This window comes from Ammospiza caudacuta, chromosome 1 (genome assembly GCF_027887145.1).
Source record: "Ammospiza caudacuta isolate bAmmCau1 chromosome 1, bAmmCau1.pri, whole genome shotgun sequence".
NCBI classification, from domain to species: domain Eukaryota; kingdom Metazoa; phylum Chordata; class Aves; order Passeriformes; family Passerellidae; genus Ammospiza; species Ammospiza caudacuta.
In genome coordinates, this window is record NC_080593.1 from 107,632,173 (window position 1) to 107,704,261 (window position 72,089).

Sequence of the window (72,089 nt, forward strand, 5' to 3'; positions counted from 1 at the left end):
TGGAGCCATTCACTGGATTCTGCTTCTTGTTTTGCTTCTTCATCTTAAAAGAGAGAACTTCCTCTCAGAGGAATTACTTGTGTCGTAGCACGGTCCCAGTGATGTCAGTGGAGTTACATCAAGGCTGATGTTGATCCTCATGTCTCATTGCCAGAAGGTTTTCTGGAGTTAGACCCTGGGTAGCACAACTCTGAGAAGCATTTGCATTGCTTTGGTCTCAGCCTGTTTCCTCTGAGAGCACAGAAAAAGGACTGAAAAATAAGGAGAAGAACCCATGAAAATGTTGCAGTTGTTTCTGCACAGAAGACTTTAAAATGGAAACACATTTTATGGAATTTTTCACACACATCCTCCCTCTCCCTCAAATTTCAATGTTCCCTTTTCTTCTCTTCTCCCTGATTTTGACATATTTCCACTGAGTGAAATGAAATGAGAAATAGCCAGGGGCTTGCTCTGACATTTTCTTCCCCACCCCATCCTTCTGTCCACCCAGGCTCTTCTCAGTTTTATTTTGTAATTTTTTAATAGTATGGAATGGGAACTGTAGGCTGTGTGCACTCCTTTGCTGTAACCCACCCATCCTGCTGTTCTGCTGTTCCTTGCCACCTTTCTTATCTTTCCTTCAGCATATTTTTGACCATCTGAAGCTGAAAAAAAAAGAAATCCCTTGCCTGCAGATTGACAGGGAGGGGAAAATCTGGCCCCAACATCTGACATCAAGAGCTTTATGGCCTAGTCCTGCCTAATTTTAAGGGATTTTATATAGCAGAATTGGAAAGAACCAAGAGACACTTAGAGCAAATGTTCTGAAATACCAAGAATAACAAAGCACAGGCTTAATGAGTTCCAAAGTGTATGTCTGCTGTGAGTAATGATGCTTAATCCTGCTGCAAAATAATTCCTTTATATGTTCTTCTGTTTTTTAAAAAATGCATCACTGCTGCACTGGGGTCATAAAAATTACGAATATGTTTTCCCATGGCATGGAGCCATAGCATACTGTAAGGCATTGTGCTGGGCCATTATACACAGCCTGTAATCAGAAACAAATGTATTAAGTGAGATGATGTGATGTTACATGAGAAAAGTGAAAATAGAGCAGGGAAGTGTGATAGACAGTGACTTGGACCACAGCATCAGCTCTGAACAGCCCTTTTCTCTTCAGAAATCAGAGCCTGTGCCAAAAGAAGCTGTTTCTAGATACTGGTCTAGAAAACAGAGACATCTTTCAAGAGGGGGGAAATAAAACTTGTCTCAGAGCTGGGGTAGGCAAAAAAATATACTGAATTTCCTGTTCAGAAAGAAAAATTGAAAAAAAGACCTGCCACGCTGCAGAGGATGGTTGTCTGTGCATTAGCACAGGCTTGGTAGTGGTCTCAGAAAAGCAAAGAAGCCCCCCTGTCCAATCCTCCACATTGCAAGTTTCTTGCAGGGCTCCAAGTGTTGTCTGTGACATGGAGAGATCTACTGCTGAAGAAAGTGCTCTCATTCCTTTGGAGTTTATGTTTCTGACACTTTGCAGCAGTATTACTATTATCAGCTTAAAAATTAAACTTGACTCACATTAGGAGAAATAGAGCAACTCATTTGTCTCTTTGCCAATGTTTATTTCCTAAAAAAAAATTAAAAAATGAAATCTGTTTGTGACAGCTGCTTTCCTTTTCAGGAGTATACCACAACTCTTTGACATCAAAGCTGGATTTTAATTTATTGACTTAACTTTGCAGAGCACGGAGCAAAAGGTCAAGTCAAATGAGACTCCTTTAGAAAAATGATAATTGTTATTAAGAAGTGTATGGTCATTTGAAGGGTCTGACAGTCCATTTCCAAGCCCCTTAGAATGGGCCCTCCAAAACTCCTGAGGTTCAGCCAATGCTACCCCTTGGGGGCTGTGAAGACTGGGCCATAACTGCAATGTACCTGTGGGAACAGTCTTCATCCCAGCAGCAAAGCAGGTTATGCTGTTTCCCAGGTGTGGGAAAAACAGTGGTCCCTAAAATGAGAGATGTACCCAGAATTACCTCTCTTCTATCCACTGACATTTTCCTCTTCCAGCTCTCCATGAGCTGGGATCCCCAACACACAACGCACAACACACAACACACAATAGACAACACATATGGGTTTTCATCTGATTCAGGCAAATGATTTATCAGCCACAGATCCCCTGTAAGCCAACCTAAATGAGAGTGAGACCATCAAAATGTAGCATTGGAGCAGGCTGCCCAGGGAGCTGGTGGAGTCACCATCCCTAGAACCACTTATAGGTCACACAGAAGTGGTGCTTGGGGGCATGGTTTAATGGTGGGCTTGGGACTGCTGGGTTAACAGCTGGACTTGATCATTTCAGAGGTGTTCTCCAACCTAAACAATTCTATGATTCTATTGTACTGTGAGGACAGTAATTCATAAATTATCTAGAAAGCAGACTGCTTGATAGTACTGCTTTCTGCATTTGCTTTTTCCTTGAAACTGTCTGGTTTTATCAACAGAGAAGAGCACAATAAAAAGTACCAAAGAACCTGGATAAATAAATCCTGTCTAATTATTTACAACCATCTCAGGAATTGTCTCAGCAGTAATCGTAGAAAAGATCTGGATTCACTGAAATCTACAAGACAAGTGCTTGCTGCTTCTATGCCTTCTACAGGAAACAACTGCTCAGCAACAGAGGATTTGCTCTGGAATGTACAGATAATTGATAAAATCAAGAGAATTACACTCTGGGCATTGTAAAGCAGGGGTTTTCCTTCCTAATTTCTGGATCTTGGATGAGAAATTAATATCTTTGCAATGAAAGAGGAATTTCTCAATATTTGTTTCTACAGACTACGCAATTCAAATGTGTATTTATGAACCACATCAGTGAGCCAGGTGACTGCGTTGCAAATCCTTATGTGACAGCATTTGCTTCTTTTCTATCCCTGCTTCTCTTTTATGAAACAGTAGGGTTTCTTTAGTCCATAAATAGACACTGTTAGGGATTTACCATAAAAGAAATCTGAAGGACACTCTTTGCTATTTCCAGTTAACTTCCCCTTTATATGCACAAATCCCCTTAGTGGATGACCCCTATGTGCATATAAAGCTCCTGAGACTCCAGACACAGGAGACAAACCATATACATCGTGTTTGTTTGCTTTAATGAAATGATTGATTTATTGGTCCCAAATTCCTCAAAAACATTTGGTTTTACCCTCTGGATTCCTATCAGAGAGCTCCCAACATCAGTCAAAATCACAGCTGTCATTCGCTACAGTGAAATGCAACTCAAAGGCCCTCCCAGTACTCCCAGTTAGTGAGGAACCTTCCTCTGCCCTCCAAGCATGTCCCCTGCCCTCCAAGCATGTCCCCTGCCAGGGCACTGATATCACCTTCGTCCTACAGTTGTTTGCTTCCCAGAATAGCTAGATTTGAGGAGGAGAGCCTTCCTAATGGAGCTCGAGTGCATTTGTGGCACAATAGGTCATTTCTGGCTCACTTGCTTTCTTTTCAGCTCATGGGACAAAAAGGGACATGCTTACACCATTTGCTTACATTGGTAGGTAAAGAAAACCTTAAATGTCGCATGAGTCACTTGCACTCAATTAATTTCTGCTTGTGTTATTTATTCACGTTTAAGATATGACTTTTATTCTATATGTGACCTTCAGCAATGGAACTGATAACAAGAACATTACTTTGGAAAAGTGAAAGGTTAAACATTAACCAGAAAAATAGTTCTAAGACAAACATTTTGAATGTTTTTTCCTTCATATTTGGAAGTAACTTGTCACTTCCTCTCTTAGCACCCTCCCTCCCCCTCATATTACTGTTGTGCTGCTGTTCCTGATACTTGGTAGATGCAGTAAGCACTGTACCACCAGGTGATAGCCTCCTCTTTGCTTAAAAAAATCACATGGGTCTTTGAGCTGGCTGCAAGCTCTGCCTGACCAGCTTTTCATTAGCAATTTCTAGGCCTGTTCATCTCAGAAGAAGTGCACTACAGAGAAGCCCATCAGCTCTGTGCTCCCTCTTCTACTCCTTGTTGCACATGGGATGTGGAGAAAAAGAAAAAAAATAACAGATGAAGAGGGGAACAGGCTGAGTGGTTGCCCAAGTTTCAAAAATAACCAAAGGAGTTTGAAGTGCTGATTTTAGCAGATGTCTTTTTCCTCCATGACCCACAAACTTAACTCAGGAACAATTAACAAGTTGAAATTCATGCTACAGCGTGAAAGGGGAGGGTGTTGTGAAGCTTTGGTAGTTCAAAAGTCTTTATATCAGTTAAGAAATGAGTAAAAATTGAAAAACAGTGTCTTTCAAAGCTGAGTGCCTATTTTACCTGTGTATCAATTTATCTTTCTTATGTGGAGACACACTTGTGAGCTGCAACTCTGCTCTGAAATTACTTCAGCTTTTCTGCTTTAAGGTTGTTGCCAGCCTCAGTCAACTGTTAGAAAAAAATCTGTAAATCAATAATATTACTTTTGTTTCCACCCATTTTTGCAAGCCCAGGACAAGGGACATGCATATATTTTACTCAGTAAAAATAGCCTAATTGCCTGTTGTTTGCTTAATTTGGGTAGCACAAATAAACCATCAAAACTAAAGATGAATGAAACAGCTAAGATAAAACCAAGGCCAAACAAACATTAACAACAACAAACTAGGTGTCTGGAAAAGGGTAACTCCTGCTCTGGGAGACATTCTGGGTGGTCGAGGCTCTGTCCCAACCCACAGCAAGACATGGGTCCCAGGGCATGGGGCTGCTGGACTGCAGGACAGCAGAGGCACCACCAGCCCCTTTCCTGCTGCCTCCCCTCTGCCCTTCTTGCTCAACTTATGCCCCCCACCATGTCTTGGGTTTGTCCAATCTGTCTTTCTTGGTTCAAACATTGGTCTACTGACAATATTTTGATCCACCCAGAACAAACAAACAAACAAACAAAAGCAAAAACTTAACAAACTGTCAGGCAATCCCACCCCCTTTATTGATCTTTATACAATGGATTGGTAAAACCCTGCTACTTGTCCATATATCTCACTGTCTGTTCAGTCCCTCAAGACCTGGTGTCTTGTTCCAAAGAATGACAGCAGGTTAGACTATGCTGTAAGGATTTCCTTTCATCAGTTCTTATTTTGCCATATATCAGTACTTCATTAAATGTCCTCTTATCCCTTGCCATGGAACAAGGTGAACAGAAACCTTCTGGTCTTCTTCTTTGGGACCATTTATTATTTCATAAGATTTTGCCCTGTCTCCCCTTATTTATGTCTCCCACAAGGTAATCTGTCCTGGGATAACAGGCTGCTCCACCAGTGTTGCTGATGCAGCCACTGCCAGAGAGCCCCAGAAGCCTCCCATCATAATTCCTTTGTGCAAGATTTGCAGCCAGGGTCACACACCCATGAGGCAGGCTTGGCTTAAGGCAACTGGGGCCTGAGCCTACCACAGTGAGCCTTCTCCCAGCCCTCCCAGTCTGGCTCACACCCTTCCCCCTCTCTCATTCCCCTCACTCAGCTCCCCATGGAACCCTTCTTCCCCAGACAGATGATCCCTTCCTGTCGCCTCCCTGGGATGCACTTCTTCATCTTTCCTTAGCCAGCTCCCCTGGACAGGCTCTTGGTTTCTCACTGACTTGTGCTGTTGAGGTTTCTTGGCCCGGGTCCCAGGGTTCCTGCCTTAATCCATCGCTTCAAAGAGATTTGGATAAGTCTGGATAAGCTTGCAAGCCTCTGGATGCTTATTCAAAGTGCAAGGCTGGGGGAAAGGGGGAGCATCCCTGAAGGAAGCCAGAGACCATCTATGTACAGTCAAACAACTTTTTTTTTTTCTGAATCAGAGATACCCCCCCAAATCCCTCAGCACCTGTGTGTCAAAATCTGCATTTACACTAGTGGAAAACTATACCCTGGCCTCTGCATCCTGAAGGAAAATGTCTGGACATTTAGACACACACATGGGCCAGCATCTCATCAGGGTGTCTCTTGCAGTATTAAAAGCTGGGATTCCTTCTTTCAGGAGAGCTTGGGCATGTTTACATACCACTGGGTATTTTAGGGGTGACTCACTACAGAAGTCCCATTTGAAAACAAGAAAGAACAGGGTTTTGAAATAAAATGCACTGAAAGGGTATGAACACAGCAACAGATCACCAAAAAATGTGAGGCTGGATTCTCCAGCCTGCAGGAGTCCTGCTGGGCTGCAGTATGGGGGGTATGGTCCTGACTGAGCACAGGAGAAAGGACGAAGCAGTTGTAGGACCTGGGCCCAAAAGGAAACCTCTTCTGTACTATCTGTCCTCTTCCTCACTTCTGATGCTGTGGATGGACTGAGAAAGTGCCATTTGGAGCTATTTCTGCATGTGTTTTGCATGGCTATGACCCTGCTTTGAAGTCACTGGCACCTGCCATGAAGCTAGGCATGTTCCCCCAAACTAGAATCAGATTTTAGCCCCTGTGGAATCAAAACCAGCATTTGCTCCAACCACAATTACACCAGTCCTTCCCATTAGCCCCTCAGCATTCAAGACACATCCATTCATAGCTTAGTTTCCTGCTCCAAACATGATTGCTTTGGGAAAACTGATCTTTATTTTCCATCTAAATGAAGCCCAGTTGTGTCATGTCCACCAAAAGAACAATCTGGCTTAAAGCAGCTTTAAGAAAACCACTATCTGATGTCAGTAAATCTCTGTCTATGCCATAACTGCTTTAAGTCAGGAAGCAGTGGGTGTGCTCAAAACAACAGATAAAGATAAAAGATTTCCAGTGCCAAGAACGTGGATGTATTTTGGAAGAAAACACAGGGGGCATTCTGTGCAGGAAGAGATGAAAACATGTGTCAGGCTGTGGAGCCTGCCAGTGCCACAGCTCACACACTCCAGCTCTCCAGGGAAGCCAATCTTCAGATGGAGGCACTGGAGGCTCCTGTCCTTGGCACACACACAGAGGCAATGGCTGCTGCCTCATTCACTTCTTTGTCTTGCAGCAGAGCAGCCTGTATTCCTCTAAGAGCTGAATGAACACATCAGAGAACAGTTCCAGCCCCTTCTCTTTTCCATGTTGAACAGTTCCTGAAGGTGGGAGAGGATTTGGCCATCTGGACATGCTGCACTCCCATGAGGATCTACCCTCACTCTCTCCTGATCAGAAAGGGTGTTGCCACAACCAAACCCTTACATGCTGGTCACACTTTGACCCTGTAACAACCCTAGAAAAGCCATTGCAACAGGTGATGCTGGAATAATTCCATCAAGGTCAAGGATATTTCTATCCCTTGCCCAGAATGTGTAAGTTGGAAGGAAAGAGAGGTCGTTGCTCTCTGTTAAATGTATACCTGGTTATCAACCTACTTCTACATCTTACTGCTAGTTTTTCTTTTATTTGCAGTGCAGAAAAAAATTAAAACACACAGAAGAAAAAAAGAAAAATACTACACAAGACCATAATAATAATAATAATAATAATAATAATAATAATCCCAACCAAACACAAACAAAAAAAGAGAAGTATGCATTCTCCACTGCAGCGGTCTTATTTTCCAGGAGATATCATGAGGCACTGCACTTACAGGAAAGAGAATCAATCTTCTGACTGGTTCCTTGATTAAAAGTCATTCCTTTTTTCAAGCCACAATGATAGGCAGGGCAGTAAGTAACCAGTTTAGAGGACATTTTCACTCAGAATGGTAGGCACATCACCTCTATCTTTTACCATCAATGCTACTTACACAGCTTCTTTCATCTGGGAGTATCCCAAAACTAGTCATATTGTAAAGTGCTTGCAACCTGAGTTCTACAGTCCATGTTTTGTCTGCCATTAGCCTTCCTCAGACAACTTTTGTTGTTCTTCATAGTTCTTTTGGGAGGGAAGCAGAAGGCACATGGAGGGCTGCAGCTCTCCTGTCACCCCTTGCCAGAAGAGAAAAGGAATAGCAGAGGACCCCAACAAGGGGCATTGGTTTACCTTGGAGAGTCTGTGTCCCACACTGTGTCACTGAGAGGTTGTGTGGTGTTAGCAGGCTGTGGTGGCAGAGTGGGAGACACTGCTTTGGGGAAATGGATGTTCCAGCAATGCTCCCAGGTCACCCCTTAGGACACAGCCATGACTATGCACAGACTCTGCCTTTCAAAATGTGGATGGGAATGGTGGTGCTTATGAGAAACCACTGGAGATCCTGTCCTCAGTAAATATATTTTTTTAAAAATTAGTTATCAGAAGAGCAGTGTTTTTGTGTGATCTTTGTACATACTTGTTGTGTCTAACACAGGTTATAAAGGCTTTGGGAAAGAGCCTCTTGTGCTTGCTGTCTCCAACTCCACATCTATACATGCCTGTGAAACCAACTGCATAAAACCATAATGGATTCACACAGTCTGGTCCAAGAGCATCACACTGTACCCAGCAACTCTGGGGCAAAACTGAAAAGCAAAAAGGTCTTTCTGGGCACAGCACCTGCTCTCTGGCCTCCCTAAGGTTACCCATTCCTTGCTGCTACGCAATTGCCTTTGCAAAGCCAGAGAAAATAAGTTATGCATTTAGGGACACTTATGCAACCTAAACAATCCAGCACAATTCCAGTGAGCGCAGCCTTGGTAGTGACTGCTGCCAGGTGTCCAGACAGAGTAATTAACAAACACAAGAGAGCAGAGCTCATGGAAGCAAGGGCAGGCAGAATGTTAGACACAGAAATCAGCCCCGCTAAGCCTGGCTCTTCCCTAAGAGAGAGAGCAAAGCGCTGTCCCCTGGAGCCTTCTAAAACTGAAGCTTACAATAATAATGAAGTCTCCATGGGCCCAAATGAGCCTCCCACACACATCTCGGGTAGGAGCTTACCACACAAGCAGTCCTGCTGAAATTAATGGGCTGTGTGTGGATTACAAGACGCTATTTGGAAAAACTGAGGGTGACCCCACAGACATTTTCCCATTGTTGTTCCCATCGTCCATTCAGGATACCTGGCTTTCAGTTTGACTGTGTCCCTTCATGAAGGAAATGAAACACAGGGAAGGAGAGAGAGGGAAACATATTTTTTTGGAGAAGCATGGTGTAATGGCTGAAGCAGAAGACTTGGTGTCCAGCCTTGGCCCTCCCATTGACTCCTTCTGTTATCTGGATGCAGTTATCCCATCTCAGCTCTGCCATCCCTCTGCCAAGCAGAGCCTGTCAGTCGGGCATCTTGTGTGATTTACTGTCACAGCGGTGGCATGGGGCCGGACAGGATCTCCCAGGACCCCGGGCACCGCTCCGTACGTGCGGCTGCAGTCCCTGAAAGGGCTGATGTGGCTGTAGCTGCGAAGGAGGCAACAGCAGTGGCCTTTTCCTGTTTGCTTTATTCCCAGGGGTTATTTCTGGGCTGGAGGGAGGCTGCACTGTGATGTCAGTGTGTAAACAGGGAGGTGAGTGCCGTCAGGGCTCGGGGGGTTGAGATGAAGGCACGTCTGGCTCCCCGGAGAGGGGGGGACCGGGGCGGCAGGAAAAAAAATCAGCTCAGATAAAGAAACATAAGGGAAATGGCAGTGGAGCCACGGAGGAGGCGGCGGAGGGGGGAAAAGGCTGCCGTCCCCATGTAAATCGTTTGGGAAAACAGTGCACCGCCCTCCGTTAATTCCCCTGATTAAAACCGCGTTAGTTTGTAGGTGTCAGGGACAGGCAGCTGTTTTCAAGGAAGCCCTGGCTCCACCAGGTCCTTCCTCGCCGGGCAGCGGCGGCTCTATCTGGAGGTGAATGTCAGCGAGGCGCGGAGCTGGCCGGCGCTTGTCCTCCTCCCGACAGGCCTGGCCAATGTCCTGCTGCTGAGGGTCGCGGTAATTTACGTCCCTTCTGTGTACATTAACTTATCTGCGGCAGAGCTGGCGGGGCTCTTTCAGCCAGGCTGTCTCCTGCGCAGGCTGGGAGACTTTTCCTGCCTGTGGGACCCGAAGCGGGGACCGGCTGCGCGCCCCTGCCAAGTTCCTGCCCCGCACCAACAACAGCGGCAGCGCCGCGGGGCCGGCGGCAGGCCCGAGCCCCGGGCCGCGGGGGACACCCGTGTCCCGAGCCCCGGAGCCCGGCCACAGGGCAGCCCGGCGGCCGCCGACATCCAGGCACTCGCTTGTAAGCCCCCTCCTCCGCGCCGACTGTCCTCGCCGGGTCTATTCTGCTGTGGCTGCAGCAGCTGAAATGGTTATTTATTATTTGCGGCTCCCCCGGGGCTCCTTTCCCACCCCTCCTCCGCTGCCCCCGTGGAAGTAAGCAAGCAAGCAGCCTTCTCAGGCAGGAGGCAGATGCTTCCCACTGGGCTGCAGATTTTGGTGGCCTGGCTGGGGTGACTGTATCCTTGTGCTTTATCCAGGAGGGATGTTAACACGCAGGTACGCTGCTATCAGCTGCAAGATCATTCTCTGATCTTGCAGATCTCTAATCTCTGAACCTCGCCTGAGGAGACGAGTGCACTATCTCAGTTTTCCTCCTGGCATTGCTTTTTCCCATACAGCGGGCATTCCCTCACATCCACAGTTTGTTTCTCTGTCATCCCAATGTGCACAATTGAGTGCATTTAATAATCCAGCTGCTCCAAGGAGGGCTTCCTGATTTGGAAATTTTGGGGCCCTTGCATTGTGGGCTCCACTCACTTATTGTGTGATTATTCCCTTGTGGATCACTGAGGTTTTATTGGAAACCATAAAGGATGAAGCTAACTCTGCCTGCCTTTGACTAGGTTAGGCAAGGCTGTCCACTATCATTATGGAACTCACAAAAATATTGAGATCAGAAAACAGCAGTGGCAAAGACCACGTTGTCCAGCAGCCTGAACCCACAGCAGTTCACCCAAAACCAGTTGATCTGCCAACCTTAATTGCTAGTAGGAAAAAGGAGGGGGGGAAAAGGAGTTGATATTTTGAACATATCAGAAAATGTGTCCCTTGCACAGTCTTTCAGGATCCCCTGAATGACCCCCATCAGGTGGCTTGCTTTACTAGATGCAAAGGGCCACTGTTGTATCAGGCTGTATCAGAAAGCCACCTATACTCTTTCGAAGTGCCGCAGTAATGTGAACAACCACAAATCACCTTTCTTCTTCACAAGGAGTGAAAATTGTGTTGAATTAGGTGCTATTGGCTTGGTCCTCCCACCATGTGCTTTACATGTACATCTCAGCCTAGTGATACCTGGGTGTAGCTGGTAGGTACAATAATGAGTGAGAGGAAGATGATGGGTAACAGGGATACATTCTCAAAGCTCTTGGTGAGGATTAAGCTACTCAGAATAATAGAATAATAAAAAAACTTATCAGGATTTTGACTACAGCTATATATCCCTTTTCTAGTTCTCCTCAGAAGCTGCAGGTCATCCTTTACCAAGGGTGAAGCTGTGAGGAGATGACCAATCTCAAATCAAAGGACAGGCCCCACAACAGTAACTGTGAAATACAAGACCTGTATTTACTGCTAAATGGTCAAATGCTATCATTCTAAGACCATTGTTGGAGACATTGAAAAGGTGGCTGGTGACTAAAAATCCACTGAGTTTTTAGGTATATCTATAGCCCAAATTTAGGCACCTACAGCATCTATAGGAGGCATGTAGACTGTTAAGCATCTCAGTTCTGGCCACCTCCCCCAGTCAGGAAAAATACCCAGGAGAGGACTTTGATTTAAGCTTTTCAGATTTAGAGCTTAAGCCATGGTTTAAAAGGGAATACCCTGAACTCATCTAAAAGAAGAGGGCCATTTTCTAAAGACAGTCCTTTTTTAGATAGCTTTAGGGCAGTGACAGCAGCAGTAGAACCATGTTTAAAGTTATCACTCTGGATATTTAGGCATTTTTGTGTTGAGGATTTATTGTAGCAAGCTGTAGACCCTGGTTCTGCTCCCTTAGGCCAGCTCCATAACCACTGGGCAGGTACCCCTTTTTTCTCCTCACCTCTATACTGTGAAAGTACCTAATTTTTCCTTCTAATTTAGTTCCTTCACTGATTATATAAATATCAAATATTCCTAAGACTTGATGTGATATTTGTGGAGTTTACTGTGATAAAGACTGTGCTGTTTGCCCCATTTGACTGAAAGCTCACTAATATTTTAAAAAATTACATTTTGCATACAGAAATTTTAAAAACATGGCTCAGTCAAAACACAGAGGTGAAGCCTCCATAGGATTTTCTACATTTTGTTCTAGAGGTCATAGCACAAGAGAATAAGGTTTTCTGTGGAAAAGCTGACAGATTTTTTCCATGTGTACTCTCTTGGTCAGAGTTTTCTGCCGAAATGACACAAACACTTGAATCATGAAGCACATCCCTTCCTTCAAGCACTTCCAAGTCATCCTTTGCCTGTGTACACTACTGTGTTAAACCTGGCCTTATGAGTTTTACAGATGGACAGGAACAAGGAGTGGAGGATGGTGGAGATCCAGGGCCAGAACAGAAATAGAAGGAAATGACCAGCTTGGAGCCTAAGCAGACATGGATACGTGTTTTTCTCTGGAAACCACTAGAACACGTCAAAGAACAGATTTAATCACGTAGAACAGGTTTAATCACGTACAACTGAGTGTGAGCAAGTGTCTCTTGAGTGCTCCTTTCTTGAAACTCCAGAAAAAATTTCAAAACAGCCTTTTTTTTCCTAATAGCATCACACAGTCCTTCTGCCAGTCTCTCTTCAGACAAAAGTCACTGCCAAGCCATAGGTACAATGTTATGCATAGGACATAACTTTACAGCCACTTGATACAAATAATTTATGTTAAGGAAGAGGAACAGAAAAGAGCTAACAACTTTGCCTCCTTGACATAAATGTTTCCATGTATTTAATTTTACAATGAACTTAGAAGAAGAATGACTAGGGTAAGTTAGAAACATATAGAAATGTATAGATCTAGAAACCTCTCTGTCCAAGATGGAGTAAGTACAAACATTACTGCAAGTATGCAGTGCCAGCACTGTCTATTCTTCCAGTTAAATCAAAACTCCTGTTAGATTATGGTTTTCATTCTTACAGCTGTGCCTCCCAGAATAATGTGATTTTATGATAATCTCCGCTTTTCCATCTTCAGGTTTGCAGTGGAAATCCTGAATCTATGTTCCTCTGGGCTGCTGCATCAGGATGCAGGGGAACAGGTCCATTCTAACAATGCTTGAAAATATCCTGATGTTTAAGAGAATGTCACAAATTGAGGTTAGAAAAATGATGCTTAGCACCATTTTCTGTTAAATCATGAGTGTCCATTAAAGTTCCTCTCCTGCCTACAGGCAGCAGCAAGGGAATAAACTGAGCATCCCACACTTTCCCTTCTCATCCTCTCTGTGATGCTAGGAGTCATGAATATCCCTTGATCAAGTGACACACAGGATGAGATACTAGAGGACTGATTCTTACCCTTTGATTCCTTGTTTTTGTTTTACCATAAGACCCTTATCTTTGTGAAGCAAGAGGGGGAGTTCTTCCATTGGCACACACAGAGCAGAGATCTCTGTGGCTCTGACAGGGCCTTGCAAGCTTTTCCCACCTGTCAATCTTGACCCAGATGTATTTGCACAGACCTGTTGATTTTGCACACAGTACCAGTTGAAGTTTGAAACTTTCCAAAAATCATACAAAGAAAAGAACATTTCTGTCTGTAGTACTTTTATGGCAAGTTTCACAAACCCTTCCAACAGTGTTTGTAGTTGAAACACTGGCAGCTGTTTTTTTGTCCTTTTCTCTCTCTCTTTCTCCTAGTGACATTGCCAAGCTGTGTTCTAATCTGGTGGGCACTGGGAAAATGAAACAAAAAATAGTTGAAGGGCTTCTGGTAAGCTTGATCTTTCTGAGTCAAGGATGTGTGCTGTGAAGCAGTCAGAAATCCAAGAGCTCTCTCCCAGTGCATGCTCTTTGCCATTGAGGGGGCTATGTCATTTCTTTGAAGCAGGATCTATTTTGATGGGCAAGACACCAGAGGATGATGTAAAGCTCTAAGGATGATTACTTGGATCCTATGTCCATCTTAGTCTGAAAAAAATTGCCTTGAGAAATCTTTGGAGTTGCTGCTCTTTTGTCAGTCAGCAATGAAAACGAGGGAGATGTTAATGGTCACAGAGCAACTCAGTCAAATGACAGGCATTGTGCTAGGAAAAAGTTCCCTATGATGTTTGCTTGTCCTCAGTACAGTTAGTCTTCCATTTTTGCTATGGAGGTCTCCATATAGAAGTGCCAGCTTGGGGGATGCTCTGCCAGATCTCAACCACATCATATGCAGTTTGTCTTGATCTGGCGCTGTGAGTTCAGGGCTCTCCCCAGGGTGCTGGTGGTCCTCAGGCCTGTCACCCACATGGGTCTGGCTGGCCAGGCCTCTGGCTGGGCTTTGTAGCTTCTAGGGCACATTTGGGAATGACAGTGATGCTTTCCCTCAGCATCTCGGGCAGCACACGGGCACAGAAGCCAGTGAGGGTCTACAGTAACCCCCAGCACAAGCCCATTGCAATGGGCTGAAGATTTGGACAGTCACTTAGTGAGCCTCTTGGTGCTCTTGTTCTTTTGGTAATGACAAAAAGAAAGATAGAGAAATCAAAACGTTTCTGAGATTCGTCATGTGTCATAAACCTCTAATCTTAATCTCTGTCTTTTCAACCAATAAGCCTTCCTTCCTCATATTATCCTCCTACGCCTGCCCACCATTCCCGTTCCCAGAACAAAGCCCCCAAATTCCCATCAGTCTTGTGGCAGAGTACCAAGATCAAACTAATAATCTGAGAATTTTTCCACTTTCCCAAAATTGTCCACAATGTGACAATAGCCATACATAACAAAACAAAGTCATACTCATGCTAAAATACTGGTGTTAAGGTTTATTTATCCTATTTGATTCTGTACACACTCTGATATCACATTTGTCATGGGAGGATCTGAGCCTCTTGCAGTGATTCATTCAGGAATGTCTCCCTCTTCCTACAGCAGAAAATGTGCAGGGAAAGGTAATATAGAAATAGCCACAAACCCAGATGAAGTACAGAAAGTGTCACTGGTGCCAACAGTGGAGAGCTGTAAGATGAGCTTTTGAAGAGGCCATTTAATTCCTTGCCACTGGTCAAGACCTGAAAAGTCCCTGCTTTCTGTACAGTTTTCCTGTCTTATCAAGGGTCCTGTTAAAGGATCTTTGACCACAACTTTTGTCGCAGAGCTTAACTGCATGACTTTTTAGGCTCCCCACTCAGGGCAAGAGGGCATAGAGATAGTTCATAAAACCATAAACTGGATTCAAATTCTGTTTGGACACAATTCAAAGGAGTAGAGGACAAATAAGGCAAATCTGGAATAGCCTCAGCTGTTGAGAAAATGCAGGACCAGTTTCTGCACACGTTGATTCACTGAAGGCTTTCTGCCTTGCTGTAGCCTGGCCAGGAAGGGGCACAGGCATGAATAATTGGAGCTAGACCAATGACTGTCAGAGTGGGAGAAAATATTTTGAACAGCTCCAGATAGAACTGATCATTACTCCTGCTAAACCTCTTCAATAACCCTCTCTATAAGGATAAAAAAGAAAGTAAAATACACATCACATTACTGAGGAGACCTGTAAGGAACACCAGTGGCCATAGAGAGAAAATCAGAAATGCTAAGGCAAAGCACAAGTCCCAAGGGATGCAAAGTAAAAATGAGGCATTATTTTGCAAGAGTATTGATCCAAGTTGGTTCTTTTTGTTTTGGTCTTCACTAAATAAAATGAACGGTGAACAAATGCTTTATGCCAGCTCCACTGGCATAAAACTAATTTGTTAGAAGTTTTTAGTGCACCATTAGTCAGGGGTAAAGTAGAAAATACCAGATTGTTACCTCTCATGGAGTTAGATGTTGTCAAAAATTGACTAAATATTGACTAAATTCACTACAACAAATTTGGACTCAGTATCAGTGATCCAAAAACTCCAGATAGATGGAAGAAGTCGTAGAGTGCCAGAAGAGAGCAAACATAGCACTTTTTTTTTTTTTTTAATAAGGAGAACTCCACAAACCATGGCCTGCCTTCTTTATTTTAAATTCCAGAAAAATAATAGAGCATAATGCTCTACATGTATAGTAAAGTACAGCCATATATATATAGCCAGAAGATCAGATGACAATCAAACTACTTAGGAGATAATAGCTGCACAGGAGCATGATTTTGTCAAACAAACACTAGCTTTCTTAAGCCTAACTCAGTTTTCCTGTCTAGCAGGATATGGGTCTTTGTGAGCTGATGTCACACATCTGGATGCTAGCAAGGCTTTTGATGCTGTCTCATGTGACAGCTTCCTAAGGAAATTATAAGAAAACATGAGCTCAAAACTGTTGTAAAGCAGGTGCTCAGCCACTTGGAAAACTTTACTTAGCAAGTAGCTGGGAACAAGTCATTGCCAGACTGCAAAATTTCTTTGTAGTTCCACAGAGGTTCCATCTTGGGTCAATATTTTTATTAAAAACTTGGAAAATATCAGAAAGGATTTCTCACTTCTTGAAAGACGGTGGAAACATTTGGGAGGTTAGATTAGAATTCAAAAGATCTTTACACGTTGAAGAAACAGTTTTTAAAATAGCATTATCAGGAAGGACTAGAGTAAAGTACTACAGCTAGAAAGACATTTTCAGCCAAAATGCAAGTGCAGGGAAGAACTGAATAGGCAACAGTTCTTCTAAAACTGAGCTAGAGGATGTGGGGACCACACATAAAGGGTGAGTCAATTTTATGACATTAATGTAAAAACTCATCTAAATTATGGGGATTTTTAGAAGGGAATATTTTATTTAAGACTAAAAGAAATCCCTCCACTCTGCTCAGCATCTAGAAGGCATCTGTGAAGAACTGTGCCCATATTGAAAAGACATTTCATAAAAGACTTGGACAAACTGGGAAAAGTCATGAATAATCAGAGGTTTAGACAACATGACTTATAGAGAAAGAATGACAAAAATATGGGCTTGTTTAGTCCAGAGGGAAGATGTGATAATACATTTGAAATACATAAAATGCAGCTGGAAAGAAAGAGTAAAAATGAAAGTTCTTTCTGTCCATTAGATAGATAAAATGAGAAAATGTTAGGTGAAATTGCAGTGTGGGATGTTTTTCAATGATAAAATAAAAATTTTAATTCACAAGGGCAGTTAAACACTGGCACGGACAGCTAAAACTACCATGGGCTAGTGATGATCAAGAATGTTGTGTGTTCCTCTCTTGCAGTCCAGTCACAAGGCTTCTTCCAGTCCAGTGGTGCCTGAGGTTCTGAGAACAATGAGGAACACAAGAGTGCCCTTGGTGCATGGGAGTGACTGACCAGCTCTGCTTCATGCCTCCCACCAAGAGAAGCACATCTCATACCAGCCTTTCCAAAAAAACTTTATTCTGTCAGTATTTTCTGGGTCACGACAGGCTTCAGCTTTCAGCCAATAGCTCTAATCTGTGTATTGCTCTCATCTAGATAAAGTCACCTTGGTCACATTAGCCAAACAGCAGGAATGTACCACAAGAAGGTGGATGAGAACTATCTGGGTGTTCCAAGAGTTGGGACATCATCCATCTGGCAAGAACATACTGAATAGCAGAAGAGAGAGAATTGATCCTTGAGGGACTTGACAACTGTTGCTGTCTTCCAAGAGCAGAAACAGCTTTCTGCATCTAGCAGACACTGCCATCCCTTCAAGAGGGACCTGGCCATTTGTTACATTGCCCTGTCCTGTGGTTAACACTCTGAAATGAAACAAGAGTATATTCAGGTCAAGAGTGTAAAATGTTGAAGAGAGATCCAGGAGGATGAAAATGGATTGATGTTTTTCTATCTATTGACAAGGAGAGATCATCTGTCAATGCCACTAAAGTGGCTTCACTTCAGTGTCTCAGCCTCAATTCAAATTGAGCCATCTCTCACACTTATTATCCCTACTAGATATAAATGTTCAGGCCATATTTCATTTTCTCATCAGATACTGGCCTGAACAAAAGGACATCTATTCTGATATACAGTATGCCTATAGTCAATATATGCTCTGTGCTTCTTTCCCCCCATTGGATGGTTAGTTTTTTGTAGAGAGTACATTGCTAACCAGCTTATTTCAGAAGCAACACGTCTCACAGCTCTACAGGGAAATCGAATTATCCTGTTGGAAATAAAGATGAACTAAATTATCCAATAAGTGAATGCCAACACTGGAATCTTTGTAAGCACTCCTAGGTAATTCCTTAAAAAAAGAGAGATCCATTATGCCCTACCCTGCACTTTGTCACCAGTGTTGTTCCACTGTCAAGGTAAAGAACTGAGGAATGTCCGCAGACTTGTTATGACATTAATCATATTAAGCAAGTTATGTGAACAACAACTGCAATTAAACTGCAGCAATCAAAGTCATAGGAAGCATTTACATTTTGGAAGACCATAAAGTGGTATGTTTTACTTAGAAATAGCAAAGGTTGTGTCAATCTGTAAGACAGGAGCTATATCATACCCTTCCTGAAAACTATCCCTATCTTGGGCAGAATTTGTCTGCACCTCCAGTGAAGAGTCAGAGAGTTCAACAACAAACTAAAACTTGACCCTGGTACATAGTGGTATAACCTCTTCAGACTCCAATGAAGTATTAACAATCCTAACTTATCTCCTAGCATCCACTTCTCATATGGCTACCAGAAAAATGCTGAGCAAATAGTCAAGGTAAATAAATTTTAGGCTCCTTGTACAGAGCTATAATGCCTCCCAAACTGCTACTTCACCATTGGGAATACTGATGGGCTGACACGAATCACTGATTGCAGACACATCTGCACTGAAGAAATAAGATTTTTTTTCCCCACAGGGTTTCACATTTCTATGTGAGAAGTCTGAATGGTGAAGTCAAGATTCCTGTTCTAATCTGGGGTTGCTTAGTTGCCCCAGAGAGCTCAGGTTTGTACTTAGGGCAAATGAGAAATTGATCCTATGCCACCCCATCCAGACCCTGGTGACAACCAAATCCTCCCAGACTTTTAAAGCATTTAGGCCTTGGGCATAACATAAGAATATTCTGAATATAAACCTTCCATGACTATACATAGCAAAATCAATGTCAGAGTAGTGGACCCCTAGCTTCGAGTCATTAAGGTGATCACCAAGTATGACTGAAAAGTGCTTCACATATTCCACTTTACAACATGCTTTTCAGGGTTAACATTATGAAAACCAACTTGTTCATGTACTGCTTTGTAGCATCAGATGAGATCCTTACAAACAAGAATGAATAATGGCATATGGCTACACTTAGGCATGCATCTGTCCAAGGCATCTGTATGAGGAAAGAAACTTTTGAAACAGAAGATTCATTAACTTCACTACTGGCATTTGATCTAGGAAGATGCTTCCCATTACTCCAGGATTTGGCAAATTCAGGAGCAGAGTATGTTAGAATTTCATCTGCCGTGGCCTCCTGTCACCAAAGCTTAGTTCTTTTCTTTACTATACTAAATAATTTTGAATGCTCAGAGCAGCAGTATTCCAAAGACGATAATAACTTCCTTGGCTCTCCACTGCTCAGTAAGCACACAGTGCTGTAGGTACTGATGTGGTGATTACAGCTGCCTTTCAGCTGCAGGTCAGCCAGACCTGCTCAGTGGAGTCACTGGTCTCTGGCTCCCCAGCTTCAAGGACACTACTAACAATCTTTTTCTCTGAGGTTGAGCTGGCCTGCTGCCACTGTAAACACAAAATCTCACTTACATGGTTGAAAGATTAAATATCTGATTAAAATTTCTGGCTGATAATTTGTTGAACTTGGCCATAGGGGTATATTCAATGCTACACGCTCAGGAATAGGGGGAGAAGAGAAAGGGGGATGTCGTATTTCAAGAAACTGCAAGCAAGCCACTTCTCAGCTGAAAATCAAGATGTAGGATATGATTTGGCCATGTCCAAAGCAAGAGGTGAACTGCATTTGGGCAGGTTGTCCTCCTTGGAGCAGCCTCTGCAGGAGCACAGCTCCATGTAACCAAACCATGGTGTGAATTCACTGCAGCCACTTTTGAGATGCAGTGCCGGACTCCATGATTTACATGGCTGTAAAACCTCACCACAGGCAGAATGTAGGGATAGTCTGTAGTTGAGGCTGAATTCAGCTGGAGATGTCAGTGGGTTAGACCAAAAACTTCTCAGTCTCCATGAATAACTCAAGGTACCACCTGAGCCCTGGTTCATGACACTTAGGAAATCACATGGGTTTCTGGGGGCAGATATATCAGCCTCCCTACCCAGCTTCTTCAAGGTTTGTTGGTAGTAAAGAGACCTGGACAATCCACTCCCTTTGTCACAGTCCTTGAAGGGGCTGGGGAGTGCTCAGCTGGCAGATCATGCTCAGAAACATCAGGCAAGTTGTACAGGTCATAATAAAATAAAAGGAATGGGTTTGGATTTTTTCATTACAGGGCGCAGGCAACTCTGAATTAATTTGTTGGTTTTTTCAGAGACATCAAGCAAATCCATCCTAATTGCAAGTCTGACCATTTCCAAATCTCTGGGAAAAGAATTTGAATCTTTTATAATGGGAAAACTTAGGCAACATTAATATAGGAACTTTTGGTACTCCTGCACTAAGTCTTCATTGTTGTGGCTTAATATGACATGATAGTCTCAGCCTCAAGCCTCATATTATTTCCTTAGAGTTGTTCTGACAGGACAGGAGCTTCAATCAAGCATGTTTCCCCATGGATGTTATAATTCACATAATAAATATCAGAAAAAAACCCACAATCTACTTATAGCAAGAACTGCAAATCCCCCATCACTTCTGCAGCCAAAATTCACTGATGTGGATGTGTTTAGACAACTACAGTTATATAAAAGGATATATATGTCAGGACTGTTTGTCCTGACAGTTCTGGTCTGTTTTGCCCATACACCTGTGGAGACCTAGTGCAGTCTATGGCTCCCCAAGCAAGACTTTCCAGCATTATTTTTAGCATATTCTTAGCAGTCATGTTCCTTTTGGACTCTCTTTTCACTGCAGCCTTTGTAGAGAGACAACACTGCAACAATTCCTCATACCAACCGCATTGCCTCTTTCTCTGTGCAGACGTGATTGGGCTATGTTTTTGCAAATGTGTGCAAATCCCTGGCCTGTGTTTTATCTCTTTGGATTCAGTGCAATGAAGATAGATCCTGAACAATCTTAGCTCAGGCTGGGCAATGACCAATTTGTCTTAATTGGCGAGTGAAAGCTTATGGCATTGCTTCTGTTCCCAGCATCAGGTTTCATTCAACAAAATCAATGAGACACATCCATGTACTTAGAGTTAGTAAGTATGTTTTTGAATTGGGGCCTGGTTGTTCTTCAGAGCAAATATTGACATTTCTTCCCGAACTGGCTTTCCTTAGCACATTTGTGCCAATAAATGTCACTGCTCAAATGGTAAACAAAAGTGCAAATACAGCCAAAGCAAATTAATTCAAGCAGATACCCCCAGGCAACGTTTTGGTCCGCCACCAGATGGCTGCAGGCAGTGACTGGAAGGGGAGCAGTCTGTGCAAGTTAATGGCAAGAAATTTCTAAATGCTGAGGGGCCAGGAACACTCGGGAGCTCTTCACAGCCACTCCAGGCAAGACATGAGACTTGACTTTTCCAGGGTTCAATCACACAGAAAAGCTCAAATAAAATGAAGAACACAGGGGGCAGCGGTGGAGGCAACCAGCAAACCCTTTAGGTTTACCACCCACAATTAAATCTCTCCTGCAAACGGGAGAAAACAAGGGGAAATTCCAACAGGCGCGTTGGGGGGCTGAACTTCTGTTTCTCTGCTGCTGCATAAAATTAATTATCAAGGTATGGCCCATGAAATCCTTGTAGCCTGTAAAGGCTTTTGTAATGGTAACTCAACAGGTAGTTTCCATTGTGGTCATCATAAAAAACTAAAAGCCTCGGTTTTGCTGTGAAGGCTCCAGCAAAACATCCTACTGTTCAGGTGAATATGCATCAGAAAATCTTGGAGGCTCCCATTCAGAAAAGACTTTCTGTTTTGTTTTCCATTGGCCTACATTCCTTCATGATTTTGTCATGTCCTGTTATATTTATCCCAGAAGTTGCCATACCCTAGAATGGCTGGACAAGTCTGGTCTTCTATCACTCCCAGAAATGAAAAAGATGCTGGACTGTGCTGCTTGGAGCTCTCTGCACCAGGAAGGGGAAACCTGAAGGGCAGAGGGAAAGCAGAGCAGCAGACTCAGCATCCCACTTCTGAGCAAAATATGCAACTTGATAGCCCAAAAATGTCATTGGCTGGAAGGCAGCCATTTACTTTTAAGAGTATTTAAAGTATGTTAACTACAGACCAAAAGAATACATTGTAAACACAACATAATAACTCCTCTAACAGAGGAGAGAGGTTTTTTATTTACCTACCAGAGACATTTGATTATCAAGCAAAATTGCCTTATGAAAAGAAAAGCACTCCATCACCTTGCAGCCTCAAGTGCCAACATACCACATATAACTTTAATGTGGTCTGTACCTGTTTAGAGGTCACTTAAAAGGTAACTGTTTCAAAAAATGCATTCATAAAAATGTTCGTTTTAATGCCTTTTGTATGAAATGCTGAAGTTGAGTCTTGAATGCCTGTGCTCACGAAAGATCATGTAGTATTTTTAGCAAGATTTAAAAAGGGTAATCCTGGTCAAATTCCACTTTGAATACTTACACTTGGCCTACTTTAATTTTCCTGAAGTTTCAACTGTACATTGTGTTCTCCCTGGCTTTTTCTCTAATGTGTCAGCACTACCTAGCTATGACTGCATTTCAGTAGCACGCTCTCTGGGGCTCTCTGCCCTGCTCCCTTTCCCTCTTCTGACACAATTGTTGCATCCTCGTGGGCCATTTCACTGGGACATGAACAAAACAGGCTTAGCCAGGCTTGATGTGCAACAAGGGAGGACATTTCACCTTTTTTTTTCCTCAGTGTTAAGATATTAGAGAAAAAAAGTGCTATGTAAGTAAGAAGGATCATTGCTGTTAATATCAACAGGAATATTTATATATCTATCTATATTCCTTTTCACTTAACTTTTTTGGTGATAAAAGGGTCCTAATTAAAAATATAAACAGGTCTTTCACTTTTTGTTTTATATTTATCTTCCACATGTGCTTGTAATAATCTGCCTCTTGCCAACACCATCTTGTAAATGAGATCCATATCTCAAGGGTTTATCCTGGTTAAATAAACTGAATTCAATAAAACCCATCTTCAGATATTCCACATGTGAGAGTTATTACTACACTAACATGCTACTGTTGCTTCTGTTACCTAGTGTTACAGATGCATTAACTTCTCCCCTTTGCTTGAGTTATGCTCCACTGTATATCTAAGATAAGAAAATGGAGTGCCTGGAGTCTGTTCAGTGTTATCGTATAACAAACAGTGACTTTTTTATTGAAGGAGCTCCACGAGCGATGCACGTTTTATTGAAACTAATTCAGAGGGGAAAAAAATATTTAAAGATAAATGTTGAACTAAAACCAAAGTAAGTAATGATGTTATTTGCCCCCTTTCTCTCCCCTTCCCTCCTCTTTGCCCCCAGATCATAAGCTTTGTGATAGTGTCACATGGAGCTGCACAGCATTTCTTTGCAGTCAGAGCTCAAAGGTTGCAGTGCAGTCTTACAGCTGCTCCCAGTAAAGTTAGCATCAGCATTTCCTGCCCCCTGAAATTCATTCATTTATCAGCCTACTTTCTGTGAGCACCTCTGCGAAGCCTGCAAGCTGGACTGTGCTCAGCACAGACCTCAGAACAAAACAAACAGTTGTGTTTGAGCTCCACTGTGCTGCCTTTTTTTCTTTTCTTTCCTTTTGTTTTTTCCTTTTTATTTTTTTCTGGGTATCTTCTTGTAGCTGTCTAGCTTGAACTTCCTGCCTTGTTACTGCAAAATGATCTGATCTGCTGTGAGACACCGAGCCCTTGGTGTGTTTTCCTGACAGGATTTCTTTCTCAAAAGCACCCCAGGCCATCCACTAATTCAAGCAAAGTTATATATTAAAAGGTCACTGCATTCCCTCCAGAATCCTTCTGTTGTTGTTTGGAAAAGAGTGCAGTGGACAACTGGGTGATTTTCCAAAATTAGGGTACAGACCCCTCTGAGAGCAGGATTCCAGAAGAAGAGCACAAGTAAAAGATAAGATACAGTCACTCTTCCTGGTTTCCTATGGTCAAGCCTCCCTTCATGTCCCTTGCTATTTGTTTTTTTAATCTCTTTTTTTCTCTTGCTTTCCCAGCAAGGAACCCGCTGCATTTCATCACAACCATCAGATGTAAATCTCCAGTTGAGTTTGCAGGGATCTGGGCAGACTGAAGGCCCAGCCCTGAGTGGTTTTGACTGGCAGTGAGAGCTCAATGTTCAGAATGATTCCAAGGGATGAGTTAGAAATACAGGACCAAGGCTCTCTCCAGATGGCCACAAGGCGATTCTTGGCCCATCAGGAAAATAATTAGAATGGCATTGCAAATAGTGAAGCTTCTTTTGCAACGTTTATAGCAAGTGGAGGCCTCTCAGGGAAGATTTCCAGGAGCAGAGCCAAATTCAGAAATAAAAGCCAACAAAAGGAAGATTTACACCTCCCCCGAGAAGATAGCCAATAAGATTTCAAGGTGGATTTTGAGACTTTGGCTGCTGAGCTACATTTCTCAGATTTTTCTCTTTGATTTTAATGAGGTGAACTAATGTGTTTGTTTGCTTAAAGGAATAATAATAGTAACACACAGAAACAAATACCAAAGGAACATCTTTTCTGAGCATCAAGGCCCACTTTCAGCATTTCATCTCCAGCTACACTCTCTTCTTGGTTTTTAGTTGCCAAAGCACATGCTCATGATGGGGTCAGGGACACTATGCGAGGAACTGTTTAAACAGCACAGAATAAATCTTTTTCACATAAAATTCACAATGTCAGCTTCTGCTAGAGGAATAAAAAGGAAAATAAGAAAAAAAGGAAAAAGAATGAGAGAAACTAGAACTACCGCAACATTAAAGTCCAGTGTGCTGCTATAAATCATACCTGAGACACAGATTAACATACTGTCAAAATACTGTAGAAATAAAACTATTGTCATGTTCTCCTATTCTAGTTCTCTAAGAGGGTTTTTCTTTCCTTGAGCTATTTCTTGTCTTTTTCTCCAAGAGATATCCTCTTTGTCCTTTTTTCACCCTCAGCTACCTTTTCTTTGCTTGTTGGCTTGGGGTGTCTCAGCTACACCTTGTTTCATTCACTGGTCACAGGAGGAAGTGGAAGATTCAATGAATGAGGGAATAAGTCTGTTAATCAGGTAATCACCTTTTTTTCTTGTTGGATTCCTCCTTATCTTAAGTAAATACTAAGCTCTATGTCAGGAAGAAAAGGTTTCACATCTCTGAAATATTAAAAAAAAAAGCATATGACAATGTCTTTTTTCTTGAGACTTCATCTATTAAACATGAAATTACGTCAGTTTCTTGCATTTGCAACCCAGGTAAATAAATATGACATGATCAGAAAATGTTAACCAGTAGTTCTGTAAACAGAAAAGGCTTCCTACATATAGGCCTTAGGTGATATTTCTTTGAAGCATTGTTTCAAGCCATATCTTTCTGGCCAGGCTTAAAAGCTTTTAAGTGGTAATATCACACTGGGAATTTTTGTCCAGTCTCAACAGCCTGTTGTTAGAGGAGGAGCTGAGACCTGAGTGTCATTCCTGTACTGGCCACAGCTCTCCCCTGCGATGCTGTGCTGGGTTCCAGAGTAACTAGATTTCAGAATGACAGGGTTTCAGACCAATGACTAGGACTAAGAAAGAAAATTATCAGAAGGCATTGAACTTTAAAACACCCTTTTTTGTTCAAAGCTGGTACTTGACAGATTGATTGAATGTGAGGTCTCAAGCAGAGAGAGGCAGTGATCAGTCTGTCTCTGATTCCCCTTCCCTGTTGCCAAGGCCTGTTTACGCTCTAGCTCCAGGTCTGCCATAGAGGTTTCTTTTCCAAGTTGAACAGCCTTACTCACACACTCATGACATGTGCGGAAACCTTCAGCTGCCTTCACAACCTTGATGGGATCTACTTCTCTTTTGCTGCAGAGGTGGAGACAGGATTCAGACCTGCATGCTAGTCAATAATCATGGAAACCATGGATCTATACAGTGGTGGCACCCTGACGGTCACTGTTTTGTTCTGTATATTTTTCCTAATGCTCCCTAACATCTGATTTGCTTTTTAAGTGCTAGTGAGCACAGGGCTGACTTTTCCATGCAGCTATTATAGTGCCAAGATGTTTTTCACAAGTGACAACAACCTAGTCCTTGGCATTTTACATTTAATTGCCAGATCATTTTCTCCCATGTGCATCACCTGATGTTTATTTTCATGGAGCTTCATCTACCATTTTACCATTTGGCCATGTAATCTTGTAAAACTCTCTGCAACTGTTCACAGCCAGCCATCATCTTACTATCCTGAACAATCTAAAAATGTCCCCAGTGTTATCTCGCTACTAAGCTCTTTTACAGATCCCAAAATACAAATATTTTGATCAAGGGTTTTATCACAGGTCTTCTGGAACTCCACTTGATAACAACCTGCCATGAAAATATATCGTGTTTTCTACTCTTTCCTTCCTATCTTCTAAGCAATTATTTATGCACACAAAGACTTTCTATGCCACGTTTTTTCAGTTTCTCTAGGAGTGACTTCTGTGGTCTCATGAAAGACTTGTAAGAATTCAATAGACTGCATCAATGGAATATCCCTACATGTTTGCTGAGTCCTACAGAGAAATAACATTTCATAAATAATTTCTCAATAGAATTTCAACTATAGACTTCCCTTTACAAGCATAATTTTGTCTTTTGTACAGCACTAACGTCAGGACATCCGTAGTTCCCCTGAAATTCCCTTGAACAAAGTTCTTTTTTAGGTAGCACAATTAAAAATTTGGTGTTAGTTTGCCAGCTGCCAGTCCTCAGCTACCAGGCTAGCTTCCAGTGTGCATTTAAACACTGCAGTTCAGTTGTTTGATGCTTGGATTCCTGCACAGCCATTGGGTAAATACCATCTGGTCCTGACGACTTGGCATTGTTCGCTGTGCATATGGAGCCCATAACCTCTTCCACCGGCACTTCACTTAGAGACAGGTCCTCTGACAAGTCCCTCATAAATTAAGATCCCATTGTGGGAACCTCCCCAGATCTTTCCACATGCTCTTTTTTCAGATGAAGTCTTGCATTCTTGATCTTAAATAATATAATACACTTGCACAACACTTTTAATGACAAAGGGTCCTAAATTTTGTTTGGCAGTTTGCAAAACCATCATTTCCATTGTGGCTGAAAAGAAAGAAGGGGCATAAAAATAATTTCCAAAGTCATCTACCTACCAAAAGAGCTGCTGCTACAGTAAACCAGGATAGGAAAAAATTATGGTATGTATAGTGATTTTATCTTAAATATATGTCATGGACCAAATACTGCCTGTACTGTGTGCAGCCTGTGGGATCAGTCAACCTAGTACACAAGGTTTTGAAACTGACAAAATCATTGTGATTTAAAGACTAGTGTAAGTTTACTCATATACTTTTATTTGCCCAAATTACACCCCTCCATGGATCTGGAGTGTGACAACAAATAAACTGGTGCTTTTCCATTAAAATGTCAAGAAAACCCCTCCCTCAAAAGAAAAAATAATTAAAAAATAGGATTGTCAGCTTTACCAAATAAGTGTAGAAATGATCTTGTTTGGAGCAGAAAGAGGGAAAGAAGGAAGTAAGTGTCAGACAACTCATGGTCACTTATATAGAAGTTTCTGAATTGCTCATGGCAAGACAGAGTGCAAAGAGTGTGAATCATAAAAAAGATCTAACAAAGCTTCTAAGCACAAAACTCTCAAAATGTTTTTCATTGTTAAAACACATGAAGTCACAGAAAACAAGAGGATGCCTGCTAAGGAAGAAATAAATTTATACCAAAATTCTGCCATGCTCACACTTCAGTAGGCGAATTCAATTGCAAACATCACATTTATTCTTTTGAGGAATATTTTGTACTGAGTGGTTCATGAGCTTTTTTGTACATGCTGTAAGATTTGTGCACAAAGAAATGGTGAAAATGAGATGATGTGATTTCCCAAGATTCACTCAGAACTAAAATCACATAACTTTGTAGGACAAAAGCTTCTGTGTGTTGCCAACACCAAATGCTGCCAATCGTATTGCTTTTTTTTCAAATAATATAAAAACTAAATCTTTGATAAAGAGAACAGATTTTAGTTTGTGGCCAATGACTCCCCACCATTGTAATGTCAAATGTTTTAAATAGCTGTTGCTCACTAAACAGTTAGGGGAAATAATCTGTCGTCTGCTGGACTGCTTTCAATGAGGCACTGAGACTGCATTAAAATATCCCATACAAGCAGAAAACATGCTATGATCACAAAGGTCCTTGGCTTCACATCACTGTTTGCACTGATAATGCCTATGATAACTCTGCAAGATACCTCTCTAGCTATCAAGTAATGAAAAATGAAAAGGATTATCAACTTGCAGAGAGCTGGTGAGCTTATGTGCTGGAAAATACAGTAATGTATCGCTTAGATAAGTTACTATTTGGTCTGGAAAATTGTGAAACATAGTATTTCAACACTTTTCCTCTCCTGCCAAAAGAACTTCAGAATCACAGAAGACAGTTTATTTCAAACATATGGAAAAGATGAGGAATGTTCTCCCAGAGATAACCATCTTTATAACCTGCAGTTGAAAGGATCTTTTTTTCCAGCTATTGGACACTGCTTTTGTATATTAGGTGAGCATTTCCCACTTGCACTTTTAAATATTTGGAGGGAATGGAGAGATATTTAAGTGACTGAATACTTCTTCCATGTCTCAAGCAAAACAGTCTTAGTGCTTTTATGATAGGCTTAAAACTGGAACAATATGGTGTTGGATGTGCTAAAGTTTATGGCATGGAACTACAGGGCAAACTGCAACAACTGATGGCAAATTACTTGTTCATAAATATAACCCTCACCTGATATAGCAAAGGAGGAAAAATAGAAAAGAATTTCATTCACATTGGTACTTCAGCTTTAAAATGCTTGACTTTACCCTCCACCTCCAAGAAATTGCTCTGTCTTGATCTAGACTTGATTCTTTGGAAATGGTGCTTATTTTTCAGGAAACGGCAGGCATTGATAAAGGGATAAAATTGGACAAGAGGCTGGGTAGTGACTATTTTTATGAGAAGTACTTTGTACTGAGACATTCACAAGTGTGTGTGCACATACTCTAGAGAGTTTTGCATAAAGAAATGGCGAAATGTTCAAGTTTTACTTACTACTACTCAGTTTCTTAAAACTTACAGTTTATTATACTATTCCCACCTCAAATTCAACAGTGACAAGAAATTTGTTTTCTGTCAACAGTCTAGGAGAGAGCCTGTTGAATATGTGCTTTTAGTTGAAATTTAAGGTTAAAATTAATTGCAGTTGCATAGATAATTTTTTTTCTGATTTATTTAGATTTTAACTAATAACTAATTACATTTTATCTAATTAACTAATCTTTTAACTAATAACTATATTTTAACTAACTTTTATCTAATTAACTAATCTTTTAATTAATAATTAATTAGATTTTAATGTAACTGATTTGGATTTTACCTTTAACTAATATGGAACATTTAAAAATATTTAACAGCATTTTAAATAACTTATTACAGCTTTATGATGACCATGATGAGTCATTGTGGGGTGCACTACCCCAGTGCTATTTGCCTCAGCTGTAAATATAGGTAGAGCTACCTGGAGTTCCATGGAGACTGCAAAAAACATCCTGCAAAGGTGAATAAAGGCAGTTTTTCCACCTGGAGGTCAATGGCACCGCGAGCTGACTGCTAGCAATACCCAATTGAGGTGTAGTAAAACCTGGCTGGGAATGTTTGCGTGACCTGGTGCCAGACATACACCTGGCACCAAGGTGCCCTGTGAAAGTGTCCCCAGGGGCTGTGCCCACACAGCACAATGGCTCTAATGTCCTTCCAGTGAAACATCCTGGCTGGACACACCAGGTGTGAGGAGCAGGGCATGCATCCACAAAGCATCCAGAGGAGTTAGCCCAGCGAGGAACGGCTCCATCGTGCCCAGTCTGAACGTCTGCAGGTCTGGCAATGCACTGCCCTGTGTCACAGGATTTCAGTTTCTTTTTGTTCACAAAGAGCTGCAGACCCCTACAGTGCCATAGAAATAATATGCACTTTAACTTGCCAAGGACAAATCAAGTGTTTTAATTTCGCACTCTAACATAAGATAAGAAAATAAACATGAGCTGCTGGGGAGCTCAGTAAACTTGCTCATGAACTGGAGGGGTGGAATGGAGGAGGGGCAGCAGTATGTGAAAAACTTCCATTCAGTGGGAATTGGATAGAAAAGCAAATATAAAGTTACACTGCACATGAAAAATCTTGGAAACAATTCTGAAAATACCCAGGTATCGCTGTAAAAACCAGGAATATGTCTTGACACAAAAAAATTGTATTTTTTCCAAAAAGCTCCAGCTATCAAACTACAATAATGCTGATTCGTATTTTCAGTCCATCTTCAGGTTCCTCTAGCAATTTTTTTATATTAAGCCCAGTGCTGAGGAGAAATCTAGTTGACAACACTGTGGCAGTGCCAGGTTTTAGAAGGAATTGCAGATTTTTATGCTTTTACAGAGATTGTGATGCAAGAGCACAGTCTGGGTCACAACCCATTAGAAAGACATTTATTGCGTTGGCGAGTTTTCCCTCTTTTTTTGGCAATTCACAAGAGCTATAGAACGCCTCAAGAGAAACAAGAGGTTTTTTTCAATCTTGATTCTTCTTAATATTTCAAGAATTCAGAATCATCTGGGGAGCTCTTCATATCTGGGGAGCAACCATATCTCTAACACCCACTTCTCTGTCTCATGGGGCCATGAACTGCATGTTCAACAAGTGAGCAAGCCAGATCCGAGGGAGAAGAATACTTCAAATCATGAAACCATAAAACACCTTGGGTTGGGAGGGACTTTCAGATATTATCTAACTCCTCTGCCATGGGCCAGGACCATCTTTCACTGGATCCAGTTGCCCAAAGCCTCATTCAACCTGACTTTGAATGGTGATGGGATATCAACAGCTTCTCTGGGAGACACATTCCAGTGTCTCACCACCCTCATAATAAAAGAATCTCTTCCTTGTATCAAATCTAAACCTACCATCTTTCAGTTTAAAACTGTTGTCCCTTGTCCTGTTACTAAGGGCCCTGATAACTTTGTCCCCATCTTTCTTACAAACCCCCTTTAAGTACTGAAGGGTTGCTCTAGGGTCTCACCAAAGGCTTCCCTCCAGGTGAGCAACCCATCTGTCTCAGCAACCTATCTTCACAGGAAAGCTGCTCCTTCCCTCTGATCATCTTCATTGTCCTCCTCTGGACCCAAAAGATCCATGTCTTTCCTGTACCATGGACCCCAGAGCTGGATGCAGCACTCCAGCTGGTGTCTCATCAGAGCAGAGCAGAGGGGCAGAATCACCTCCCTTGGCCTCTTGGCCACACTGCTATAGTGCTGCCCAGGATGTGGTTGCCCTGCTGGGTTTGGAGTGCATATTGCTGGCTCATGTCCAGTGTTTCATCCACCAGCATCCCCAGGGCTGGTCCCAAATACATTTTCTAATGAATTAATAATGAATCAGTCAATCAATCAATCAATCAATCAATTAATCAACCTTTTAATCAATGAATACTTGCTACTACCTAAATCCTTTTTTTCCCAGAATGAAATTCCCGTGTAAGACACCCAGCTGTGGCACTGTTACTAGCCTGAGTGTAGTTCCAATTTTGCTTAATTAACAGCTTCTAGTCAGAGCAAAGGTGCACCCCTCATTTTTTGTTCATCTGATCACAAGTCACTCTGTGTCATTCAGTGGACCCAGGGGACCACAATGTCAGCAGAACACGAGGATCAGCATCAGCTCCTTTGACTTCCAGCCTAGCACTTCTGAGGTAAATTGCTGGGCTCTCAGAGGTAAACCTGGTGTTCTGATATCTGGCACAAGTAATGATTACACAATGAGCCTGTTTTGCTGTGAGCAGGCCAAAAATTATGGATAGTTTGGATTGCTTCAGGACTGTTGTGCTCATCAAACGAAACAGGCATCCAAAGCTTCCATTTTCTTGTGCATTTCAGGAACTTGGTGGCATGATCAAAAGACCAAGACTTCCAGAAACAGGAAGCAGTGATCTGTTAACTAATAAATTCTGGGGACAGCTAAAAGCATGAGGATGTAAATTCCTCTGGAAGTGCCTTTTCATGACACTGCAGGATCATCTGATCCTATCTGTGGGTGTCTGCAACATGAGTGCTGTTCAGGAAGGAGGACTGGTCTTTATATGCCTCTTCTGAACATTACTATTGTATAGGGTCCAGAAGAAACTGGGCCATGAACATAAAGGTTTTGTTTTCTTGAATCAACCATTCTGAGAAAACAACAGTGTTATTAGCTGGGGCTGTATTTGATCATATTATTGTGTGAACTTTCATTAGTTCTGATTCCAGGGGGCGATGCATAACTGTAAATTTTTACAACAGGACCAGATTGGTTTGCAATTTGGGAAACAGATGGTCTAAAATACTTTCTCTAACCACACGAAAAATGGGAAAAAGAGAAAAGTGTTCATTGCCTATCTTGCTTTTCAGATTTTCTCTGCATTTTTAGCAGTCATCAGTTAAATAAATGCATCTAAAGGGTACAGAAGTGCATCATTACAAAAGGGAATAATCACAGCACTACCTGCCTTGGCCACTGGGTATAAATCATACTAATCCTACAGATTTCTAATAACTAGAAAAAGTATTTTCCTCCTCCTCCATGTAATGACAGAGCAGAAGTTGTCCCTCAGTTTTTAATAGAATGGCAGACATTTCCCATAAGACTAAACCTTGTTTTCACTTTTTTTACATCTGGTACGAGTCTCCACCTAAGAGTCTTGCAGAAGATGACTGATTTAAGGCAGCTCAAAACATCCATAAGAGGTAGCTCTATAAATCACAGGGACACTGACCTCCCAAATTAATTCTGTAACTCAGGTTCAAATGCTTGGTGACACCACCAAGCACAACCAGGAAAAACTGTAGGGGATAATCACAACTGGCTGCATTTGCTCCTCGGTACATTTCTCAGGACCAGACTGGCTTTGGCTGAGAAAATGCAGGTGTGGCTTAAGGCTCTTGCAAAAGGCAGCCCCAGAGCACCACAGGCCCTCCGAGTGATGTGCCAGACCAGTTACTTGTTCAGTACTGACTCAGAAGAAAAGTAAAGTCATCTCCTGAGTAATCAACCCCACATCCTGAGGGATGTAATTGTATAAATCCTTTGAGATTTCCCAAGAGCTTTTTTTCTCACTTTTCACATGTGACGTGTCCCTACCTGAGGAATGGTGTATCTGGGCCTGGTGGCAGGGCGTCTGCAGGCAAGGGGATGAAGATTGGCAAGAGCACAAGGACTTGGACACACCCTGCACCAGCATCCACAGGCTATCACAGCTTCTGCCTTGCCCCCAGCAAATCCCATTTCCTCAATGGGAGCCCAGGTGAGTCAGAAGAGGCAGTTGGAGTGGCTGAAATCTCCTACAGATGGGATTACAGATGCTTGAAAGAGAATGAAAAGATTCTTTATGCTTTACTAAGTCATGAGGTATCAGAGCTGGCATGTTCTGGAGTTGGGATATTTAGCTGTGAAAGAGGTGAGACCCAGCATGACCCTGGGGGCAAAGAGATCTGAGGAGACACAATCTGCCACAGGGACGGTATGGCAATTGGCCCCTTCCTCTTAGCTGGATTACCTTCCTTGCCCTTCCTGGATATTTGGGGTGTGGTTATTTTTTGGGTTTTTTTTTTTGTTTTGTTTTGGGGTTTGGGTTTTTTTGGTAGATAAAAAGAGCAGGTGTCACCATCATATTCAGGCCAAACCACTTCAGCTAAGGAAAACAACAGTAAAAGGGCATTTGATGTACCAAGGGGAGACCTCGCTGTGGTTCTCCCCTCACAAGGGGAAGCAGAGGGACAGGTACTGATCTTTTCACCCTCTTGACCAGTGAGAGAGCTCGAGGAAAAGGCATGCAGCTGACTCAGGGCAGGTTTAGGCTGGCTATCAGGAAAAGGTTCTGCACCCAGAGGGTGGCTGAGCACTGAACAGGCTCCCCAAAGAAGCAGTCACAGCACCAAAACTGACAGAGTTCAAGAAGCCTTTGGACAGCACTCTCAGGCACACAGTGAGATTTTTGGGGTGTTCTGTGCAGGGACAGCAGCTGGACTTTATAATCCTGATGGATTCCTTCCAGGTCAGCATATTCTATGATTCCATAATTCTATGATAATAAACAGGTTCTTCATTTTTATCTTTCAGAATACAGCAGCTTTCTTTTTATTTTTTTTTTCTTAGCTTTATATGGAAAAGCTTAGCTTATATGGAAAAGCTATAATGTAATGGAAAAAACCCTAAATAATTAAAGAAATATGCCATAAACAGTCTGTAGCCTGGTTCAGCAGTATGAATTAAAGACCTTACATAAAAGAAAACAACCTTGGTCACATAGAAAGAATAGAAAAGTTGAAATAATCTCTCTAAAATCTTGAACCACATATTTGCTTTATGGTCTATTAATTGGGAATTTTCAAGGTTTTTTAGCTCCCAAGAGTCCCTACAGTTTCTGCAGTCAGAATCAAGTTCTATTTTAAGAAATAATTAACTATGAGACAACTGTTAAACTGATGTATTTCCTTGTTCAGTACACAAATAGAGTTATTCAATTCTCAAAACGTAAGATGAATTTATCTTCCTGTGGACATTTTAGATGGTAGCATAATGATAATTATATTTTTTAATTGTATAAAAAATACAATTAAAGAATGAAATTATTATGGTACCATCTAAAATGTCATAAGACTGAAGCCCTCCCATCACCACTACTGCTGTTTTACTAATTCTCTGTGTTCTTTTCAGAGGAGAGGTTGGACTGGCGATGTAAGAAACACTAAGGCAGCACAAAAAGATAAGACAGATATCCAAGGAAAAGGAGACAGGAGGATACTCAAGCAATGTCACAGGTTTCGTGCTGTCTGTACATTGTGTCATAGTTTCTCCCTCTGCAGAGCAATACCTGCCCTCACTGACCACAAGAGACATTACTCAGGAGGATTAGAGATGATGAGTACATGAGCAGTTCCCCCTCTCTCTGGGATGCTTCTCTGACAGCTCTCCCTCCCATTTCAGCCTCACTGCCAGCAACATTTCCATGAGAAAATACTAGTTTGGCCAACTGCATCAATTCCACCAGAAACACCGAGAGAAGCCACGGTGGGTGTCCAGCCCCTCCAGCATGCAGCCTGCCTGCCTCCCTGCCAGACCAGTTCCTTGACTCCACAGTGCTTTTAAATTTCAGTTTCTCTGGAAATGTTGGGTTACTGAGTTAAAATTTAAAAAGTAATCATTCTCCTGCATTATTATTTCTAACTGTTGCATTTGGGGCACTTAATTATTTAGAAGAGCAAGACCTGAGCTGAACAAAAAGTATCAGTACCCACAGACACTTGGCAAGCAACATGAATTTCAATATTTTCACAACAGTAAGACTAGTAATAATTCTTTAAATCCCCAGTTGATTGTTACTTTAAAACCACTGTATCATAGAAGTCTTTAGGCTGAAAAGATCTCTGAGATCATTGAGTCCATAGGTACACATCAAGGTGTACAGCAATCTGAATATTGAAAAAAGACATGTTGTTTATTGTAAGAGAAATTAATCCATTCAGGTTTACTGTGTAAATTATTTGCTTGTGAATCTGCTTCCAAATTAAACTTACTAAATTGAAAATTGAGTTCCTTCCCCACTTACACTATGGATTCTTTTGTTTTTCTCAATTCTGTTGGCTGTTACGTTATAGTCCCAAACAGCATCTCCCAACTGCCTCACTGAGACTAACTGAATTTATTATATAATCTCATCTCCATTTCCAAAAAATCCAAGACCAGTCTCAAAGAGCAGTCCTCTGAACTTGGCAGACACTCGTGTGGGAAAGTCTTTAAACAAAAACAAAATTGTTTATGTGCTGGGAGAAGGAGCTCCGCGAGGAGATAACGTGCGCCGTGAGCCAACACTGCCCTCAGCAGCGGAGCTGGGGTGGCTCCCACAGTGCAGGGGCTGCTCACAGAGCTCACAGAGCTGCTGCAGCCCTCCACCAGCTGCTCCCTCCGCTGCCACCCCCCAGCTCCTGCTGGGCACACGGGGACTGCTTTTGCATCAGGGAAGAGGCAGACTGGGCAAAACAGGCAGCCAAGAATGCCTGAAGGGTGAAATGGTTTCACACAAAGTCGCTTTGAATTTCTGGACTTCGAGGACATTTATATAAAACTTATGTTTTTCCTCAGAAATTATTTGAATTTGTAGCAGGGTTGGCTTCTCATGAGGTTTAATCACAAACCTTGGGAATTTTCATACTTGCAATCAATCCCAGTTTTGACAAGACACACAGTCAAATTTTCTGGATGGAAAAAGCCTATACTTACTCAGGATTCTGGCACAAGAAGAATCCCCCAGTCAATTCCCACAAAAGTGTTGTTTAAGGACTTTCAAAGGGTGTCTGTATGATCTACTACACTGAATTAGTTAGCCCTAGAGATTTAGATTATGGGTATTTTCTCAAATATGCACATTATTACCTCTTCTGGAGAGAAAATTAAAGAAGTGTGCCCTTGTGACATGGCTGAGAAAAAATGGCCATGTCCCATGCTAGCAGGTGAACCTTTTGTACTGAAACCACAATCACCAGGTACCTGCTGGCACCTGAGTCGTGGCACAGACCACCAACACAGGAACCATGCACACACCTGGTCAGTGAGGTAAACAGAAGGGCTGCCCTGGGTAGTTTTGCTTACTTGAAACAGAGGAATCGGGTTAGCAGGCAGTGAGGGATTTGCTAGACACATGAGGACTGTTTTTGCCTCTTGCATGCAGGTGTCAAAAGGCACTGCAGTTTCAGGGCTATGCAGATATCTCAGGTATACAGATGCCACAGCAGTCACTGCTGTGACTGCAGAGTACAGATATCCTCTGTCCTACAGTTAGGTTTCCTAGTTAGCAGCAGCAGAGGCATAATTTCTGAATAATGTGATGTTAAGAGCTTTATATGAAGAAGAATTCCGAGAATCTAAACCTAAGTGGTGTAAACAGTCAAAAATTTTATCCCAAGGGGCAAAAGCTGAACATTTTCCAAAGAAGCTGTGTCTTCTTTGATTAGATTTTGCTCCAATCTTGATTGGTCATGAGTCATGAGAGAAGCTGATCTCCTCAAAAGTCTAGGCCATCTTGAAGCGTGGGTTTGTCTGGCAAAGGACTTGCATGTGGCTGGTCCTTCAAGGCTGTGGCAGTCAACAAGCCCATGAACATTTCAGTGAGAAAACATGGAACTTTATTGTGAGCAAAATACAGGTGTCCCCCAAATCTAGCTGTCCATTAACACATTTGTCATGGAGCTTTATAAGGAATCCAATTCAATTGCAAAGGGAACTCCCTAAATATGAATCAAATCTATCAGAAACAAAAGTGGACTGATAAACAGTGGAAGGTATGAAAAAAGAGAAAGCACTTGCCTGGAAAAAAAAAAACAGTGTCCAAGAAACTCCATTTTATCTGTTGTCCAAACAACTGTAAGTTCAGATGCTCTGAAGATGACAGAGAGGAGTGACACAGCCAGGCTGCCTTGACAGATATCATTTTCCAAGCCTCTCACAACCATCACTAGTCTCACAGGAATACTGTCCAGATAGCCCCTGTGTGAGTGCTCCAGAGCTGTAATCTCACAGGGAGCCAACACCTGTATGTACTAAGATCCTAGCATCACCTGAGGATGGTACCTCTGCAAGGAAGGAGATCTCTTAATGAATGAATGAATAAAGCTGGTGCATGAGACTGCCACAGAAAAAAGGCCCAGAGACACCTTGTGTATTGAGCTGGCTAAGGTACAGAACCTGGAAACGAAGGGATTGGATGGAAATCACAGAGCACCTTGAAGCCACTGGTTTTGTGGAGAGCTGTGACAAAGGCTGTGGCATTATGGGGCCCTTATCCCATACCTTACACCGTGATGCATGTTTGATTTGTGCTCAAGGCAGAATAAAACAGAGCCTAGTTTCCCACTAGATCCCCTAGCTTACCTTCCCTTGGCTGCTAACCACCCTGACCTGTGGGCTCCAGTGCAGTCACACTCCCAACACACTTCACAGCTATGGGACAAGCATGGCTGGGACCATGGGCTGCACCAAGTGTGGAAGGACAAAAAAGTTCCTTTCCTGTGGAGCAAGGGGAAACCCAGCAAAGGGATTACGAGGGTGTGAGTCACCGTGTGCCTTCTGCATGACTCTGGGGACAAGGCGGCCTCTTGTTCCGGGGCTGGGGCAAAGTCACAGCTTTGCCTGTTATTATTGTTAGTCACAGCCCCAGCTATACAAAGTCCAGCAGAAACCACTCTTGCAAATGCCTCAACCTGAAATGTAAAATAAACACTAGGAAAATAGCTGCTACTTGCTTTTTCTAAATATACCCTTGAGGCCAGATCTTCTTCCACTGAAGTCCAGTTTTGCAATCAGCAGCAGGGGCAGTGAGATCCAGGCCTTTATTTGGAAAGATGTTAATAATCAAATTGTAGTTTTAATTTGTCACCAAAGCAGGGGTGTGATAAGATATTTTTGTTGCTGCTATAAGTAGCTCTGAGAATTTTCAGGGGCTGTTGTAGGTGCCAAAGGCTTTGTGACAACCTGGCATGGCAAGGAAGGGATTCTGTGACTCTGGCATATGTCCTTGCTACAGGGAGGTGAAGAAATCCCCCTGGTTCCCCTCTGAACACCAAGGAGAGGCTGCAAGAGGAGTGGGCATAGAAAAACAGGAAGGTTGGAAGCTATAGGTCAGCTTCATTCAGTGATCTTATCAATATTTTCAGTGACTCATCTGTGACTTTTTTCCTTCTGAGATTTTAATGATGTATTCACTTCCTTCATTGCCATATAAAGAGGGGGAATTTCAGCATGAAAGGTGGAAAAGTGCTAAGTTAAGGCAGCGAGAAAAACATAACTGTTTTTAGCTTTGGCAAACTGCTGGGTCAAATCCTCCCACATTCATGGACTTTCCCAAATTCATGGACTTCATTTCATGGTGGTATATGCTGGATTGTGTTGGCAGAATGGATGACGCAGGCTCTAGATGGTCACTTCCCAAGAACTGTGTTTCTGTGATAAGCACATTTCCATTGCACCATGTCATCCACCGTGTATCCAGCACAGTTCTAATTGCTGTGGTGTCAGCTGGAGCATTTTGAGTTGTTACTGGAACCCACCTGGGAAGCAGGGCCAGAGGAAGAGATGAGAAGGAGAAAGAGACTGCTGCATTTCCAAGTTTCAACTCAATAGGTGCTTAGGACAAACTCTGGGAGGCATCCAGAACTGGAAGAGCAGAGTCACTCCTGAGAACAGTTCTGACACAGCCTGTATGTCTTTTAGCACGTTGCACATATTGAAAGTGAAGACTGGTCAGCTTTGTGATTGACTCCAGAAAGAGTCAATGTAAGTTTAGCCAGACTTATTTAGCTCCAATTCAGCCCTGGCTTTGCCAGATCCAACCTGCTGTTTGCACAATCTCTTAGGTATTTCTGCACTCTGCTCCAAGAGGGTGTATTAGCTAATGTGCAACCCAAAGTATGTTTGCAGCACTGCAGCCACAAGGATAAATTTTGCTGGAGCCAGGGCGTACTTAGGTGTTGCCACACAGAGTTCACTAAAGCTTTGGACTGGATCCTGGAACACTGTGCTTGAGCACATGAGTACAGATGGACCCCCTTACACAGTGCCAGCTAAGTGTCAGGGCCTTTGCAGCACAGTTAATCCACAACCTGGATAAACTGCTTGTGAATAATTAAGAATTCATTGTACACCCACCTAGCACCTCTCTTTTATGGCAGGATAAACACTTCTCCGTAAAAGTACTTGTTAAAGTGAATTCTACCATTATGAACACTCACATTTTATATATATTTCCTTGATGTTTGGGGTTTTTTTAAATTGTAACATGAATCATGCCTTTTACTGCAGTTGAAGGTACAAACTCCAAACACTGTAGGAGCAGAAGCATTTCACCTGAAGAGCTTAGCTTGAAGTGCAGGGCACACGCAGACAAGTAAGCAGCAGGATTCAGATCACAGCTTTACAAAATCTAATCACAGGAAAGTGACTCCTGCTAATTGAAGGCTTAATTTTCTGCCTTTGGGCACTGTCCTCCAGCTCTCACATGTCATTTAGCTGTCAGATACTCTGTTGGCACCTGGACAGTTGTATAGGGTGATTTACAGTTCTGTGTCTGTCTACTGAGAAACAATCTACTGCATATAAAAATATGAATTTAACAGCCTCAGAGGTAAGGCTTTCCTCCTTTGTCCATCTAATAGCTTTGAACTAAATTCATTGTTGGAAACGTTACAGTGCTCTAGAAAATAAAGCTCAAAAGCAGTTTGAAATAGTTGGTACAGTCAGTGGAGTCTGAGCCTGCAGCCCATGTTTCTGTGGTCCAGTAATTCCAGAGGCAGTCCTTAGCTGCATCCCTAGCACTTGGGATTTCTAATCAGTGGCCATGCAAAGGTAAAAAACTTACCCAGGTTACTTTCCAAGTTACTTTCCAAAACTTCAAGACTTCAAGCAAGACTTCAAACTAACTTTTCCTGAAAATATGAGGGAGATTCAGCCCAGAATGACCAGGTGACATAATCTCTCTAGGCACCAGGAACAGCAACACTGTCACAGCCCCTCTTGCCCTCTGTCTCAAAGCTGTGAAATTCCCCTAAAATCCATAAGGACCAGGAATTTCCAGCTAAGGTGCTGACATTGGATGGGTGGCTCTGGTGAGCATTTTATGACAGTCTTTGTAGTCATTAACAACCTGACTGAAGATTATTTGCCAATAGCTCAAATACACACCCTTTACAGAGGAAAAAAGGCTGGTTAGTGGATTTAACTGGGAACAAAACATCAGTTACAGGTGCATATCATAAAAACAAAGTTTGAGTTAAAGAAAAATTTCCATGAAGTCATGAAAATATCCATGGTTGTATTCCTTGCTATAGCTGTGATAGGGGGCCAAGAATGGAAAGGGAGGAGCAAGAGGTGGGCTTTGTCAGTTAACATCATTTAAGTGGCTGTCCTCTGTCTTTGCAGTTTTCTGCTTCATTTTTTCTTCATGTAAAAATTTGCTCATGTGCCCATTGCTTCTTACACTGAAGAGGAGGTAAGGGGAGAAGACATAAACCAATTTTCCTTGAGTAGAAATTGTTACAAAAAGCTCTGAAAGAGACTGGCCGCAGTGACAGCCGAGGGCATGCCACCACCTGTTTTCAGCAACATGGTGGTGTTAATTCCTTCTCTTTACTCTCACCACTGTTCCTATCCCCACTGAAAAAATAAAATAAATGCCTTTGTTGTTTACAGTCTGCACTGAGGGCAGGCATCAAGGTTGATTGCAGGTTCATGGTTGCCAGCCAGCCTCCCTGCTCCAGCAGGTGCCAGGCACCCTGAATTACTCCCAGTGAGTAAGCTGATGAATTCTTATTTCATCTGGGAGGCAACTGCCTCCCTCCCTCCCTCCACAAGGAACATCCCACGTATAATAAAGGTTTATAGTCAACCAGAGCAAGACTTCAAACTCATTCCTTCCAGATTCATTCATGACAAGGGTGGGGATGCTAGACTGCTCAGCAATGTTTAACTCAACAAATACTAAAATCTCCAGAGCAATGGCCCTTTATCACCCATGCTTTCTTTAGATACAGAATCAAAGACCTGGCAAGAAGATCCTGCCAGTTTATGGTTATCAGAACTGGAAGAGAAGCAAGTTCTTCAGTGACAGAGTTTTTATTCAAAATAGAGTAAAACACAGTAGAGAATACAAGATTCTGGAGGGGGGCTCTGGCCTTAACATGGAAAGCAAGGCAGCATTCTCCCAAAAATTAAATTTTTAATTATATAAATAATTATATACTATATAAATATTTATATATTTATATATTTATATAATATTGTATATTGTAGAAATAATTTTAATTATATAAAAATTTAATTATATAAAATAAAGTACTTTATCTATTGAAATAGCCTCACATGTCCTACTCCACAAGGTAAGGAGGCATACAACATCATCTAAAGGAGAGTGCTGCTAATGCATCAGACTCAAGCACCTGCAGTGTGCACATCTGAACCACAAAGCCTGAACAGCAAGAACCTTTATTAGCTATTTCTGGTTATGAGAAAAAAGAAGTGGTCAATTTCTTCAAACAAAACAGAAAGTAAGACTATCTTATTGCATCTGAGCAAGATCAATGGCTCTCCATTGCAGGGGACCATTTTCCATGTCCTTCAAAGAGGACTTGCAAATAGCCAAACAAACCCTTACACTGTCCTGCTTCATACAACTGACAGAGCTGCAGCATGTCAAATTTCATCAAGTATCACTTTGGAGATAGCAAGCAGCAGCAGAACAGGTTAGAGAGCAGAGAAACTTGTTAGTGTCAGAAGGTCTGCATGGAGAGGGATCATGCAGATTTTCAGGGATCTTTCAGATTTTGACTACTGATTTTGACTACTCACAGAAATACTAGAGAGCAACAAGTGGCATGGGTCTCTCCAGTATGAATTCTCTCGGATTTTGTAAGCTTGGAAGTCTCACTAGGTGAACAGAGATTTAAACTACCCTCATTAAAGGAAATTCAGGGTGGGAGGAGGAGAGATCATCTTGCATTATTTTATGTTTCAACTGGAAAACTGATTCACATCTTCTGAAAATAAATTTTCAGGGGTATTGTTGACAATTAGGGGTTTTAAACCTGGAAACAACTGGTTTCAGTGTCTTCCATTTCTGAAATTTGTCTTTCTTTTGTCCTAAAAGACTCCTGTGTATTTAATTCCTAAAGTCTTGAACTATGAACAGTATCATGGCTTGGGCTAGCACACTGCAAGGCCCCAGCACATTTTCCATCTCAACATTTTACTAATTTTGCACATTAGACATAACTGAAAAACACCAATTTAATTTTATGAATATTTCTGAATTTTGGTCTTCTGGCATGGAATGAAGGCCTTGAAGATGTGTCAAGAGACAACTGCCTGTCCCAAAACCACCAAGAGTCAGGGAAACTGGGCTGGGATGAAGGACAGAACTATATTTCAAAAACCTTAAATGCACCAGATTTCTTGAAGTCTTTACCCTGTTTCTGTCAGCTCCTAGAAAGGGCCCTAAGGAAGATGTGAGCTGTACTTTCTCTTGACAAGAGGAAGAAAGAAAAGTCACTGTAATGGAAACAAGTTTGCAAAATGGATCAGGCTATCTGAAACAAGACTTTATTTTGATAGGAAAAGGTGGAGAAGGGTGTCATTAGAAAATTTACCTGGTTCCAATAGGAATCTCTTTGACACAAAAAGACAAGCATACCAAGTTTCATGGTGAACTCGTGAAATGAGAGAATATCACTGAACACCTATTGCAAAATCCCAAAACAATTCCCTTTATGTAAGCTGGACTTGCATCAAGCTCTCCAGTGGGTTCTTGAAGGGCCACATAGGAAGAAGTCAGGCAGGAATGAAAGATTTGCTGACAGATTTGGAAAACTTTGTACCAGAAGTAGGATGTGGTATCAGGCCTCTTAAAGGACAGAAGTGCTCCATGTGAGGTCGCAAGATGAAAGACAGTCTTAGGTACTCTTATTTATGAGCTTTTAACTTTACAGTACATCTAAAAATCAGAGTTTACAAACACTGAAAAAAACAAAAAAAAGATTATTTCTTTTGAAATTGGCAGCTGTGCAAGTAGGAGGAAGTATTGCCTGCCCCACCTTGCTCCGTGCCTGGCTCTGGGAAGATCCTGGCTCATTCCAAAGGAAAGAGTCAGTGAGTGTGGTACTACCCGGTGGAGCTACCCAAGCTGAGTCTAGGAGAGCAGCACTTCCCAGCATGGACCTCTAAAGCAAGGAATACTGCTGCATTATTTTTTTCCAAGAAGCCCCAGAGTTTGTTAATTTTCATTTGCAGAGCATCAGGAAACCATTCCTGCCAAAACTAATCAGCAGCTATCACCCGATGTTGAAGGATACCTTTAGACTCCTCTGGACTTGGCACCCTCCAGACTGGTTTGTCAGACCCCATAAATTTAAAAGAAATTTAAGAAAAAAATACAAAACAGAAAAAAAGGAAATACCCTGCTGAACTTTTCTGTTTTGCTGTTCTTGTAACATATATGAAACAGATCTGACAGGAGAGTTTCCTTCAGCTCATATCTCAGCAGTAAGTAAGGGTATGGGCTTTTTTTCTTTCTTTTTTTTTTTCAACAACTTTTACTAAAAATAACTCTTTTAAGACTATGGAAGGAGATTTCCAGCCATGTAAGTTCAGATGTGCCTGTGTTCATTCAGAAGGTTGATCTGGATTTAATATGCACAGCCCTGTCAATACCGTGTTAAGCCCTCTGGCACCAGAGGGTCCAGGCAGCCTCTCTGTATTGTATCCCAACCTCAAGCATCAAGAGGGGTGTAATCCATCACATCAGCTCTTGAACCAAAACTGCTGCAATTACATGCTCTCAATATAGGCCCATTAACCTATCAAAAGCATTTGAGAAGGAGTGTAATGTTGTCAGTTATTGTTCACGGGGGAGGACTGAAGATAACTCTTATCTTTCAAATAGATTCATGCAAAACCAATTGCAGTTTGTGTTTCTCTAATTGATTTAACCCATTTTCTAGTCTATGAAAATTCCAGGGTCGAGTGCTCACACACACACACAAAGGGTAATGCCATTTCCCAAGAGTGGATTAGAGGGACAGCCTGTGCCTGGCCCACTCCAGGAGTGCAGAATCTAGTCAGCCACAAAGAGCCAAGCATGTTCCCAAGAAAGGCAGGAAACACCAAAGGAGATGAAAAAGGTGGCAAAGGCAGTTCCATTCATACCAAACAGCAATGGATGTGGCAGTGTTAATATTCACATCTCAGGTGCTTCCATGCATCAGCAGCAGTTAGAGGTAAGCTGCACCCAGAGCACTTTTGTTTCCACAAAATAAGGCTGGAGAGTTCAATAGCCTCCAATAACCTAGTCATCCCCTTTGCAAACAGGATGACTCCCTGGCACTCAAAGCAGTCCTCTACTGGGAAATAATTGCTACAAGTAAGAATAATAGTTTGCTAAGCTTCACTGAAACAAAGAGAAAGGGCTCCAGATCAGGTAAGCCTGGATACAAAATGTTCAGAAAATTTCCTGTCCTGTTTACCAAATGGGAAGTATGCCCTGTAAACCCTAACTTTGGAGGAGATCTAGAAGAGGAGATCATTGTAATGGTGACAGTTCTTATGCTCCTTGAGTAATCAAGAGAGAAAGCATCCATATAACTCAAATCTCTGTCATGATGAGATAGGGATTCTTAGAAGCCCTCCTTAGTCAGGGACAATAGTTCTCCTAAATTAGTCACCAAGTAGGTGTCTGCAGTTAAGCAATATCCATACCTGTTATCTGCACCTTCCCAGGTAATCCAGAGCTCTCTGAGGTTTTGCCAGTGCTGGCTCCGAGCTGATCAAAGCCCAGATGGGCCTGAGTCACCCTTTCCCACGAGGCACAGGAAAAGAGCTGTCCTGCCCAAAGCCAGGGGATGGGGCAGCCATTTCCACACACCCCACATAACAGAGAGGCCTTGGGAGAGCTCAGCTCCTCGCCAACAACACCCTCAGCAGCATTCAGACCCTCATCAGCTCTGTGTCCCACAGAGGAAACACAAGGCCCACTGGCTCATGCTGGACAACTCAGAGGAGCATTTTCTGAATGGACATGACAAATTCAGGTGTCTCTGTCTCTTTTCCTCAACACACCATACTGCACAGCCTCCTCCCAGGTGACCACCCAGCCTCTGCCATGACTGCCAGAGGAGAATGCATGATGACATAGCCTACATTCTCAAAAATAAGGTCCTGTCCCTCCTTGTGACTCCTCCCAAAACAAATCTCCTGGTGACTTTTTTTCATTGTCGCTGGATTCCTTCTATTGTGATGACTTACACATGTCACAGAGGATGCTGCTCCAAAAATAATCGGAAAGATTCTTCTTTGAATATTTGCAGTTTTGCGGTCTATTTTCTTAGTTTAAGCAGTGGAGCAGTGAAACTGTGCTCATCTTGTACTTTGCCCCAAACCAGGTTGAAGTCACCACTGCTGGGGGATTCCTGGGCTGCTGGATGGCAGGTCAGACCTACAAAGGCAAGCCTTGTCGCCTTTCTTCTGTCACTACATCCTTCTTTGCCCATGTTGTAGTTGTGGAGGACTGTATTTTACTCTGTTTGTTTCTTCATTTGTTTGTTTATTTTAATTCCAGGGAAAAAAAAGCCATTCCTAAGATATTTCCATTTGCTGTGGAGAAGGACTCGAAATACAGACATTTGGAGAAAGAAAGCTTGGAATCTCTTTAAGTTCCTAGTTCTCTCAGATGAGTGGGGCCGGTGGATGCAGACTGCATGGAGCCTAAGGGCCAGCTGTGTACAAAAGGGCAGAGGCAGTTCCTGTATGTGCTCCATAACAGCGTGACACATAGCAGGGCTTTTGGACGAAGGGATGTAATTTTTATGTGAAATTGTTCCTTAGCTGTATATTTCTTTGTCCTCTGCCCATGGGAATAATGCTATCAGGCCAAGAATGAAAGACTCCTTTAAATTTCTCCATGAAAATAGATTTGTTGTTAGTATTTCTTCCTGACTGGAGAAGCTGACAGGTTGAGGCAATACTAAAAACTTCATGGCAATGAAGAAGGGTACCTGAAATCTGAACATTTTTAAACGCACACAAATACACACTCCATTGAGAGCTACCCTTTCCAAAATGACGTGGCGTGTGGGGGGCGTTCAGATAAAATTACTTCAGTAATTCCTCCCTGTCCTATAAACTGAATTGATAAGATTTAAGCTAACATTTCATCTTGACATTACTAACACATGTGTGTGAGCATTCAGTTTACACTTTCAATACAGCCTGTCAGATTAGATCTGTATACCTGCTACCCAATAACAAGGGTACTATTGATTTTTCATTATATTCAAGTATTTGTTTTCTTCACTTGAGCACATTCTATTTATTTTGGCATGGCTAACAGAGAAACCAAAGCAACTTAACCTCTTTTCACAGAGAAGATTTAAGACTTGACAGGCATTAGAGTTTCAACAAACTGTTTGTTCCCATAGTAGTCTGTAACAAAGAATTGTTCTGCTAATTACTTTTTTCACTGTTTATTCACTTAATTTTATAACTAAATCTGCAGTGCAGAGTGCAGGCAGAGGTGGTCTGCAGGTTATGGAGCAACTTTTCTTCCAGAAAAACTTGAAATGTACTAGCAATGTGTTTTGTGATCTTGGCTCAGTTCTGAGGCTCAGTCAGGTACCCACCTGGCATCCTCCATCTCAAGTGTCATCCTGCTTTCTACTGCAAAAGCATCTGCAGTGAAGGGCAAAAGCAGTTTATAAAATTATTTATACTCAGTAGAAGTTTAGCAATGAGTGTTGCCAGGTGGTTTAATGAAAATAAAAAAGGATCCCAAACCTGTTTGTTGTTTTCTGATAAAACCCTTGATTTGACAATTACCTATTCTTCCAGCAGCAAGTACCATCAGGTGATGTGGTTGCTTCCCAGCTAGATGGAAGTGGACAGGCTCTGTCCATGACAACCCATTTGGGGCTGGCATTGCCCAGGGAGAGTGGGGGCCACTCAAAGGCTGCAGCAGCTGGGTGCCCTCTCTCCTGATCCACCTAACATTTTAATAGCAATAGTGCCTGTGGGGATTGGTTTAGACACTACTGGCCACCTCGTGCAATATTCAGAATTAAGTGAAATCTGAGGACACTACAAACACATGTCTATTTGAAAACACATTTTCAAGCACATGTAGGTTTGAGAAGTCTTAACCATGCCTTTCTCTCCCTCCTGGAGGCGGATGCGCAGTGGTGCGCTCCTATACTGGCACCTAGTGGGGAGTGCTGGGGAGATGGGCAGATGGGGAGGGCAGGCTGCGCTGACAAACGCTCTCACCCTGACAAACACCTGGGACACTTTTTTTATCCTGGTTCTTCAGAAGCGCTGCTGGATTAGCACATTTTTAGCAGGTTTACTTCTCGCTGCTGATTTTGCAGCCTTCCTCTTCTGTCCAGCAGGTATGCCAGATTCTCTCCTGAGAGTCTTCACCATGCCAAGTCATTGCTCCCAGCCAATTCTCTGGGACTGTACCCTCCTTCATACAAGCTGGCATTCCCACCTCCTCCCGTGGTTTTTGCTGGATCCCCTCCCAGTAACCAATGCACTTTTCCTCCTCCAGGTCCCCCTGCCTTGACCTGGGCCTAACAGGTCTCTCGGGAAGGCTGGTGACCACTGGTGTTGCTTCCTGCCTCGGAGCTTGTGCTCCCTCTCTGGCCTCAGAGGAAAGGGCTGCCTCTTACCCAGCAAAGGACTTCCTCCACCAGTTCCCATCGCCCTCAGGAATCTTGTGTCCCACAATTGTCCCATTTTAGCTGAAACAGCAGAAGTCCCAACCTACCACTTCTCCCAAGGTCCACCCTGCATCGTTAGAGCATCTGAAAGGAAACACTGCAAAGACAGGACGTTCTGCCAAAATACATTTATCTTCTTCTTCTTACCATCTTTATGAAAAGGAAAACTCTCCTGAGGAATCTCCAAAGTTGGTCTCAGATACAGCAACCCAAATTAGACCTCCTGAGTATCCCAGTGATACCAACATAATTGTATTTGCCCTATAGTCGCCCTGGTTTATACCACAGCAGTTAGGCAAATATTTTCAAGCATTTAAAGCAGCAAGAGCATTTTCAAGCTCAGCTCCTTCCAGCAAGGAACTGGACAACAGGAGGGATAGGTGAATTGCAGTCCTACAGGACAGCTGACCACCAGACAAATGTGCTTCCCAAGTATGGCACTGTTTTACTTCTAAATTCAGTGAGGAGCAACAGAAACACCTGCTGATTCCCTAGGGTTATTTCTTGTCCCATCGAGGATTTCCTAAACTTCTCCCACTTGAGCTAGAAGTCCAGTCAGAGGGTGATGTCTTTCCTTTTGTCTACCCATTCATTTTCCAGTGTGGAAGAAGTCTTAGCTTCCATCTTGAAGGAATCTTATTGTTGGTTATGTTGTTAAACAGCCCTCCATACCTCATGGCCTGGAGCCATGATTTACAGCCTGTTTCTGGCTCCACCGTGATTCAGCTGAGTTTTCCATTGAGCAGTCGATGTGAATGCTGAACCTATTCAAGCCTAGCAGCATTTCTGTGATTCATTCAACTTGAGGAAACACTGGAAATTTATTAGGATGTCTTTACAGTCCCGGAAATTGCTATGGGACTCTGTCAGTAACAAAGGAACAGGAATGGCCCACAATTTTATTGCTCTTTCTCATCTGCATTAGGTAATGTGGCCTTTGTCTTTGTTTTGGTTTTTCAGTCAAACTCTGTCATGGGCTGAGGCTCTGTGAGACTTCCTGATCCTGCAATTTTATCATTAGTTTCACTATTATTTGGTGCTTTCTGTAATGCTCCAGCTATTGGAGTCACTTGTTTTTTCTACCTGAGAACCTGGGTTTCATGAAGAAACCAAAACTCCATCCCTTCCAACAGCGAAGAGCAGCAATAAAACATTAACTGAAACTACTCCCAGGCCTGATGGCAAAGGAAAGCTAGATCTCATGTTTAAGTTTCAGGACATTTTTACATCACTGATTTTGGCCTGTGATTTCTGAATCTCTGAGTGCTGTTGGGGATGTTAACTAAAAGAAAAGGGAGAAGGAAAAGAATTCACTTACAGCTCTTTGCCCCTCTGTTTGCAACAGCCTCAAGCCACCTTAGCACACCAGCTGAAATCAGAGAGTGGTCAGCAAGTTTGGCTTATTTTTTTTCCCTTTCAGGCTCTATCCTCCAACCTAGAGAGGCAGGTATCTGCAGAGGCAGCTGCTCTGCCCTCTCAGCAATGTGTCACACTGGACTTCCCTCCCCTGATGGCTGCCAGAGCAGCCATAGCCAAGCGGCGACAAGGCTTGGGATTAAGGTAGAAATTTTTTTCATAGTTTGGAAAAGAGGAGCCTGGCTTATGCAGATGGCTGCACCCAAGGCACAGAGTCCTGGGGAGCTCTGCCATGTGTGCTTTTGCCCTTATCTCTCCCCGACAGCGCTGTGCTGGGTGTCAGTCACAGCGGCGCCGAAGGTCTGCTGGCTCCTGACACCCAGGGACAGGAGCTGTGAGCCCTGGCCATGCTGCAGAGACAAGGCACAGCAGGAGGGCTCACGCTCGCCCCTGCTGAAGGCCCAGATCCACTCTGAAGATATCCTTGCATTTAGCCAGCCAAGAAGAAGGGGATCCCATCACATCTTTCCCTCCCTCACTCCCACTGGGAGCTGGCACGTCCCGGGGTGTTCCTGCCAGGGCGACACAGAGAGTGGGCAGGCTGTGCTTGCCCTGCACCAGCATGGTGGCTGCAGCATCCCACCTCCCATGGATGTCTTCTCTGTACAGTGGGGTTCAGTTCAGCACTGCACACAGCCAGAGAGGAGAACATAGTGCAGCCTTAGCAGCCATGGCAGGGAACTGCACCACTTACACCACTGAGTCAACCTAGTGCTCAGGAGAAGGGTACAAACCACAGTTCTGGGAAGGCCATCCTTTCAGGTGACTGGTCTCTTTCCAAAGTACCCATAGCAGCGATATCAGGGCCAGCAGTGTTCTCGTTAAAGGAAAAAAAATCTTCTAGACTAGTGCATAGTAGCCCACAGCCTTGGCTCAAAGCTCTTTCTGTAATTTAATACGAGATGTAATAAATTGCTGTTACATAGAGAGGGAGGGAGCAGCAGAGATAGCAGGGTGGCACTTTGGATACTTGGATCTTGAGCTTCATGGCTATGAATCCTTCAGGCTGAGATTTTCAAACAGCCTTAGGTAGTAGGACTTGCAAAAGGATAGACTGAAAAAAAAAAAGGCATAACCCATTTTTTCCCTTAGTATTTTACAATATCCATAACCTTTTGAACCCTCTACTCACATTCATGACTACTTACTCCAACAAGGAGTCATGTTATGTGCTGCAAAAAGAAGCCTGCTTGTTTTTAAGATATTTGGTTGTATTTCAAAATAGCATAAAATCTTTTTAGTTGCTGATAGAGAGAGGCCACAGTCAAACAAAAAGACTGATGGATTGGAACTCAAAGGGAAAAGCGGCCTTTAGGGATACCAAACAATGTTCACACAGCACTCAGTTATGAAGATTTCATTATGTACCAATTTAAGTTTATACATACCAAATGTTCTTGAGTCAGCAAAACAAGAGGGACTGCCTCATTCCAGAAGATCTTTTTTCCACCCTTACGATGGATTTTTTAAAGTAAAGGATCATCAATAACCATGACAGGGTTCCCTCAGAGGATGGACATCCCAGCATGCCATGAAGTTGTCTCTCCTGAGAAGAATTTCCACAGGCTTGAGGGAAATCATAAACTATTTAGGAGGAATGAGATTCACAAAGCCCTCCCAGCCAGTGCATCACTGCTTGTGAGCAGGTCCTGGAGGACAGCTAAAGACACTGGAGCCCATCAAGGAGAGTCAACAGCCAAGAACCTTGCCCAGTTGTGAACAGATGGGAAAGAGAGAGGGTGAATCAGAAGACAAAAGAGAAGAGTGGGGAAGTTACAATCTCCTCATGCTCTCTAAACATTGGCTTTGGGAATGTACACTATGTGCATATATTGCTTACTATATAACAATACTTGTGTCCAAAGCTTACAGAGGTAGTCACCAAATAAATTGAAGGAGGTTTTAAGAAAATTACAGACTTGCAGCCCTGAGGAGCTTTTGCTGGGGAGCTGCACCAGTTAAGGGTGGTTAATGCATTTTACAGATACTGATGTTCAGATACAGGTTCTGTATCTGCACAGGTACTGCTGTACAGATACTGTAGATATTGCACCACACCATCAGCAGTGATTCATGCCAAAGTTTGTCCAAGGCCTTGATGAGGAGGTCAACAAAAGAACTGATCTAGGCTGGAGCTAGCTTTAAAGACTGACCAGTTTGCTGAGTAGTCCAGAATCATTTTGTGTCCGAACAAGAGTCTGGCAGTGGCAACTCTTTCCCCACCATTCATACACTTACCCCACCCCTTGCATTAGAGGTGTGCCCACCTCTGACTACAGCTCACATAAACAGCAACAGCTCACTGATAAGATAATCAAATCAAATGGTTTGTATTAGATGGCACCTTAGTCCATCTTTTAAAGAAAGCCATTCAGTTAGGCACAAAAGTAGCATCCAAACCAGCAGCCTGTTTTCCAAGAGCCACTAAGCACCAAAGCACCAGGTATGTGCCCTGCATAGTTCCAGCACAATATATATATATATATATATATACACCCCATATTTGGGAAACTGACTTCAGGCTTTTTTTTCCTTTTTTCTCTGTTTTTTTTTTTCCTCCTTTTTTTTTATTAATCTTGGCCATAAATTCTATCATGAATGAGTCAAAACTCCATCTGCTCTAAATTTACACTTGATTTCATGCACAAATAGGGTTCACACATGTAAGTCATGTCATTTGTGTGTTCCCAGAGGCAGTGCATAAATTACCTGTGCACAAAACAAGAAGTCGGTCAGCTTTACCTCGTGTGCTGCTGAGTAAGTGCACATCAAAGGGCATATTGTGCTCCTGGAATGAGAATGAGGAGTCCTGACATGGGTCTCCAACTCCACGGAGAAATGCTGCTTTCCTTGGGCACAAAGAAAGCCCCTAAAACCTTTTCTAAAAGTCTGCCAGTATTATTCATCCAGTGGAAAGTTCAGAAGGAGCCAGGGTTTGGTTTAGCACTAACAACTAAACAGTAGATCTCACAAAGTTGTTTGAAACCTGGTTTTGGTCTTAGAACAGACAGTAGATAGAAATAATGTCCATTTTATAACAGAGGTGTGAGAATTTAATGTGAAGTTAAAATGCTTCTGTGTGATCAGTATGAATGGAGGCAAGACATTCAAAACCTGTTAGAAGGAGACTATCAAGCTCTGTAAAAATCACAGGGTAAACACAGACCAGACAATGTGAAGTTCAATATGGAATGCTCCTGCAATTGTGCTATCTGCAAAAGGGTGTTCAGCAGCACAGGGAGTGTCATGTCACTCCTTCAGTCCCTTTTCTAGGTGAATTTTTGTTGGAAGACAAGTGCTTTGAAAAATTTGGCATCTTACTTTGGCTATGTTATGCTCTGGTCATAATCTGTACAAAAAGCAGAATCTTAGTGAGAACTGAGGAAGGAAAAACACTGACTCTGAGTGGATCTTTCCCAGATAAATAAATTAAAAGCATAGTAAAACACAATGACTACCACAGCTTGTAAATTAAGGGAGTAACTGGTGCATAGTGAGGCACTGATGTATAGCCTGGAGGAGGAACAACTTCATCGAAACTACAAACAATTCATTTTTAAAAAAATACTTTGAAGAAAAAAAATTGTCTCCAGACCAGCTTGTGAATAAAGCACACCAAAAGGCAACTCTGATGCTCCATTAGCAGCACAAAAATGGAACTGCCCTCTAAGTCTGGCATAAAATTTAATTACTTTTTGTTAGAAATATAGTTGTTTTGACATCTCAAGCTAACTGCTCTAGTGCTGCTTGGACAATACTCAGCGCCAAAAAATACAGTGCCCTTCACAGGCATGTGAAGCTGTTTGAATGGAGCTCAGGCCAGGCTCTGCTCTGAGCCCTGTGGGGCTGGCAAAGGCCATCAGCCCACACCACACTTCTGCTGCCTGAGCTGAGCCATCCTGACCACGAGGTAGCACCTCCAAAGTGAGACATTGGTCAGAGCCACCTGGCTGTCTCTGAGTGGTGACACCCTGTGAGGTGCACCTTGTGTCATCTGGCCACGTGGGCCATGGGAAGAGGGAATTAATTTTGTTTGTCTTTATTTCATCCATCATTCCACTCCCAAGGCCAAAGCCATCACCTTTAAGCCAGCCTAGCAGGATCCCTCTGGTGACCTGATGAAAATGGGAGTCACAGCTTCAGAAAAAGTGCAAGCAACAGAGCTACAGATTCACCAGATTAAAGTGGAGGGAAAAGAGAGTCCAACATCTCTCCCTCCAAACTGGCCACAGCCATTTGGGTTAAAGCAAGAGTGAGATTCCCAAAGTGGTCATAGGAGGCTAGGCACAGCCCTAAAGGCCTCCAAGAACACTTCAGTTTCTGGATGTGTTTTCTGGAAGTAGTTTTTTATTTTCCTCACAGATGTTCCTTTCTTCCAAAATCCTGAGGGACTTTATTTTCCTTTTTTTCCCCCTTTTCCTCAAGGATAACAAACAGTCCCATTTGCAGTTTCCTGTTACATTTTATGTTTGTGACTTCTAAAAGATACAGAAAAACTGTCTTCAAGTCTTACTCAAGATCTGGACAAAGTTTCAACTGCTTTAAAAAACAAAGTTTTGGCCTAAACTTACTTCACATTAAAAGTCAGACTGGTGACTATTTAACATTAAGTGTCTTGCTTCCCTTATGAGCAGAATTTTGTGAGTTCTACTTTAACAACCACATGGGTACAAGCGTCGAAGTCCATAGTGACAAAGAGATTTTACAGAGGCAAATGTGTGTCTGGGTAGTTTTTTTTAGATGTTCAAGTGATACACAGATGTAACACATACATGTGCAGGATGCAGGTAGGTACAGTCAAAATCTACATCTCAGTCTTATTCAGAAATAAAAGTCAGAGAGTAATAGGCAGAACTTGGAGAGACATCTTCCTTGGAGTTCAAGTAAGGAAGACTCTGACAAAGAATGCTTCAGTAAAAACATGTCTTAGGACTTTTTTTTTCACTACTTCTTCAGTCAAAATACCAATAGCAAATAATTTTTTAATCACTTCCCTGACTTTGTAATACACAGTTAGCTTAGACTGTCTATATGCTAGGAGTTCCATGCACAAAAATGATTGATTCCTCAGTCATTAAGAAAACATGCAGTACCAGCATTAGCTTGTAACTTTTCAAATCTTGGCAGAGCTTGCATTCAACCTCTCAGCTTCCACTCAACTTTCTTGTCTTGTTTTTGAGTTTGTTACTTTTAAGCACAACTAAAGGAATTTGCTCTCCCTCCTCCCCTCCTCAAAACCAGACTTTTGCATCAATCAGTCTCACTGGCACCTTCACCACTAGGCTTCATGTATTTCTGTGCTGTGATTGCAGATAAGTTCTTTAAAACAAAATATTTTAAAAATCCAAGTTTAACAGCATCTGAAGGGTAAGTACTGTGCAAGGCAAGAGAAGACAGTGACAGGAGAGCACTCAATCACCCTATAGATTCTCATCCCAATGAAAGCATCCTTTGAGAGTCTGCCTAGGTGTTGTCTAGCTGATATGATACAGTGCAGTGCCCATCAGCACTTCTGTTTGGAAGTTTGCTGCTTAGAAATCACCAGCAGGCTCATTACTCATAAATCAGGAGCAGGCTTTCAACCAGGCCTGGGAATCTGGAGGCACTGCATGCAGAGGGAGCTCTGCCTGCTCCACGGGTTTCAGGCTCTGGTGGGGGCTGGCTTGGCTTCCTACCCCGGTGCATTCAATCAAGTGCATTGCACAATCCTGCTGCTTGGCTCCACTTCACGTAACATTTCCTGAAATGTCACTTGTGAGCAGTGTAAGTTATGGTTGTTGGAAGGGGTTACAGTTATTAATGTAAAAGAAGGTATCTAAGGGAGAAGGGAAGACAGGGAAGTATTCTGACCATTGGATAGATTGAAAAGTGCCTGTGTAATTAACACGTACTTTTTGTCCCTGCAACACCATGTGGGAAGGATCTCCTTGCAGCTAGATAGGTTCCCACTGATTATAGTAGTCATGGGGTATCTTGTTGGCTGCAGTCTGATTTTGCAAATCTTGACCTTAGAATTTTCATCTAAGCGTTCTTTGTTGATGTTTATAAGTCTCACCTAAACTGAAAAACACTCAAGAGAAGAATACTTGGAGAAAGAATTCTTGTTGTCCTCAGAGGCTCTGGAGATGCCTCATCCCTTCTCCTTTGACAGGACACAGGTTGAACAAAATAGATTGCTCAAGGTCTGTCTTTCAATACAATTTTCAAAACAGGAATTTCTGCAGACAGACAAGATAGCATTAGTAATAAACCCCTCACAGGATCAGGACTTCAAACTCCAAAATTGTCTTTCCAAAGAGAAGGGTCAATGCAAATGAGTGTTGGTCCATATTGGATACATATGTGTAGAGACCAAAGATACAGTCTCTAAGCTGATCAGTACACACACCAATTTAATGCGTGGTCTCTGTATTTCAACCACCCCAGAGGTTCCAAGAAACTGCTGAGGCCAATGGGAGTTTTCCAGTGACATCAGTGTACTCTGCAGCAGGGCATTCACCTAAAAACCCAAAGGTAAGAAGCTTTCTTGTACTTTTCTTATCTGCTGAGAGAGCCAAGGTGCATTTTTGTGCTAGTGTAAACAGAAATGTATGTAGCTGAGGAGCATCAGTAATTTAAATTATCAAATAACTGGTTTCCACCTGGGATGATTATTATATGAAATACACTAGTGATGTCTCCAACCTCTCTTACCATGGAAATACTGAATAAGGAAAAAAGTAGTAGGATGGATAATGGTATATTCTACAGGGAGAACAAGCACTATTACTAATTCAGATCCATTAGCTGTGTTAAGAGAAGAAAAGGTGGTTCATCCCAATTCTTCTCTGCTTCATTACACAGCAGCTGCTTTTTAGTCATCAGGGATGTTGTGAGGCTGAAACAGAGACTGCTAGCTGGATTACAAAAAAAAACCTACCAATTAATTAATTTAATTTAATTAATTAATAAATTAAAGCAAAAAATAATAGCACTTAAAAGTCATTTGGCCGGTATCTGTAGAGAACAGACATCTCTTTGCTCTGGTAGCTATGGAGAACTAGAACCTCAAGGAGAAAGAATGCAATATATTGACTGATATCTGTGCATTTTGGAAAGCTCTCAGGCTGTTCTTCATATTCTTCACATTTCTGCCTTTCAGTCTGTACTTCTACAAGACCCTCCTGTAGAATAAGATTCTAATCTGTGTTATTAGGACCACCTCCATGTGCAGTTGCTGTTAGCAAACAGCATTGAGGAAAACACATTTCTGCTTTAGAATAGCATAAAAAACCCACAGTAAAATCATGGAAATTACTAATAGTCAGTAAAAAATGAAAAATAATTTGGTACCACAATATGCTTCTATTTCTGTATTTCCAGCCATACAGTTTTTCAGTAGTTAGTGGGAATGTACTGTCTTCTTCTTACCATTTGCCATGATCATGGCATTACCACAAAATCTGTAAGCATGAACAAGACAACCTGTGTGTTGTACGCCCCTCTGATAAGGTGAAGAAGTGCTCTCAGAGGATGACAAAAGTAATGCTGAGTATTTGCTCAACTGCTGTACCTCTAGATTCATTTTAAGTCTATGTGGCCAGTAATCTACCATGTTTCAAAAGGTTTCTGCTAGAAAGGCAGGGGTATTAGTAAATATTTTTCTGTAAATTTTGCAGAACTGGGACTGCGACTTTGTTTATTTAAAACTACATGCTTTGACTCTGACTCAGTTCCTGAGAATAATTAGTGAAACAACTGACAGAAGTCAAATGTTATTTTAGTGACAGTATTTCTAGAAGAATAAAAAGAGGCTGTACTGGTTTAGGCTGGGAGGTCAGTTTTTTTCATGGTAGTTAGTATGGGGCAATGGTTTGGATCTGTGCTGAAAACAGTGCTGATAACACAGGGATGTTTTAGCTACTGCTGAACAGCACTTGCACAGCATCAAGGCCTTTTTTGCTCCTTACACCACCCAACCAGTGAGCAGGCTGGAGGGGGCAAAAGGTGTTTAGAGGGGACACAGGTGGGACAGCTGAGCCCAACTAACCAAAGGGACATTCCATACCATATGTCATCATGGTCAGCATATAGAGCTGGGAGGAGAAGAAGGAAGGGGGACATTCTGGAGTGATAGTGTTTGTGTTCCCAAGTCACCATTAAACATGATGGAGCCCAGCTTTCCCAAGGATAGCCCAACACCTGCTCATGAGAAGTGATGAACGGATTCCTTGTTTTTCTTAGCTTGTGCATGGCTTTGCTTTACTTATTAGACTGTCTTTATCTCAAGCCACAAAGATTTTTCATTTTTACCCTTCCCATTCTCTTCTCCATTCCACTGTGAGGGGAGTGAGCAAGTGGCTGCATAGGATTTGGTTGTTGGCTGGGATTAAACAATGACAGAGGTGAAGATTTGTTTTGTTCCTTGAGTACCTTTTCTATATCAGTCTCTTTTGGTAGGTTTTTATTTACTGTCTCATGTGACTTCTTTGCTACTGAAACTTCTTTTGAATCCATACCTGGGGGAGAATAAACATCACTCTCTACTGCAAATTCATTTATATGTATGAGATATATTCAAACAACGAACTCCATGTTGTTTGCCTCTGTTACTCTTGCTGATAGTTCTTAGAGATGCTACCTGGATCAAAAAAGATGTTTGCTCTGCACTAGATTTTTAAAATATTCTTGCAGGAAAAAGTTAAACAATTTGGATGCCAGATGAAGGAAATGACTGCTATCCAAGTTCACTGGTTTGTCTGAACAAGAACTGTCTTCAGTGCACTAAAGAGAAACAATGCCAGAGAAAGATAGAGTAAATCTTGCTTAGTCAATGCCTTCTGATATGTTTTATAGCAAAAAAGAGTGTATGCTGCCTTCAGCTTGCTTTAAAAGCACAGTCCTGATCAAGTCTGGGCTGGAGTTTTCTTGAATCATGGTGTGCTCTTTCCAGCTAAGTGATGTTTTGCTTGAATTTCATCCCTTTGATTAATAGAGTGTGTTTACACTCCTTCCCTCTTGTTTGTGGATGGAAACAGATCTGCTGAACAACATGGGGAAATGTTTCCATCAGGGACTAATACTATAGAAAATAAAATGTGCGTATGAGAGAGAGCATGTGAGTGGGAAAAGACACCTCCCTTTATTTCCTGTCAAGCTGATGGTGAGACTGGAGAAGACCCAATTCCTCTGGAGAGTTTATTTAAACTGTGATACAAAAGATATTTTGAAAAGACAGCAGGACCTCTGACATCACTCAGCTGTTTTATTGACTGTGGTAACAAATTTGCTCCTGGTTTGAACCCCTGGACCAAAAGGTAGCTTGAAGGAAGAATCTGAGCTTGAGGCAATGTTAGAACTTGGGGAAGGTTTTGTGATAAGGAGAGCTGCAGTTGACATGAAGTTTGGTGCTGTCCAGTGGTTAAAATTGCTGAAGCATTCTGCAGTATGGACACGTTGGAACTGAGATTGTCAGTCTGAGGAGTGTTTTGCAGGTATATCCTTCATCACACTGAACTTGACACACATCTCATGGAGGGGCAGAAGTACCATTTTTACCCATGGAAGGTGCAAGGGAAATACAGAGGTACAAGGAAGGTTATCTGTGAGTTTGTGGATTGTCCTGCTGTAAGGGGAGAGCGAATTTTTATTGACTCTCTATCATTGAAGGGACTCATGCTAGCCAGTAAAGAAGATCCAGAGCTCTCATCTGGCCTGGGCTTTCAGTCAGACTGTCTTTGCTCCTGACACACCCCATGACAGGAAAACCTGGCCTTGTCCTTCCTCTGATGGGAATGGTCTTGTCCCACATCCCTAAAAGAGGCAAAAACCTCACAGGGACTGTGGTACCAGCTGAACACCACTGGCAGGGATGTGCCAGTGCTGAAATTCTGCCCAGACCCTGTTCTTTTTTCTAACATAGGTGCAACATAACAGATGCCATGCAAGATGACTGATGTACAGTATGCATGAGAAAAGGGGTCCAAAATAAGTAGTTTAGCCTGATTTGAAAGAGAAGTTTTTATGCTCTGTACACTGTCCCTTTCACATTCATCTCAAATCTGTTGATCATTAGGTTGGAGATGACTTACAGAGTTTGTCAGTTCCTAGAAGCTTCATAACAAGGAGGAGAGCAAAGAGGGGCAATGCAAAGAGTTCAGTCAGGGTCCACACTGAGATGAGACCATGATTTCAACCTTGTTTGCAGCCAGAGGGTCTTCCCAGCAAAAACATCTTACACTTGTCCTACTATTTAGGCTCAAATTCCAGCCTACAACCAACAAGTGCAATCATTTCTGGATGAAACTAGAAGAAACTATGCTTATTTATTCTCCATTCTCATGCAGCCATATATTTATCTCTGCACATGATGGCAGGGAGGTTTTGTGTTGTCCTGTTGTGATCTGAAAGTTCTGTTGTGGGAGTGGAAAGCCCTAAGGTGGTGACCACCTGAAACACCATGATATTACCTTGAGGTGATTGTTTCCAGCTACAGGTTTCCCAGCAAATTATCAAGGTGAAAATAATGGCAGTACAATCTGAAAGAATGGCAGGATTAAGTTTGCAGGCAGGAGATATGGAAAAGTGAATCAAAATGTTATTTCCAACTAATAATCTGTTACTATTTTAAATGGATTTTTTCTGATAGCAGTCTGAAGTGAAGTCATCCACAGGAAGGACTATATGATAGCCATTTCTTTCCTTCAGGATTTAGAAGCTTGTAACTCTTCATGAAAGGCAATAATCCATTTGAATATTTCTTGAATTTGGTTTTAGATGGGGTTGTATTAACTGTTGCAGTTGGTTGGTAGAGTTTATGATAGCATTAGGTACACTACTGAACTACTTCATCTGTCCTGAGCAAATGCTGTCAGCAGGTGGAAAACTGCACAAGCAAGGGCTAGTGGAAATCTGGAAAACAGCTCTGTGTCCTTGAGATGGCACTTGGGGACCTCAGAGCAATGGAAAGTTTATTTTTGTTCCCCAGGCCAGACTATTTTCAGGCAATGAGGTTTCCATACTCTACACAACTGTTATTGGTGGGCAAGGCAGCACAATGTGTACTGCTGAGAGATTTCTGCTCTTCTAGTGGGATGGACAAAGAGGTGAGGAAAGATGTGTTTAAAAGTACAGGTATTTATTAGCATGTTAGCAATTGTTTTGCAGCATTACAGCAACTAGCAAAGTCAGCTGATGAAGTGCTAATGAAATCAGAGTTGAATAATTTGAAGCTTTTTCCTGCCATGTGATGCCATGGGATTGCAGGATAAATGTTATAGTTTGATATATTGTACAATTTTTGAGAGAAACCCACAGAATTAATTAGCTAGAAGAGTATTTGGCATCTGCTCAGCAAGGACATGTGGGAAACTCAGTAAGGTGAGGGTGGGCAGCCTAGTCTCCCTGGTCCTGGCATAGTTTAAATCCCATAACTAAAGGAGAACAATTTGTATTTAGCACTACTGGAAACAGAGGTTATTCTTTGATGAGTAGTACACTATGAGTGTGACATTGCTAGATTCTCACACAGTTAGAAAAAGAGTTTCAAACCCTTCACTTCCACGTCCTCTCCATCCTTTCTGCAGCATTTTGTAATCTTTCAGTGATCTCTTCCATACAGGCTTGTTCAGGTCATTATTTCACAAAATCTTTTTCCTCAAGGAGAGAGGAGGGTTGGATAAGGGGAACTAGAAGCAAGTCATCCTGGACACAGACTGCAAAACATCAGCCACCATTTTCACCAAGAGACAAGAGGAAATACCAGGGAAAAGCAGCTAAAGGTCATGGAATGGCACATTTTTTTGTGTAGTTTACCAGAAGTACATGAAAACAGCTGTAGAGAGAATGGATAAATTATGTTTTAACTTTGGATTGAACTCAGAATTTTGAACAAAAAAATATCTACCTACGCTATTTATAGCCAGTTCTGTCACAATATTATATGCTATTGCAAATTTATTAGTTGGCAATGTTTTCTAATAAATCAGTGTGCAAGCCATCCTCATAATAAAGATGCTATAATGAGAAAGATTTTTGATTGAGTTCCTTGATATTTTTTTCCTTGGGACTGTTTATCTCCTGTCTTTTTAGGAAATGTCTAAGTTTATATGCCCATATGCTGCCAGAACGAAATACCAGCATGCCAGTGGAACGTTTTTGTTCTTATGGACAATGTTTCAGTGCTGGTGGCCTCTGCAGAAGATGGGGTCATATTTTTTTGACATACAATTGCTCAGCTGCCACCAGAGCATGAAACAACAACGAATTATTATATATTATGTATGGCAAAACAGTTCTTAGCCAGGCACGGACTTAGTCACATGAAAATTTAGCTTAGAAACAGTTTTGCATTCATTCTTTTGCCGGTAATATTTGACACAAAATAAAATGTTACTAAAAAGCATTGTAATTGTAAATAAAGAAACTTGCAAATTTATACACCAGTGAATCTGAGTACTCCCTTTTGTCACTGTGAATTTTTATTAATCTTAAAAGATTTAATAAACATAATAACATGGAGAAAGAAATCACCTTGCCCCTCAATGCAAATATTTAACGAATGTAACAGGCTCATCAGTGAGTTTAACTCTTAATTTGAACTATTTTGTGAAGTCTTAGAAATCATATGAAAAGAATGGGCTTAGGAAAATGCTCATATTTGAATCAAAGGCAAATTTAAATTTGAGTATTTTCACAGCTATGAGTTGCCATTCATTTCTAATAATACTGTTTTCTTTTCTTCTCCTTTTCTGAATACTACAATAAATGAGTATTGAATTTGAACGTGCCACTGGCAAACAAGAGATATTAACTATCAAATAAAACTCATGGTTCAAAAGTCATGTTTTCTTTTGTATTTTTTACACCCCTTCAACCAGCCTAACCTTACATAATTAGCAGACATTGATTGCTTGCAGAGTTTCACTACTGAATGTGGAGCATTCATTGTTGGAAAACTACCTGTTAAGGAGGCAGATTAATGAAAAATTTCAATAAATAATTTCAAATTTCCTAGAAGGGAGATGACAATCTTAACAAACAGGTTTTATCAAATTGCTTGCCCAGATACATATGGGGATTTCAGACAATGACAACTGAGCACTGTGCTTCCCCTATCATGTTCCTTGTTGCCTTTTTTTGCTTTGATTTTCAAGACAACAGAACTCTCAACTGCAAAAGATACAGTGGCTGATGGAGCCCAGCAGGGCACAGTCCTGTGGTACAAGATGTAAAATACACCAACCTTCCCACAAAAGGATCTTGACTTCAATTTCCAAACGCTTCATGGAAGAGGAACTCACCCCATATCTTCATAGAAACATCAATATGTTTATTTTGCTTCATTTCTTACAAACTGGTAATTCAATAAAATTCCATCTGTACACAGAATTGGATGCAATTAACCAGAAATCCACTGAGTGCCCCAAAGGAAGGCAAGTAACTGTAAAGTGCATTAAATTTCAAAGTAGTGATTACATGCACTAAACCGAGACCTTGACCAGCAGAGCTCCACTGATGACAATAATTATTTCAGTTTTAAATGAAGATCAGAACCAGATCTAGACTGATTTAATTCTTCAGAGTGCTATTCAGTCATAAAGTGGGTGACTGTGAGCAAGAGGCAAGGTAGACAAAGGAGGCCAAGTCAACTCCCTGTGAAAGTGGTGATAATAAATGCTGTCAACTGCAATGGTGAAAGGGTTAATGTTTCCCGGCTTATATACTATCAATAATTTTACTAACTTGTTTTCATTCCATTCTAATGTTTTTGTTCATTTTCAGATTCCATTTTTAATATTTTAAATTCAGTTTTAATATTCTCCACAGGAATTTAAAAACAATATTCTCTTTAAAACTTAATTGTAGCATTTGTTATGCCATAAAAATACATTTTACATTTTCAGAGCCAATTTTGTGAAGTAATTGGATAATAAATGAAAAATAAGAACAACCAGACCCTTACTAACTTTTTAGTCATTAAAGTGACCTAACGTTTCAGAAAGAACAATAACTTTTCCAATAATGTTCCAGAATAGTGATTATAATTATAGTGCACCAAAACAAATGTAGAAAATGATGCTGTCTTTCTTGGACAGTAGGATGGAAATTTGTAATTATTTACATTTTCCCCAAGCAGTATAAATCACCAGCGTTTCTGTCCCAGAAGGAGCTGTGCCCCCTCCCTCTGTAAGGAGCACAACCACATCTCAGCCTTCACAAGTGACCCCTCACCAGCGCTGCCAGTCAGTCCCTGCAATGAGCCCTCTTCTCCTGAGCAAGGGTTTGAGGCCCTGGTCAGTGCTCTGGGTGCTCCCCTGGGGTCAGCCTGGGACAGAGCAGGTCAATCCAAACCCCTGCCCATCTCTGCTGATGGAATAGGGCCCCATAAAAGCTCAGGAGATGCCAAAGCTCAGCTGTCAGCAGCGCTTTCACAGCACAGCCATACCAAGCACAAAGAACAGCCTTCACTGTTTCCCCAGTGACAGCTCAGGGTAAGAGGAGATGCCCAAAGTGATGTAGAGCCTCTTTCACTGCTTTTCTTGTCACAAAGGTCCCCCAGGCAGGGGCTTGGCCTGAGCCAGGGTGCCTCAGAGAGCTGAGGCAAGGCTGGGCTCTTGGTGCCGATATTGTGGGACACCCGCGCTCCTTCCCAAGCATAGATGTCAGTGGAGTGCTCCTACACCCTTGGGAGCTCCCCCACCAATTAGTACAGTTTATTGTCATGGGTTTGGTCCTGGATGGGGTCACGAGAGCCTCATCTGGAGCAGAACAGATCAGCCCTGTCTGGCAGTGGCTGTACCACCTCATGTACCTGCAGAATGGTCACAAGTGATACCAGAGAACATACTGCTATGTAGTTAAGTCCAGGCCTCAACACTGTACAAAGTGCCACTTTGGCACCTCACACCACTTTACAACTTATTCAGACTTGTCAATCCATATCTCAATCACCTAATGCTCTTTTCCTAATTAAAAAAAATCCAGGTGAAATCCAGAGAGCAAGAGACTCTGGAGCCCCCAAATTATTTGTAACACCTTACAACCAAACATAAGTGGGTACTCTGACAAAGTGTTGACTAAACTTTTCCTGTCACCTAATCAACTGGAAATCTCCCAGTACAAAATATCTTCTGTCTGAGTAAGAGCTGTTTTTCAGTCCTCTCAAGCAGTCCATGAGGACTGGACTTCAGCCTGGTTTCTCATCCCAGTTCTCATCACTCATGCTGCCATTGCAGTTCAGGAGGAGACTTTAAATGCATGCTAACCCTTAATCATGCCAGCAGAGCCTTTGAAGTCACAGAGGACTTAATTTTAAACACTTTTCTCCCACAGTTCTAAAATAGCCACTGATACAATAAGCAATGAATGACCACAGCGTTTCTCAAGCAGCACTGAGAACAGGGGTCATGTCACAGGCAACACAAACTTTGGAGAAGTTTGGGAGAAAGAGCACTGGCAAGAGTGCTGCCCTGACTGCACTGAGCAGGACTTTGTTTTTTAAGATCAAGTAAATACAATTCATCTCTTTCTTTGAAAAAACAAACAAACAAAAAAAGCATCAGTTGTCCATGGGCTTTCCTTTTCATACTTAGGTACAGTAGGTTGAAAACCAAGAGACAAAAAAGGACAGGTGACAACAATCTCAGCCCAGGACTATTGTGTTGGGCCCAGCTCTGCTGCCCCAGCCACAACACTTGGAGGAAGTGCCACACAAACAGAGGAAGCAGGATTCGGGCTGAGAAGGATTTAGTAACTGCATTACTACGCTCTCAGCACTGATGCCTGCAAAAGATAAAACCTGGGAAAAGACCTCGGGTTCCTACTCCTTATTGTTGCTGCCTGGGATTTAACTTGTATGTCTGAACTATGTACATATTTCACTGATTTAGGTGGGGCGCCATGAACATATTTATACGGGCTGAGACAGTGACAGGACTGCTGATGTTTACAGTAACAGGTTAGAGAGGCTTTGCCAAAGCATTCTTAGTTTCTAAAAGGATTGGTCCGACCCAGCCCCCTTCCCCCTCTCCATTGTTATTTTGTCTGCTGGATTTACGGAAGGAGGAAATGGTAAATTACAAGGAAAAAATAGCATTTATCTTGCCAGGACGTGTTGCTTTGAACTTGGATGATATTAACATATCAATCAGATTCAGTGATACGTTAAACAAGGTTGTCCCTGGTTTATGGCTCACCAAAGCTGGGAGTTGAACCACAGCTTTGTCTGCATGGTGGGTAGGGAGCTTAACTCCACCCGTCCGAGTCCTTCACACGGCACAGGGCACCATTTATTTCTTCTGAGCTATGTTGATCCAAAATAAAGTTCAGTTTATAGTTTAATTGGGACTGAAAATTTGCCCAGGTGAGGCAGTTACAGTAGCCACATAGTCTTTCAGTGACTATGGCTGAAAATCCTTGTAGGATAAAAACACAGAACTTAATGCAATGTTCTGGGAATAAACTGGGAATATAATGACAGGCTACAATCACTCTGTTTAGAGTAGTCGTGTAAGAGGAAATATTTTTAGATGACATTTCCAGTTCCCAATCAGAGCTTGGCCAATTAGATGGAAAATTAATTCAGAAAGGAAACATTAATTAGGTTTTGATACAGATCCTAGTTCCAACATTTCATGAGGCTTCAACGATTCGTCTTCTCCCCTCCACCATTTCCTTACTATGGAATATTCATTATTTTACAATAACTCTTCAGGCTGGGGACAGCTTAATTTAACTACATTGCTTCCTTTGGGGACAAATAAGGACTTGCTATTTAAGCGTTAAATGGCAGTCCTGAACTGGATGGTGATTTGAACTGGACTGAATTGGATTTACCATGCAAAGAAGCATGCCGTGCACCAACAAACTGGCTGCATGGAATTCAGAACAGAAGAAAGAATAAATAAATTAAGTAATTCATACAATTAATAGCTTAAAGAAAAAAGTTTTACCCTCTCCCTTCTTGGGAGAGGGTTCTAGGAAAGAAATGAAGAAATGCATATAAACAATATTTAATCTTGCTTGTAACTGCTTTTCCTCCCATATGTAAGCCAAGAGTGAAAACAGATCTCACTAAATAAATGCTATAAAACCAAATAAATAATTTAATAAACAGTAAAAATTCCCCCAAGCAAATTAATCCTCAGGGATTTAAATAAATACAGACAAGTTAACTCAAATGTACATTCTTCTCCTCAGGGAATTGTAAGCCAAGAGCTATAGTGAAATCTTGATGTAACCATAACCACAGCATCTACTATAAATGAGTCGCACACATTATTGTTTGGAAAATTGAATCAGCCCTTGGAAAGGTACTTTTACTTACTCTGTTTACAAGCAGTAAAACTCTACAATTAATCAGCAGACAGACATCACAAGTACATTTTGAATACTCAGACTTACTACCCACACTTTCCCAATTAACTTTTACATTCATGAAGCATTACAAACTAATAGAAAAAGAGCTGCTGTTAAAAAATAAAAATGCTGTAAGTTCAAAGCCCAGGATCATAGCACAGTAATAATTCTCTGGAAGTGAAGAGAGGGGAAAACCCCAAATATTCTGATTTAAGAAAACAACTAGCTACAGAAAATGAAGTCCATTTTCCTGTGGCTTTGTGTCTTGTGGTTGAATTATCTTGTGCCTAATAAGATGCAAACTCTGATTGAAGCTTTTCCTGAGGTTGAGGGCATCTATAGGGTCTTTTTGTTTCCCATGGAGATTTTTTGATGTCCAGTGATAATGTTTGGCTCATAATGAAGTCTTTCCCTCAGCAGAAACATAAGTCAGACCCCTCAACTCTGCTCAGCTACTAATTTTCACTAAACACAGAAGAAATTATTGTCAACTTTCCTACATCAAATAAACAGAAATTCATCAGCAAATTCAAGGATTGTACCAGGAGAGGGTCAGATTAGATATTAGAATAAATTTTTCTCTACAAGAGCAGCTAGGCACTGGAACACGCTGCCCAGGGAGGTGGCAGAGTCACCAGCTCTAGAAGTGTTCAAGAGGCATCTGGATGTGGCCCCTGGGATAGGGGTATAGGGGGGGTTATAGTGGTACCAACTTGGGCTAGATGAACTTGAGGATCTCTTCCAACCTTGACAGTTCTGTGATTCTGCGAGATTCAAAAGTTACAGAGGCCTGAAAGATAGGCACCTGAGCAGTGTGACAAAAATAGACATTTTTTAATGAAGCAGATTGAAAGTGAAAGTAATCTGGGTGCACTTGCTTTTGTTGCAGATCAAGTTTTCTCTCTCTGAGTACCAAGCTTTTCCTCATATGCCAGTTTTATATAAACAAGGTGTGTGTTCTTTTTGTAAGTAAGAAAAACTGTAGTAATAGCGGGGGAAAGGAATCCAGCAGAGGTACATCAGGAGAGGAAAGTAAAAGATCTGTGAAGCTGCTACTCAGTACAGCTAATTCTGGTAATGAGGCTAAGAAAACATTTCTTAGAACATATTCTGATGTGCTTTAATGCCATCAAAAATCAGGGCTCAAATAAATAAATCTTAATTCTGTACTCTGCAGGAGCTCTTTTGTGCTTAAAGTAAACTCTCTTTAAGTGGAGAACAAAGTTTTTAGGGCAAGGCCAAAAAGGATAAAGGAGGACATATATTCTGCTTCAGCCTTTCCTTATGTCTGTATTCAAATATTCACTTTGGCATTTTGACTTCAAAAAAAACCCCTTCTCCTTGCTCAGTTTTTGCCTAAAATGCAGTTACATCCTTTGTTGAGAAGAGCACGCAGAAGGATGAATGGCTATATTCAATTCTGAAAGTGCTTCCATAAAACATCTCTACAGCAGGGGTAGAGGCTGTACAGCCAAACCTTGCCAGCAGCCCCTCTGCTATTGCAGGGCAGCAGTGGCACTGTCCCTCCTGCTCTCCTCTCTGCCAGATCTCCCAGGGGTTGAATATCAATTTACTGCTAAGTGTGGATGAGGCCTCAAAGACCTTCCATGACAAGTCAAAGCAGCATCAGGGTCTTATTTGGCTACTCAAAAAATAATTTAGTGTATGCTTTTAAAATTAAAGTCTTCTGATGAATTTAAAGATGTATTTCATCTGGTGAGAAAAATTTTACAATAGGGAAGGATTAGCAAACTTGTAAGAATATCTCTTTGTCACAAAAATTTCCACTCTTGTCTAAGTCTAACAGATTTCAGCTATGTTCCCCCAGAAAAAGAACCAGAGGTCATGCACATTGCAGCTATGGTTTACCTCAGCCAGTAAAGCAAATTGTTCTTTGCATCCTTCTCTTCACTTTTTCATAGGGAGATAATTCCTTCTGGGACTGTTGACTCATGACATCTGGCTGGGATCTAGGGATATATTTGAATGTCCTTTATATGAATCCTTAGGTCAGAATTAGCTTACACAGGGATGCAGAAGTAACCCACCAGATACAAAAAGCTTTAGTCATCAGCTCAACTCTGTTGACAACATTTTTCCGTCCAGCTTACTTTGAGAAGAAGGAATCTGATGAGTTAAGGCACATGTTTGGGATGAGTCTGCCACAAGTTTGAGACCCAGGGTCCCAAATTTGTACTCTGTTTGTGAGTATGAGAAGCATGCACAGGAATATACATTAGGCATACAAGTCTCCTCTCTGATGAATCTCTGGTGGCACTTGGGTCTCCATTTAGGAACCTCTAAAACACATCTGTTATTTGATCCTTCCTGAGGCAACTACATCTGGTACCTTCAGTAGGGAAGACCAAATGGGATATTCTAAATACCATCTACTTAAAGCTACTTGGCCACAGTGGCCCTGAAAGGTCATGGATAAAATTTAAAAACTTCAAATACTTTTTGCTGAGGTTTTGAAACCAGTTGTTGGAAATGAGCACCTGAAGGACTGTGATTTTCATATGCTGTCTGTGGAAGCCACCTCTTAATCCACCTGGACTACCTAAACCATGAGAGGAGTCAGCCAGCACAGATTTTCCATGTAATTTACCTTAGATTTTAATTACCAGCCAAACCAAACAGCAGAGGGTTCAGGAAACACATAATCCACTTGGGAATTCACCACCTGCCTGGTTCAAAAAGCACACACAAAACCACATTGTTTTATATAGGCTTCAAAAATAGAAGGAGGATGAAAAATAGTAAGCATTTGATTGCTTTTCTTCCAGAAAATCTCTTTTTCCAGAAAATTTCTCTTGCAGTTCGATTTTAACAGAACTACTATAGGAAACAGAAAATTTCCAGTGGTCCAGACTGTAACTTTGGGTCCATCCTCTGCATTTTACCAGAGATAAGACTAATAGAATCTGGATATTTTTTTCTGAGAATATAGCCCAGATTATGTAATTAAGGGCTCTATGGGGAAAAAGCATGTAAATGTCATGGACATGGAGGAGACAATGTAACAGAGACAACTTATTTCTGATATTTTGTTACTTTGTAGTGCTTGACTTGCAAGCTGAATAATGTAGGTTTTACATGCAATTCCATTAAAGGAAAAAAGAATGAGGGACAGAGAACTGGAAAACTTCATGAGTAGTCATCAGGTCCCAAATGCTTAGATCCACAGCACAGCCTACGATTGTCCTAATCTGCTTGAGCATTTGGTGACACAGTAGAAGACTATTGTCTATGCTCAGCCACGGGAGGCAGATGAGACAGAACTTTAATGAGTATATTTCAAACCTATTTATTAGACAGCAAATGAAAGATGAAAGTTGGGAAAGCACAGTTCAATCACAGAAGAAAAATGTATTTTCTTTTTGGAAAACTGTGCTGTTCTTATTCTCCCTGGCTTGTCTCTCCATCCCCACATCTGTTCCCACTTACCCTGTGCCCATTTTCTCACTGGGAAGCCTCAGACAATCTTTACTGCAGGCACAAATATCCATTCCAAGTGTCTTCGAGGGAATACATTCTTAGTCATGCCTCTGCTCTACTGGGTGTCCTTACTTTACATGCAAGTCTGGGTCCACATGTGTCCCAGGCTTCGACTCAGCAAAATACTTATGCAGGAATCTCACAGTACAGATGTGCTTCACCCCCCAAATGTCCAGCACACATTTCATTTTGAGAATTCATTCCACTGAAGCTGGCAGAAGTGCAGTGTTTGTCACTGTCTTCTCCTAAACTGGGGCTTGAGGCTTGCATATTGCACTTTGTGACACTGACAGCCAAAATGCACATTAATTATATCACAAATGTAACGTTTTTGTTTTTAAAAATATGTAAGCTGGCAAGAAAGTTGGCTGCTATTTCCCCCACACTTTCTCCAGATGAGTTAATAATTTTCTCCCTTATTTTGTTACACACTCAAAAACTCAGAGCAAGACTTTACTTGTCTGGCTTGTGACACTGCTGTGAATTCTTTTGTGTCCCTTGTGTATCTCCCAGGAAGAACCAGTGGGCCCTTGGGGGTCTCCTTCTCACTCCTTCTCTGACTTTCTCCCAGGGAAGTCTCCTTCCCCTCAGCCCTCTAGGTGGCTCAGGTGTCCTTTACAGACAAAGCAGACCATGAACACTTGGATGAAGGGGGGAAATATGCCCAAAACCACAACAACACCCTTATTTGCCTATTGCTTGTGGGTAAATGATTGTGATCCATGGGAGGAAATAGAGAACTGGCATGGATAGGGAAACAATACCATAAGGCAAACAGGTTGCTATGCAAAATAATGAATTAATAAGCAATGCCTGTAAGCATTTGTTATTAAAGAATTGCAATTAACCTGTTTCAGCTACTAGGAAGATTTTCATTCAGTCAGAAATACTAATGTGCAGCATGCAATGAAGCCACTAAATGTAGAAAATCATTGCTCAGAAAATCATAACTCTGCAAGAAAAGAACATTGTTGCCAGCAGTTTTTTATTTCCCCCCCCCCCCCCCAAGGAAAAAAGCAGCTGATACAACAGGACAGGATATTTTCCACTCAGAAAACATGCATGCTCAGGCAGGCTGGAGGACTGTGTAAAACAGGCAGCTGTGAGAGATGAGTAAGTCCCATCCATTCAGAGATAAAACAACTTTTTTTTTTCTTTCTTTTTTCTTTTTTTTTACATAGGCTAGTCTAGTGTGGAGACTGCCAATCCTTTCCTCTCACTACTTCTTTGATGTTCATTTGCTTTAAAATTTTTCCCCATGATGAACAACAGAGATTGCCAGCAAG